General features: G+C 37.6%; 1 protein-coding gene and 1 long non-coding RNA gene across 3 annotated transcripts; both read right to left on the bottom strand.

The window, feature by feature from the left end:
* Positions 1-8,020: 8,020 nt before the first annotated feature.
* LOC118801850 lies at positions 8,021-30,773 on the bottom strand. The gene is made up of 4 exons (XR_005006584.1): positions 30,685-30,773; positions 18,393-18,446; positions 16,510-16,578; positions 8,021-8,092 (listed from the first exon to the last, which is right to left on the bottom strand). It is a non-coding gene; the product is annotated as an uncharacterized LOC118801850 (long non-coding RNA).
* Positions 30,774-46,102: 15,329 nt separating this feature from the next.
* On the bottom strand, positions 46,103-53,714 carry LOC118801851 (mucin-5AC-like). 2 transcript variants are annotated; one of them, XM_036562241.1, is made up of 8 exons: positions 52,357-53,714; positions 52,121-52,185; positions 51,127-51,272; positions 49,254-49,322; positions 48,527-48,580; positions 47,293-47,374; positions 47,101-47,184; positions 46,103-46,345 (listed from the first exon to the last, which is right to left on the bottom strand). In XM_036562241.1, exons 1-8 carry the CDS (start codon positions 53,635-53,637, stop codon positions 46,318-46,320), a joined length of 1,809 nt encoding a protein of 602 aa, XP_036418134.1. In that variant the 5' UTR covers positions 53,638-53,714; the 3' UTR covers positions 46,103-46,317. The 2 variants fall into 2 exon arrangements, with proteins under 2 accessions (XP_036418134.1, XP_036418135.1); XM_036562242.1 differs by having other exon boundaries at positions 47,113-47,184.
* Positions 53,715-57,004: the final 3,290 nt, after the last annotated feature.

Raw genomic sequence — 57,004 nt, 5'->3', positions numbered from 1 at the left:
TGATATGAGATTAGTTTCACCCTGTAATGTGAACTTAGCCTGAGCTATTAACAGTCATGTATTCAGGAAATGCTAGCAAGGAACCAGACTTAATCTCCCAGACTCCTCTGAGAGCTCACATGACACAGCATTTTCCTTTCAACTCTGACTCAGACACCAGACTCCACTACCCACAATACAGTTGGGTTTCCTGTGAATTCTGGCTCCCGCTTGCGCACCTATCAGCGCTCCGCTTCACCAGAATTCTATTCTGGTGTCACCTGTGTGTCATTTCACATAATTGGTCAGGATACTATTTAAGCCCGGGCTGTAGATAAACTCATTGCAAAGTATTGTGTCCTTGTGACCTACTGAGTGTTTGTACATTCTTGCCTGTTTTTCTGTATATTGACCACCATTTTTGTATTTTTGACTCTGCTTTTTGCCTGATCCCTTTTGTGCCTTTGCCTGTTTTGACTGACCTCTGTTTTTGACTTCCTTGCTTGTTTTTGTGACCTCGTTTTTGCTCTGCCCTTTTTCATTGTTTGCCTAATCTTATTAAACGTGTCATTTTTCTTACATCCACGAGCGTCTTTATTCTGCTGCCACATCACATTGACGTGCATTTACCCCACCAGATTAGAGGGGGGTACACACTGTATATTACATACATAGAGTTAAAATTCTGGTATTTACTCTGCACATAATTAGTAACTATATGAAAATTTTCATTGTGAGACATTTCAGTATAATTAATTTAGAATATTCTGGTACCTACTATCTTGTCACCTAAAATAATTACGTAATACTTTGGAGTTTGTACCTGACCCTTACCTGGTTAATACCTAGAATTTAGGGGACTGTAAAAGAAAGAATTATAATTTCAGAATTATAATCACATGTTAGTGCTTTATTAAACCTAAAGCTGCTGCTGATGGACTGATATGAGTGCATGTTTGCTAGCTAGTTATTTTAGCTAACATGAGCTAAGCTAATAGGCAGTAAAACTTTGTGCCTCAGATATGAAACAGAAAGATGTGTAATTAATGTACTAGCAGAACATCCTGTGATCAGTCTCAGCTCTCAGAATTTCTCCTTCAGTAGTAATGACAGATTTTGATTTCACTTTGGGTGTATTATTTTCAAAGATATAGCTAACTCAGGGATATTTTTACATTTGGACTGTTCACAAATAACAAAAGGACTCAATGAACAAACAATGTACTCTTACTAATATTATTAAATTATATTATAGATTATATAATATTAATAAATCATTTACTCTTAACTCATGTTTTGTACTACATCATTTCTTTAGGGGATTTTATTTCTTATGTATGTCACTTTATAAGACTGTTCCAGATCATTATTAACTCTTAGTTAATTAATAATGAGTTACCATATGTTTCACTTTATAATGCTTTCCCTGATCATCATTAATTCCTTGTTCATTATTTATGAGTTTCCCTTTTTTCACTTTATAAGACTGTTCCCAAACATCATTACCTCCTAATGAAGAACACAGTAACATCTTGTTCATTAATAATGAGTTACGATGTGTTTCACTTTATATTGTTCATGGTCATCATTAGATCCTAATAATTAGCAGACAGTAATTACTCAATCACTTGGTAATATTTAGAACCAATTGAATTTGAAGGCAGGACACATACAGTCAGATATTTCAATGAGCCCTTTCTTCAACTGACACTGCCCTCAAGAAGACTTTAAAGATGAACTACTGCCACACAGCCTGCAGAAAAGAATGGCTTTTTTCTTTTCTAAAGATGAATAAACTGAATACTGTAGTATTTTAGCAGTTTTCATATTTGTAGGCTGATGTGAAAATTGGTTCACACTGCCACATATGAATATGTGCATTAGGCTTTTCAGGTTTGGGATCAAGACAAACACATGAGGGACATCAGTCAGTACAGCATGGTGTGATGCCCCGAGCCCCCAATTTGTGTCAAGAGAAATGGAGGATATAATCCATTATACTGTAGAGACTTCATACTGTGTAGTTTATTTCACTACTGTTAGAAGTTCACTATTACCTACCAAGTAGTTAACTAGCAGTCCTTGGCAATTAAAAGTAGTTACTTAAGTGTTAATGTAGTACTTCTCATTTCTTCCTGATTAGTTAGCTATTAAATATGAAACAGTATTGTAAAGTGTTACCCTTCATGTGTAATACACTTGGTCATTTTACTACACTGAACATAGTGTGAAATCAACGGATGCTGCATTAATTCGTCTCATAAGTCAAGCTGTAGGTGAAAGATCATCTAAATATTCTCACTCAAAATGAGACTGTCACAAAGATTCTTAATACAAGATTTGGTTGTGTTACTGGTCAAACATTTCATGACAAAAACCTATTAAAGTGTTTCAGCAAAGACAGCAGTTTACTTGTAAAAAAAATGAAAATATTTTGAGCAAAAACTGCAATATCCCATAACAAAATTGAGGAGGTATCTATTTCTCAGGTACTGTCTTGTCGACATATTGTGTATCCCTTTTCCTAAGAGTTAAAAATGCCTGAACAATATTGTCAAGTGCAATTGCTGCCAACACTCAAAGATGGCAAATCACTGTCAAAAGTACCTCTGCAGGGGTTGCTAATATTGATAGGCAGGAGCAGGTTTGTCACATTATATCCGCTCAAGCATAGCACAGATTTCTGGATTCTCAATACATTCATTGATATCTGCATTAAAGACAGCAAAGGTCATTTTAAACATTGTCTATTATGAAGTATTAATCCATTACATAATCAAGATGGTCTCAGTTATGTCAGTTATTTTTGATGACTGGATTGAATGAACTTATTTCCTAGAACAAGTTAGCAATTTATTTTTGAACACGGAAATGTTTTAAATTCTTTCCTCTTTTTTAGTATTAGAATTGTTTAGATTAAAAATACAGATAAAAAATTATGATTTTAATTTTTCTTCTTCATTTTTTCAGCTAAAATGAGTCGTGCAGACCAAACCATAAGTCGTACAGATAAAAAACACTGTCAATAGGTAGTAGTTCCTCTCACTACTTTGGAACATGATATCACAATGTTTTCTTATACTGATTAGCTTTCTTATGATGCACAAAATATCTCAATAACTAAACAGCTCTGCCCACTTAGATGTTAAGATGATTTGTATTTTATTCAAAATCACACCCATTTTCAGCATGAACAATTTCCTGGGTTTTCACCCATTTCGCACAAATGTAGTGTCAAATGACTCCTAAGATCAAGATCACTTTAAAAATTAACCAAACTACAATGGAGATACATCACAGTATAGCATCCAGATACCACCCAAAAATATTGGTGGTGCTCATATTGCAAAAATGATAAATATACAACTCTAATGCTCAAACATTTTGACCACTTGTTATGAACTTTTTATCAAGTATGTATGTTAAAGGGAGGCGTAGCCGGTCTTCAACATCTGGTGGAACTGCTGTCTAAATGGCGCTAACCAGTGTTCTGCAACCTAAGGCTGTGTGACAAGAAAATGTTCATGGTGCTACTATATGCTTTCCTGTACACACCATGTTTACCTTCAGCCAATTAGATGACAGCCTGAGAAATTGTCCAGTCACTACGGAACCTGATACATATCTCCAGGCATAGACTCTCTACTACCAATTGATCTGTGACAGGTTCTGGTCACTGGGGGTGATACTCATGTGTCTTTTACTGTTTAGGTGGTAAACATGCAGTTGACAACAATTAATGCAATAAAGTGAGCCTGACAAGTTTTTCAAATATATGTATTTTCCTAATCTTTATCATTTTTCTACATATATGCATTGTTTAAAAAACACAAATTTCAAAATACTCTTACAATTTACACCTGATCATCTCAAAACCTGGTCTTAAATTTAAAGTCTCTAAATAAGTAATTATTAAAAACCATTGACTTTTTAACACAGTATATCTTGGATTTTTTTTTACTCCATTATCTGCAGCTCACACATGCACTATATGGGCAAAAGTATTTGGATACCCCTCCTAAATACTGAGTTCAGTTCTTTCAGCCACACCCATTGCTAACAGATGGATACAATTGAGCACATAGCCTTTCAGTCTCAATAGACAAACACTGGCAGTAGAATGGGTTGTACTGATGAGCTCAGTGACTTTAAATTCATCACTGTCATAGGATGCCACCTTCACCACAGGTCAATTTGTGAAATTTATGTCCTGCGAGATCTGCCCCTGTCAAATGTAAGTGCTATTACTATGAGATGAAAACACCTAGGAGCAACAACAACTTAGCTAAGAAGCAGTAGACCATGCAAACTCACAGAATGGGGCCACTGAGTGCTGAAGCATACAGTGCCTATCCTCTGTTTCAAATTGCCCCTGCAAGCAACATCAGCAAAAGAACTGCATGTTTAGAGCTTCAGGAAATGGGTTTCCATGGCCAAACAGTTACACACAAGCCTCAAAATGCACAATGCCAAGTGTTAAGGGGAGAGGTGTAAAGCATACTGCCACTGGATTCTGGAGCACTGGAAACACATTCTGTGGAGTGACTGATCACGCTTCTCTATCCGTCAGTCTGATGGATGAGTCTGGGTTTGGCGATTGCCAGGAGAACATTACCTGCTTGACTGTGTTGTGCCAACTGTAAAGTTTGGTGGAGGAGGGATAATGATATGAGGTTGATTTTTTTAGGGGTTGAATGCTGAATGCTGAACAGCATTTTTCTTTCAATTAAGAAAATCATTTATAAACAGCACTTTGTGTTTTCTTGGGTAACATTGAAAAATAGTTTGATGATCTGAAACAATTTTGCACACAAAATATTTTCAAATGTAATGGCTGCCAACACTCAATGTTGGTATATTACTGTGGAACGTACCTATGCAGGGGTTGCTGATATTGATAGGTAGGAGTGGGTTTGTCACATTATATCCACTCAAGCATGAGCAGCTGTAGTTTCCAATAGCATTGGTGCAATTTGCATATGGACCACACACATCTGGATTCCTAGTACATTCATCTACATCTTTAATTAAGAAAATAACAAAACAACATTCTGCATTAAACAGTATTTATTCCATTCCATAATCTAGAGAATAAAGTTACTTCATGTGTAATACACTTGGTCATTTTACTACACTGAACATAGTTAGTGTAAAATCACTGGATGCTGTATTCATTTGTCTCTTTTCACAACTCATTTTTTCTAAGTCAAGCTGTAGGTGAAAGATAATCTAAGTACTCTCATTCGAGAGGAGACATAGAAGATTTGGTTGTTTTATTAGTCAAACATTTCAGGTTCAGGAAAGAAACTTATTGAAAGTGTTTCAAATCAAACTAAGTTTATTGTCACATCTATACACATACACTAATATTGCACTATTCGAATGTACAGTTGTACAGTAGCAAGTTATGAAATAAAACTTATTGATTGAGATAAAACTATGATATCTAGTGTTGTACACATTCCTAATGTGTAGTTGGTGAGTCTGAGGTAGATAAATTAATGAGATGCATGGTACACAGAATATTGATAAAGAAATCTTCCAGTATAGATTACAAGCATAACAATTCCTGCCATCATGTCTTCAGAGATATGCATAATAACTAGATAATGTGTTCAGCATTTATTTCATGCTATCCTGTGTAACTTTTCACTTAAGCATTGATTAATACAAACTTTGGAATTATGTTCTTCTTTTGGAAGTCTCATCGCTCTTCCTTAGTAGGAATGTTCCTTCAGAGTAGCTCTATGTAACTGTAGTGTGAAATTAGAAAACTTTCAGATATAATAATCTGTAAGCTTGATAGTGTTCTTGTAACAGTTACTGCTAAAACAGTAATAATGTTTATTTATGTGAAATTCCATACTTTTAATATTCTTTTCCTTAAGTGATAATCAGAATGCTCAGAAATCTCTGAAATTATTCTGTGATTGAAAGTAAGCAGACATGCAGACAAAAAACTGCAACTTCATTAGAAATCAAGAGTGAAAACTCTTCGCCCTGGCTTAGCCCTGCCCGTCCGAGTTCCAGTCTCATAACTGGGAGACAAAGGAACACAATGTCAATCAGATGGGAGAGAGACAGAAAGACAACATATAATGCCGAAAAAACGACAAGAAGTTCTCTCTATTAGATTTTAGTTTTATTTTGTTTTGTGTCTCAGTTTGTCATGTCTTTGTTCAGTTTGTTTCTGTTTTCATTCACTCAGTAATCTTGGAGAAGTGTTGGTAACTGTTAGGCTTACTGCATTTGCAGGTTGAATAGCCTACCCTAGCTGCACCTGTTTTTAAGTTTTGTTGATTTAATATGAAAGTCTGATTGGCAACAACAGGTTATTGCAAAATCTGCAAAAAGAATTAGAGATAGAAGTAAACAAGTGCTGACTGCAGACCATCCCAGCAGTCTGCCTCAGTGCCCAGAATAAGTATGTTGCCTGACTCCACCAGCCAACCTTTGCAAGCCAACTGAAGAGCCACCTACCTCACCAGAGGCTGACTCGCAGATGCAACACTCCTGAGTTCACTTCTTCTACCTTGCCCCTTTGACCCATGGACGCCTCTCTAGCCATGGCTCCTTTTCAACTTCAGGCTTCAAGGTCACACTCTCACTTCTTCGGCTATATGGTTCAGTCTCGCTGTGTTACTCTGCCCCCCCCTTTTATCTAAACTCAGGCCAGTTGTTACACTAGTGTTAATATTCTGTTCTGTGTACTGATCATACACCATAAAATAACAATTCCTGAATCTCAGCTAATTACAGTATGTTCATCCAGTAATTCCCATGTCTCTAGTTTAGTCTGCATACCCATTAATCTAACACTAGTACCTATATATCCTTGTATCAATAATTTACTTTTATTAAAGCTATCACTTGTGTTTAATCACCACAATTTGATCAATAGATCACTGTTCACAGGAAAACCCTAACCTCAGATTGATCTAAGTAGCTATGTTTTAGTGAAAGTTGCCGGCTACAATTCCTAATGTTGAAACAGTGTAAAGTTTAGTAGGCATATTTTAATAGGGGGCACTAGACAATCATTCCACATATTGAGCATATTTGGAAATTCATCACATTACAAAACAACCATTTCCAAGTAGTCCATAAACAGCAAACATCGCTTGTCATCCAATGCACAAAGATCAAGTAATTTTACTGCAGCATGTAAAAGTCATTTCCAGCAAAAGTTACAAAATCACTTCTTTATGTTTGTAGTTTACACTCTATTGACTCGTGAGTTAAATGCAACATATTATAAAATGACATCAAAAAACAGACCAATATATCAGGAGATTTTGATTTACAGTCTGTCATACTATGAACATATCAAAGATGAGGACCATTTAATGCAGCATTTTACAGTAACTGGCAGCAAGTCACTGTCAATTTCAACAAACCATAAAATAACCATTACCAATATATTGCAACACATTATAAAATGACTATTATCAAAAAATAGACCAATAGAACAGTAGATTTTTTTTTAAAGTCTGTCATACTATTAGTATGTCAAAGACGGAGACCATTTACTGCAGCATTTTAAAATAACTGGCAGCCAAATTTACCAAATCACATCTTTTTCTTAGTGTTTTGCACTCCATATGACAAATGTCATATGTCAAATTCAACACATACGACATTACGGCAGCATTTTTAAGTAATTCATAGACATTGCTGCCAAATCAGTTTATTTGTACCCCATCCAGTTGAGTCGTGAGTTATATTTAAACCATTATAATCTGACCATTACCAATAAAATTAAAAGTGATACTGAAAAATATATTTGCCACTTAAGCCCTGAAAATTTCCTGAACGAGCGCTTAATGACTTTTTTTTTCTTTATTAAATTTAGCAGACATGTATATGTTCACATTGAAGTCTAAGGATGTCAGTTCACCTTCACAAACTAATATTCTCAATTATCATTATAACAAAAATCACAACAAATGATGTACTACTCTGAATCTCTACAGTGCTGATTTGGTCTGTAAGTTATTTAAAGCTTAAAATGAGAATTCCAGAGAATCCACTGGAAACCTACTTGGAGTTGAGGTCAGTTCAGTGCTAGTGGCAGCCGTTGTTATGGTGGGGTTCGATGTGATGGTGTCCATATCTGAAAATAAGTAATAAAACAAATATTGAAACAATAACCTTTACCACATTAAAATTTAAATTTTGCTTGTGTGATAAGTTTTCTACAATTTCTTTGTAACAGTATTTATTAAATTTTCATTTTTATACTTTCCAGTTGTTGACTGGAAAGTTCTCTGTAATTCTTTAGTAATGTTGTTTAATGTTTCCAAAGTTTACCTGTATAAATAGTAATTATACAGTAACTACCTGTTCTCTTATCATTATCATATGCAGAAATGAATATTATCAGGTACATAGTCATAAGTTCACTGTAATGTGATGGGGAAAAGAGTGTAAAATAAGTGTAACTTTGCACAAACTATTAAAAAAGCCACTGTTTATTTTTATGTCTGTGCGATGCAGAGCAAAACCCTATACAGTGTACATAACCACATATGAAATTCATAACCATACACAATGTTCATAACTACACATAGATCTACATTAAAGCACTGTGATGGTAAGTGGTGTCTATGTTGTAGTGTGAAATATGGATGAATGAAGCAAAAAACACCCAGCATGAATGCACAAATAAAAATGTGTGGTACTAATGCAGTGAACTACAATACAAATTTCAGAGTTGAGGTTTGACCCGCAGATGAAATAACAAATATTTCAAACTACCTGGAAGACAACAGAAAATAATTACCAAACATACACATACACCCCTATAGCCATAGTCACATTCAGATGAACAGACTTGATATATACGAAATATCTACAAAACACTTAAATGAGGAGTAGAAGATGCCACACTGATTCTTCTGGATAAAGTATTTGGTCACCTGGACAAGGCCAATAAATATGTCCGGGTACTTTTTATGGATTTTTCCTCTGCTTTTAATACAGTTCAACTTCATCTCCTTCTGCGACGTTTGTGTGACCTGAATGTCCGTAGTAGCCTTGTCTTGTGGATCAGGGAGTTTCAGAGAGAGAGGCCCCAACGCATCTGTATCAACAACCCTTTTTCCAACTGCCTTGTCTTGAACAGTGGTGTTCCACAGGGGTGTGTTTTATCTCCCATTTTATTCTCCATGTACACAAATGAGGTTAAATGTAACAGCGAAGACATCTCTCTTGTAAAATATGCTGATGATATGGCCCTTGTTGCCTGCTTGCAAGATGTTATCAGCCCCTCCTACTCTCAGTGCATCAATCATCTAGCTACTTGGTTTGATGGTAGATTCCTTGATCTTAATGTCAGTAAGACCAAGGAGCTATGTTTCGGGGGGAGGGTGGCAGCAGGCAGTGTAGGATCTGTCTTCAAACCAATCACCATGAAAGGGCAGGAACAAGTCGATCAATTTAAATACCTGGGAACAATTATTGACAACAGACTCACTTTTCAAAACAATGTAGATTGTGTTTATAAAAAAGCAAGGCAGAGACTCTCTCTCCTCAGGAGGCTGAGGGGTTTTAACACCAGCAAACATACTCTGATCATGGTCTACAGGTCACTTATAGAGAGTGTTCTCAGTTTCAATATTGTGTCCTGGTATGGGAACCTCTCAATTAAGCAAAAGAAATAAACTGGCCCAGGTGGTCAACCAGGCCAGTAAGATTATTGAAGATAAACAACTGTCACTCCAGAACTTATGCATCCGACCCATAACCAACAAGGCAACCCAGGTCTACAAGGACCCTACCCACCCCCTTCATTCATCATTTATGTTGCTGCCATCAGGCAGGAGACTTAAGGTCCTACTAGCTAGAAAGAATGGGTACAAAAAATCATTTGTGCCCACTATTGTGAGCATTCTGAACAAGGATATAATAAATAATCCCCTACATAGTTCATATGCACTGTTGCTGTAAGTGTTTTTAAGTGTTTTATGTGTATATGTATTTATGCGCCAGATTGCCAAAGACAAATTTCCATTTCATGTAAATTTAATGGACAATAAAGTTTTTCTTATCTTATCTTATCTTATCTTATCTTATATTTAAACACAAAGAGGCGGAGCAAACAGCATAGCAGAGAAACAAGCATCGAGTAATCAATCCAGCTGCAGAAGCTAGCAGGCCAGTGTCACATCTTAAACATCTTATATATCAAATGTTATATTCTGTGCACACTCACTCATCAGGTACTGTTCTGAACTTTGTGTTTGAATCATCACTGAACTCTCTGCTGTCTGCTTTTTGCATTTAGTAGCTTAATAGTTTCTATTTTTGTCCTTTTTTTAACAAATCATTGTTCCTTTTTTACCAATCCATAATTATGTATAATTCTTCCTTTACTTTGTCCTTTTCCCATCTGTCATGCATCCTTTTGGCTCTGATGCCTGTGCATGGGTGAATAGAGGAGGGGTGTTCATATTGGAAAAGGACATTTGAATACAGTCCTCCAGTGCTTAGACTAGTTTGGAGTGATAATGATAGAGTGTATGGGTACTGGTGTGTAAAATGTGTAGTTGGTGTGGCGTGTTTGATGTATCAACATGTGATTGCAGTTTATTTCAAAAACTACTAATAGAGGTCAATTCTAGCCCATAGGGTTTTCAGTGAATTGGATATTAATAAAGATTGTTCTATTGTTTAAGTCTGTGTGTACTGTGTGGGCAGTTGTGTTATCAGGCTCACCCAGACAAGACTGGGATTTAAAGGTGGTTTATATTTACAATCCTAAAGTGATATATTGACAATCCTATGTCTATATATATATATATATATATATATATATATATATATATATATATATATATATGAATATGGCAGGCTAGCACATAATAAGGCACCTAATGAGGGTATTCTCAAGAGCGTCTTTCTAGCATTAACCAGTCAGGTGCTGCTATTGATCCACTATTTGCTGCCCAGTAGTAGAGCTGAAAGTTTGGCAGATCAGACAGATAAAGTAACATATCATCTGCATATAATTAGACTTTTTGTTCCCCCCTCCTCCCATCCTCATAATGCCCTCAGTGTCTTTACTACTGTGTAAAGCTACAGCTATTGGTTCAATTGAAATCACAAAAAGGAGGGGAGACAAAGGTGACCCCTGCCTCGTCCCTCGTGTTAGTCCAAAAAAAGGTGATATATTGTTATTAGTATGCACTGCTGCAATTGGCGACCTATATAAGATTTTTTATCCATGATAAAAAAGTTGGCCCAAATACAAATAATTTAAGGGTATAAAATAAATATTCCCACTCCATCTGATTAAAGGCCTTTTCAGCATCTAGAGAAATTACCACTTCCAGTTTGTTGGGTGGGGAGGGACTAAATATTATGTTATACAGGTGCCTAATGTTGAAGGTGGAATGTGGATTTTTAATGAAGCCTGTCTGGTCTGGGGAGATTATAGATGGGAGAACTGTTTCAAGATGATGAGCAATCATTTTTACAGAAGTTTCATTGTCTACATTTAACAGAGAGATAGGACGCTCAGCGGTGCTCTTTTTCTAAATATGTGATATGGTAGCTTGATGCATTGTTTCAGGCAGTGAGCCAACTGACAAAGAGTCATTATATACAGCATTTAAAATAGGAGCAATTTTTTGGAGAATTTCTTGAACAATTCTATTGGATACCCATACCTCCAATGATTCAGATGTATACAGATTACAGTAAAACCTCATAAAGCATGAGTTAATGGCCAAACGATCTCTACAAATTGTCTTACTGCTTTCCCACGAAGTTGGTGTGCAAGAATCTTCCTCATTTTCTCGCAATGCTCATCATACCCATAATTGGATCTAATTAAAAGATTTTTGTGTGGTTATTAGATCAAACGCTTTTTGAAGGAGTAGGTGCTCTTTACCATGCTCTATACCATCAACTGATGGGGATGTTATATTGGGCAATATTATTCATCAATTCATTAATACGATTATTTTGATTGGTCGTAACTGTGCACTGTAAGAAATAATCTGGCCTCTTAAATAAGCCTGAAGTGTTTCCCATACTATTGATGGTGACATGTTTGGTGTCTGATTAATTTCTAAAAAGAAATCAATCTGTGATGAAATTAAATCTGAAATCTTTTTGTCTGAAAGTAAGAGTAGATTGAGCCACCAAGGTCTATAAACAGGTTTTGTGGTTGGTAAATTAAGTTTTAGTTTATGGGGAGCATGATCATAGATTACAATTGAATGAGTCACATTCCTGAACCCAAGGAAGCAGACGCCTATCCATTAAAATATAATCAGTATGTGAGAATTTATTATGAACAGCCGAATAGAAGGAGTACTTACGAGCAGTGAGGTTAAGGGCACGCCAGACATGAACAACACCATAAGTATTGAGAAACAGCTGAATTGAGAGAGCAGCTTTAGAAACTGGCACTGTTTTATCAGAGCTACAGTCCAGTCAAGGGTCCAACACACAGTTCATGTCTCCGCCTATTATCAAATAGTGTTCATTTAAATCTGGTAATCGGGAAATGAAATTAGTGAAGAATACAGCACATCTCAATTGGGGGCATAAACACTGGCTAAAATTACTGGGGTGTCATATAATTTGCCTGTAACAATGACATATTTGCCCATGGGTTCTGCATCAATTTGGGAAGAAATAAAAGGTACATACTTACTAAAGCATCCTAAGTGCTGCCCCTCTTGATTTGAACTGAAACTTTGAATGATAAACTTCACCAACCCATCTAGTATGTATGTAAACGTGCATGATCAGATATATTTAGATGTGTTTCCTGAAGGAAAGCAATATCCACTTTTAACTGCTGTATGTGTGTCAGGATTCTCTTATGTTTCACAGGGTGATTCATCCCCTTAACATTCCAACTGACAAATGAGATTGGGCATCCCGTCTTCCCTCCCACCATCACATTCTGTGCCATGATCCAAGATTACAGATGTAACTAACGACAAGCAGTAAGTTACTTATTAAGCCGCTATCATTACAAAGCTCAACAGAACATAAGAACTTTAAGGTGCGCATATCATTATATAAAATAACCCCACTTAGTAAAGTTTACATTAACTCACTCCAACTTTTCATTGTTTATATAAGAACTAGTTTCTGCTAGTGTCTCTAAAACAATACAAAACAATACAAAGTGATCATAATGCACATAAACCTCAAGAGGCTGTCATTAACTGCAGTTCAGCCATTGCTTAGCACTTTATACCAGTCTTCATGGTTCATGTTTTACGTGACCTCACCTCACATATCTACAAATGGCATCCAACTAATACACCGATCAGGCATACATTATGACCACCTCCTTGTTTCTACGCTCTTTGTCCATTTCATCAGATCCACTTACTATATAGGTGCACTTTGTAGTTCTACAGTTACAGACTGTAGTCCATCTGTTTCTCTGCATACTTTCTTAGCCCCCTTTTACCCTGTTCTTTAGTGGTCAGGACCCCCATGGACCCTCACAGAGCAGGTACTATTTGGGTGGTGGATCATTCTCAGCACTGCAGTAACACTGACATGGTGGTGTGTTAGTGTGTGTTGCGCTGGTCTGAGTGGATCAGACACAGCAGTGCTGCTGGAGTTTTTAAATACTGTGTCCACTCACTGTCCACTCTATTAGACACTCCTACCTTGTCAGTCCACCTTGTAGATGTAAAGTCAGAGACGAGACTGTACAGTTTGTGTTGGTCATCCTCTAGTCCTTCATCAGTGGTCAGAGGATGCTGCCCACAGGATGCTGTTGGCTGGATATTTTTGGTTGGTGGATTATTCTCGGTCCAGCAGTGACACTGAGGTCAGAAGGAAGTGCTGCTAGTCTGATAAATTTGCAGGCTTTGGAGAACCAATTGACCACCACCATGATTACAGAGTTGCCTTTGGATGCAGGCAACCCCGTGACAAAATCTACTGAGAGGTGGGACCGTGGATGTGAAGGTATGGGTAGAGGGTAGAGTATACCTGTTGGTCTTACCCAAGGTTCCTTGTTATGGGCACAGACTTGGCAGGCTGCTATAAAAGCCCACACCTTCTGTTCCATGTGAGGCTACCAGAACCGCCTTCTGAGGAACACTATGGTGCGGGTAATCCCTGGATGAGCCATGACTGGTGGGGCATGCCCCCAGTGAAGGACCTGGGACCTAACAGAAGTCAGGGTCTGGCTCCCTCTGGAGTGCATCCTGAATGGTGCCTTCTAACTCCCACCGGATTGGCGCCACGATACGTGAGTTGGGGATTATGACTTCAGGAGAGCGGTCAAAGGATGGATGCTCCGACTGATGGGAGAGGGCCCCGGGCTTGGCATTCTTCGAACCTGGTCAATATGACAGGACAAAGTTGAACCAGGCAAGGAAGCGTGCTTACTTGGCTTGACAAGGATTTAACCGTTTGGCATGCTGGATATAAGCCAAGTTTTTATGATCTGACCATACCAAGAGCTGATGCTTTGCCTCCTCCAGCCAGTGCCTCCATTCTTGTAGGTCTACCTTAACTGCCAGTAGCTCCCTGTCCCCCACATTGTAATTATGTTTGGCGGGAGTGAGGCGATGAGAAAAGAAAGCACAGTGGTATAATTTTCCTTTAGGGCCAGACTGCTGGGAGAGGACAGCACCTACATCAGTATCTGAGGAATTGACCTTGACCAGAAAAGGGGAGTTCCCAGGATCTGGGAGCTGCAGGACTGGGGCTGTGGACAGCCGACGTTTAAGCTCATCAAACACCTTCTTCTGGTATCCACTGAAATGGCCCCACTGGCTTTTTGGTGAGGTCAGTTAAAGGTGCAGCCACCATGCTAAAATTCCTGATGAACCCTACAAAGAAACTTGTGAAGCCCAAAAAGTGCTGCATGAGGCATAGAGATGTGGGACAGGACCATTCTCTAACTGCCATGGACTTGGCCGGGTCCATACTCAGTCGACCCTGGGAGATAACAAAGCCCGAAAAAGTCACTGATTGTGCATGAAAAAGATTTCTCCAATTTAACATAAAGATGGTTTTCCAAGAGCCGTTGGTGGCTGAAGCATTCATCAATCCGAATGGCATTACCAGCTACTCATAATGACCCAACGGAGTGATGAAAGCCATCTTCCATTCATTACTCTGTTTAATCCGAATAAGGTTGTAGGCACTGCACAGGTCCAGCTTGATAAAAATGGATGCCTGCTGCAGTGCTTCAAAGGTGGTATTCATAAGGGGTAGTGGGTCCTTTATAGTGATCTTCTTAAGTCCCCAATAGTCAATACAAGACCCCCATCCTTTTTCCCCACAAAAAAACATTTACATTACATTATTTGGCAGATGCTCTTATCCAGAGCAATGTACAATCTAATTATTTTACACAGGTAGGCGAAGATAGTGTTAGGAGTCTTGCCCAAGGACTCTTATTGGTATAGTGTAGGGTGCTTACCCAGGCAGGGATCAAACCCCAGTCTACAGCAAAGAAGGCAGAGGTGTTACCCACTACATTATACCAACCATAAAAAGAACCCTACCCCAGCTGATGAGGTAGAAGGCTTTATGAAACCTAAGGCCAGTGCCTCCTGTATGGCCTTCTTCTCTGGGCCAGACAAGGAGAACAGATGGCTTTGAGGAGGGCTAGTCCCAGGAAGGAGGTCAATGACGCAGTCATACGGTCTGTGAGCTGGCAGGAGTTGGGCTTTTGTTTACTAAAGACCTCCTGAAGGTCCCAATATTTGGTGGGGACACACGATAAATCAGGACCTTCAGCTGCCAGAGAGGTCTTGGCTCTCAAGTTGGAGGGTTTAAGACACAGCCCCTGGCACTGGGGTCCCCAGGCTGCCACAGATGTGATAACCAGTATGGGGGTTATGGTGTTGCAGCCAGGGGGAACCCCAGCACTAGCTGCAGTTCATGGGCACGTATAAGGAACAAAGAAATGTGTTTATTAGTTAGCATTATTAATCGGTTATCAGGTCATCCAAATGGTAATGTAAACAGCATACTCTGATTTGTTGTAGGTCTGTTCCTCATATACAGAAAAGGCAGCAGGATGTCTTGCCACAGTAGTTCATTTATTTGTTATGTACTTTAGCTTAAGATTTTCACTGAACATTGTGTTAAAAAGTGTTTAAATTTCAGTGATGTTCCTGGCAAAAGCATGACATACATATTGATATAAAACAAACTTATTGTCAAAATATAGTAAAGCCAGCTGTTTTTTTTTGTTTGTTTTGTTTTGTTTTGTTTTGTCAGCAGCTATTTGTTCTGTCCAGCACATCACTACTGAATCAATTAAAAAATATAACATAATATTGTGGCTGTGGGGTGAGCAAAAGAATTTATCCCTAAAATAAGAAAAGCCTACATCAATACCCTTTTAACAAACACCACCATATCTGGATTTATTTACTCTAATACAGATGAAACAAAAGCTTTTTATAATTATTATCATTATGATAGGACAGGACCTTGGAACAGTAAAGACAAAAAATGATATACTATCTGAACCTCTGATTTGGTCTGTGATTATGTTAACTTTAAAATGTTTCTCTGGAAACCTACTTGGAGTTGTGGTCAGGTCAGTGCTAACGGCAGCCATTGTGGTAGAAACTGGTGTGATGGTGCTCACATCTGGAAAGAAGTTAAAAAACAAACACTGAAATGAAAATGAGCTTTACCTCAGTTAAAGATTAAATTTCTCTCTAATGATTATTAGCACTTAAAGTAATTTTAAAGTATATAAGTTTTTATATTGATTTTTATATTTTACAATTAAAAAAAAGTTTATTACATTACATTAGTTTATTACATTTATTACATTATTTATAAGAATTTGTGTGAGGACTTTTACGGCAATCATATGGAACCTTACAGCAGAAGACTCATTAGTGTTAGCTGGCAAAGGGAAGTTGTACAAATGTTGTACTAAAAGCAGAGGTGCCAACAATGGTGATGTTGTTTTACTTAAAAAAAACAAACAAAAAAAAATGTAAGGGTAATTGTTTTCTCAGACTTAATTTACTTCAGTTAAAAGTCAAATTTCTGTAATATTTTCAGGGTGAATTTGAGCTGATTACCTACACATATACAATGTACAATTGAAAAAAGAAAATAAACAAACAAACAAAAAAAAACACTAGTGAAATCCTCTGGAAATTTATAAAATGGTCAGAGTACCTGCACAGTAAGCTGAATTGCAGAAGGCTGGACTGACAAACTGGACTGAGCCCCAGCAATGGCTTTGTAATCCTTGTTTCACATCTGAATTGAAATCTCTTTAGAACGTGGCATCATGTGCTGCTTTTTGAGACATTTTCTGTTTACTTGGATGACCTTTTTCTAATATTAAAAGAAGTTTAATGATCTGAACCACTAAAGTATGACAAATATTCAATAAATAAATAAATAAATAGACGAAACTGGGAAGGGGCAAATCATTTTTCACAGCACTTTTATATATGTTTATTCAGATGCTCAGCCTTTGTCTTGAGTGTGAAAGTTTCTATTAAATGTAAGCCTAATGCTCAACATAAACTTAAACTTAACTTCAGTTCAAATTTTAGATCTACACCTAAATCTAATCTAACCATAATGTTGGTGATAATCTGCAAATTAAGTATTTAAGTATCATCATCTACAGGAGACTCAAAATAAAGTGTGTTCTGAAATACATATGCATCTATAGTAATTATAATAACTTCAATAATTCATTGATTTTCAAACAAATCTTAGTGTTCATTGTGCATTTTTATTGCAATTATTAGTGATTTGTGTACTGAATAGAGCATAATATATAGTAAATAAACTGTTCAAAAGTGTCTAATTTTAGTTCACTGAACGGACAACAACACCTTTGAAAACCCTAAAATGTGTGTTCCTTAAAATTAAGGTAATAGTCTGAAAATGACTATGTCATGCCTCCCTCAGGCACAGCTGGAACTACAGCCACTATAGCTGCTTCAAGCTACAATTCTCAGAATCCCTCACTACCTCACATGACTCAGGACTCCAACATATCAGTCTCAGATTCACTGAACGTCTGATTGCACACACACCTGTTCTTTATTTTAATATATGCTCACATATATTTCAAAGCATTCAAATGCATCATCCTCAAATGCTTTTTTCTTTCCTTTCGTAGTGCCACCTTGTTATTTGCTTAATGTAATTCATATATGAAAATAGCTACATTGATAATTATTGCTGAAAATAATGTAACCTATACAACACTGCCTGTAGAGCCAACCAGCACCAGATTCAATCACAATCAGCAAATCGTACCCCTTGAGGAGGGGAATGCTGATTTAACCCCTAATTTACTACAAATAAAGACTTGAGTATGATGTTTCTAATTCTAATGTAAAGTATGATGTTTATAATATAAACAAAACCGTTTTAGTAAGTAGGTAGTAGGTAGGAACTGAATGGCTTTAGGCTTTACTTACTTGAACATACAACACTGGTGTTTGTGATTGTAGTTAGTAGGACCACAGTGACCCCTGTTGGAAAGATGAAGAAATGGTGAATGCTCACACATGCAGTTGGCTCATCACACATGGCTTAAAGTTCTATTGTGCTGGAATTCTGGTGCAGGGTCTTTTAGATTAAAAAATAGATAACTATATTATGATGGCATGGAGGGGTGGGTGTGTGATGAGGTGATGTCATGTAATGAGGATCAGTTGTGACACCAGGGAGGGAGAGACTGATGTTTTAAAGAAGAGGGTCCAGTATGGTGGGGTTGGGTGTAGCTGGGGACAGGACTGAGTTTGCTGGGGCTTGTAGATCATTTGTGGACCCACTGTGGACCTGGTTTGCATTCAATTAAACGGTGAACTGTTTTCGTAGAGGCCAGTTTAGCGGCAAAAAAAGGACTTGACTTGTGAGACAACAGACTCCCGGATTTTACAGGGGGGACTTGACAGCCACCTGGTGAGGGAAGTCTGTATTTTTATTTATTTTATTTTTATATATTGACCATCATGATTATGTCACATTTCAGACAAAACCTTCAGATAGCTTTTATATGATCACTATCTATTCACTTTGTTTATCTCAGTATAGCATATAAATAAATAGGAGATACCAGTAAGAAAAGAAGATAAAAAGCAGATTTTAAGAAAGTTATGTTGCATAAAGGCAAAGCTTTAATGCACAGAAATCGTCCTTGCTTTAACCTTTGATTACAACTGTCCTGTAACACTGAGCCCGTCTGTCATGCTGCCATGTTTAAAGATGCTTAGCCATATAAATTAAAATGAATTCATATATCTCATGTGAATAAGGGTTTCATTTTCTGGGATAACCCCCTACAAATTATCTATAAATGTTCAAATTTTTAACAAACAGTTGATTCTGAATTCATGTTAGGATTAGTAACCAGGGTTAAGTTTAGGACCAGGATAAGAGTTATGTTTAGGTTTTGGGTTGAGGTTTAAGGTTAGGGTCAGGCTTAGGGGAAGATTTAAGGACAGTACAGGTGAATTTAATGGATATTTAGTTAATGTAAGTAAGTAAATGTAATTGTAAGAGTTTAAGACAGTAAAAATACAGTGTCTACCCTGAGTGGTAGGAATCACTTGGATCATGACGTTTTTGGTGGCCCTTTATATGGGGACATTTGAAGACAAGCCCAGAACCATTGTGGCATCAGCACCAGCTGACGGGGCACAGCAACTGCATTCTGAGTGAGAAACGGCCTACCCACAGTGCACGCTATTAAAAGGGTAAGCAAAAACCTTTTTTGAAGTTCTGAATAAAAAGTGGGAATTGGTTCTTGTTCATGGGGTCTGTGGTTTGTAGTTTGTTTTGTAGTTTTTGTAGACTGGGTTTGGAAAGACAAAAATACAAAAAAAGGAGTAATATCAAAGTGTATAAAAAAAAAATCATAAAAACCATGTTATTAAAAATTGAAAATTATTGATAAAATTCATTCCACAAAATTTAAAATAATCCTATAAAAACCTGTTCTATAAAAATGAAAATAATTACAGAAAAAACGGGCCAAATAAAAAGTACACCAAGGAAAAACCACACAAGAAAGAGAAAAAAGAAAGAAAAAAGAGAGAAAAAAGAGAAGAAAAGCAAATAGAAAAAGGAAAAGAGGAAAAGCATGAAAGAAAAAAGCCCTGGGAGACAAATGTTGAATATAAATGTTTGTCTGTATGTCTGTAAATGTGTGTTTAGAAGTGTCCAAATTGAAATGCATCATTTAAGGGGAAGATTTATAATATTTGTAAGAGTAACTGCATGCACTGTGCCATAGAGAAACTTTGTGCAAGTCATAATTAGGATTACACCGGTAGTGTTACGAAATAATAAAATCACTAAGCGAGAATTGAATGTAACGGGGTATCAATGAAATAATCAAAATATATTCCTTTGGGAGTCTGATCAGAGGAAACGTGTTTACTACCACCTGCATGCAAGAATGTAATTTAGACATTGTCATTTAGAGCTATAAAGATATTATTGTTTGGAAAAAAGGGGCAAAGTATACACAAATGATTGAGCTGCAACAGATAAAACTTAAAATCCAGATAAAATATCAACAGTTGACAATAACAGTCACATCAGAAGTTGTGGCTTTTGACAGAGTGGCACAATTTAGATGAAGCAGAGGCTGTACTTTTGCAGACTGAAAGAAACAACAAAGAGAATTTGGAAAAAAAGAGCTGTTGTCATCTGTGCTTAATTTACTGTTATCTGGCCAAATACACTTAAAAGCCACCCAGGGGCTGGAATAGCTACCATGGGGTCGGTTTGAGCCAGGACCAGGCACTGAAGACAGACAGTGTAGAGAGCTGGAAATAAAGTCACAATCACAAAAAGAGAGGTGTACTGGGAAAGGGAGCTGGTTAGTGACACTGTGTTGACAGAATCAATGTACTGGGATCAGAATTTTGGCATGAGTTACCTAAGCAGAGAGCTACTACAGCAGAAAAGATGACAGCGATTGTAAATTGGAATGAGGTGGCAGTTTTTTACCTCAGGACTTCACACAGGAAAATAGCTCCAGGAGTGTGCCAATTTCAAACAGTGGAGTGAATTCAGACACATGGAAAAATGGATATAGTGTACAGGTGCAGTGCGATGGTCTATGTTTCTGTGAAAGATGTAAAGTTGTGGACACGACAGAAGGCAGTTGCTTTGTGGTGGCACATGCCCGGTAGATGGAATGAGGTGTGAGAAGCTGACCCACTGTATAAAATTCTGAGGTCAGACCCAAATGTAGAGGCTGTCATGGTGCATATTATTAATCAAGATAATAGATGTGTCAATGCATCGGTCAGGATTCAACATGTTATTTTAAGGCGATTATTTTAAATGGGTCCGGTTGAACTGAAGGAATGACGTGTTCTGTGGAGCATGACTACACTTTCAGAAAAAAAGGAACTGCCATGAATGGTCAATGCAGCAGTACCTTTCTTGTCACTGGGGTGGAGCCCTCAAGGGTACATCTCAGTACCTTTAGTCAGGGAGCGTAATTGTACCATAATCTATTGAAGTGATATTTTCTAAGCTGTACTGACTCCACACACCCCGTCTCGTCTCCAGGCTTTTATTTTACTGTTCTGTTTTAAAACATTCGGTTATGAAATGGTACAAATATGTACTTTTCACCTGGAAAAACTTATTTAAGGTTCACAATCAGACCTTAAAACCGCTGTTGTACATTTGAGGGAAACATTTACCTTGGTAAACGAAAAATGTACTTGCACAGAACCTTTATTTCTATCAGTGTAGTGAAGACCATAGGTAGTGAATCAAATGTACATTTTCAAAAAATGTAAATGCATGCACTGATGGACAGAGAGAGAGGCTCCTGACAGCAAAGGGAAGACAAGATGCGCACTCACACATGGAGCCCCTCCCATTTGGGAAACAGCAGCAGCACCACTCAGCTCAGTGAGCACACACACATACTCACACATGCACAGCGCCTCCCGTCATAGAAAGCACAGCAGAACTACACAGCCAGAGACAGCCTTTGTCAATCAGAGAGAAGCAGACCCAACAAGCTATGTCAAAGAGCGCAGGAGCTTAAAGAAAAGAAAACAGTGAAGACAAAAGCCTAACTCACTGAAAAACAAGCAGATTGACAACATTGCAGGCCTTTAAATATCATGCAATGTGGCTGAAAGAAAAAGAGCAGATCTATAAACAAAAGGAGGAAGCTGGAGGAAAACAAGGGCAATACCTACAAGTAGTGGTAGAATGACCTAATTCTAATCAATACCCTGTGCTCACCTAAAAAGAATGTTCAGAGACGAATACAGATGAAGGGATCTGTAATGCTCAAAGCTAATAGTGCAGAACAAGATGAAAATGAAGGATCTGGACCAAGCAACCAACAGGGAGACTTAATTATCTTGCAAGATTTAACTGAAATGGGATAATGTTTGCCATTGGATCCACACAGAAACAGAATATCGGTTGATATCAGGAAAGAATTCCCATCAGTGATGTATCCCAGCCAATTGGAAAACATGGAATTGAAAACAGGTGTATGTGTCAATGAATATATCAGCAATTTCCAAAGGAAGTGGCTGGAAGAAACGAGGTCATCATGGAACGAAATCAAACTGATCAAAGACTCTTTCAGATGATGTTTAAGAGAAGCCCTACCCCAAGAGGTACAAAACGTGCTGGAGGAAGTTGTGCTTCTAAGCAACATAGAGTGGCCAGTTTTTAAAGCTACATCATGTGGAAAGATACAGGAAGAAGAAAGAAAAAGAAAACGAAAACATGGAGAAACTAACAGCACAGCTACAGAAAGATAAATGAAGAAAAAAGACAAAAGGAAGACATGACAAATTAAACTGTAGTAATTACTCAACATCAAAATGAAGCTCCAACCTCTAAAGCAATACAGCGAGATCAATCAGCATCTGCACCACAACGAGAAAACATCAGCACACAAGCAGCAGCAGTGACTCAACCAAATTAAGCACCAATCAGCAACCCACAGAACATGCCAACTGCACAGCCTGCCCTGGTGGCAACTTCAATGATGTCACCAATCAACATATATGTAAATAGAGGAGCAAGAAGCAGAGTAAGAGGTAGAGGAAGAGTACAAAGTATTCAATTCCATCACACATGTTTCGTTGATAGTTTCAAATGACTGTCAATCCAAGGATCTTGGACCAGTGATGAAGGCCAACAAGAAGATAATTTGGATGAAGACAGACAATAAAAACATCCATATGTCAGCAGATGGGTCATATTACAGAATAGCTATGAAGTCAGTCGATAGAACAGTAGCAGATAAAGTTCTTGTGTTAGGGTTGCCACTAAACATGAAGAATTACCGAAGCAAGTGCCAAGTTGGTTATGGATTCAACATCACACTGATGTAGGCCTAATGAAGTCAGCAGGAGAAGTCTAGATTAAAGTAAAACCAAATATGTGACTCTCATACCAGAAGCAATACCCACTCAGTGCTGCAGCTTTTGAAGGGATCAAACCTACAATGGAAGGGTTGGTGGAAGCAGGAGTCTTAGTTGAGACCTAAAGTGGTTGTTATACTCTAATCTTTTCAATTAAGAAACCTAATTCACACAATTGGTGCCTAGTGCATGACCTACGTGCAGTAAATGCTGTGGTAGAGGATGAAACTCTAGTAGTACCAGAGCCACATATCTTACTCTCAAATGTACCAGCAGGGACCAAATATTTACACAGTAATTGATCTGTGTTCAGCCTTCTTCAGCATTCCTCTGCATGACCAATCAAGGTACTTGTTTGCCTTCACTTATGGAGGTAGACAATATACCTATACCAGATTGCCACATGGCTGTTGTGAAACACTGTCAATGTTTAACAGAATAGTAGCGGCAGATTTAAGTGACATTGAAGTAGAAAGCGCCATCCTACAGTATGTAGGTCACTTATTGATTTGCAGTCCAACCAAAGAACAGTGTGAGAAAGGTTCTATTATTGTGTTATCAACACAAGCAGAAAAAAGGGCATACAATAAATAAAGACAAGTTACAGTTTTGTGCAAGGGAAGTGGATTATTTAGGAAGGTGTCTTAATGGAGGTGAACGATCTATCATGTCATCACATATAAAAACAGTCCAAAGTGCACCAAAGCTGACAACAGTATCTGAGACATTTTGATGAATGGCAGGATGCAGCAGACAATGGACATGTGACTTTGCTTTAAAAAAAAGCTCAGTTAGGAAGACAGATATACAGTGCAGGCCAGCGAAACCTGAAGGGTTGCTTAGAGTGGGATGATATGGCAGGACAGGCTTTTGAAAATATTAAGGCAGATTTGTATACAGGTCCAGCACTCCCAAGTCCAAACTGTTCAAAACCATTTCAGCTTTATGTGGCTACAAAGAATGGTTATGCCAATGCTGTGTTGGCACAAGAGCATGATGGCCAAAGCCAACCAACTGTCTATTTTAGCACTCAAATTACTAAAATTGAACAGGGAATGCCACCATGCTATCAAGGCTTAAATGCTGCATGCATATGAAAAGGTAACATCCATAACAATGGGACACAAGGTTGATATATACACAAACCATGCTCTACACACACTGTTAACATCTAATGCCTTTGTACTGACTAATGCTAGATGAACAGGTTTCTCCTGTACAACATCCGGAGGACCCGACCCTTCCTCATTCGAGAGGCCAACCAGGTGCTAGTTCAGTCTCTTGTCATCTCAAGGCCTGACTACTGCAACTCGCTCTTGGCTGGTCTTCCTATGCAGGCCATCAAGCCTCTGCAACTCATTCAGAATGCAGCAGCATGGCTCGTCTTCAATCTCCCTAAGTTCAGCCACGTCACCCCACTGCTGTGCTCCCTTCACTGGCTTCCTGTAGCTGCACGCATCAGATTTAAAACCCTGATGCTTACAAAGCCAAAAACAGACCAGCCCCTCCCTACTTGACGGCAATGGTCAAAACTCGAACTGTACCTTGAGCCTTTCGAGCTTCGATTACAGCTTGGCAAAGATACTTAATAGACAGACAAAGCTTAGATACTTAGATAGACAAAGCACTTTTTGTAAATCGCTCTGGATAAGAGTGTCTGCTAAATGCTGTAAATGTAAATGAACAGGATATGATGTCATTCTTTCAGCACCTGAATTGACAATTTGAAAATGTTCCAAAATAAATCCAGAAGAAGGGCTAGCAACACCTGATGAAGGCACATAAAATGACTGTGAGTTATTGACCACAACTTTGTGATAGTGAACAGATTTTGTTTGTGGATGGATCATGTTTTAGGGGTGGAAAGCCGAAAGGAATGGATTCATCTGAACCATTGTTCCAGAGCACCTGATCTGCTGAGACCAATGACTCAAACTGAGGAGCATCTCAAACACGACAAGAAGGAATACATGCTCAGGAAGATGATGATTCTCAAGAGGCTGGACTGATTGGACTCTCCCGGCCAAGAACCAGGAGTCAGACCTGACAGCAAACACTGCCCACAGAAACTGACAGAGATGATTCTGGTTAAAATATGCAATGCTGAACTGAAAATGAGAACACAGTTATAACTTGTCTAAAAATGTTTTTGGCAACACTGCTAACCACTGCCCTGTTAGGATGGACTGCAGGCATGTTGTTCACAATGTACAACTATGTGACTGAGAACTTCCACCTGAGTAATTGTACACAACTGAATGACCACATTCTGACCCAAATCAAGAAAAGCAAGGACACTGTATGGTACAATAAACAATGGTACAATAAACTTGAAATTTAACTAATGGAGTGACATGTGCATGCTACTGCCCACAAGATACCCAGCTAAATTGTGTGTTTAAAACTCATCTTGCAGAGGATGAGTTTTGGGTAAATCATGAAAGGACTTTGATGAGAAATTGAGTGCCAAGAATTTATTCACACCTATGTGTGCTGTCTTATTTTGTTCCATGTTGCACCATGTTTGTCCTGGAGGAATGTTATTTTAGTCCACTGTGTACTTGCACATAGATGGAATGACAATAAAAGCCTCTTGACTTGACTTGACTTGACCTGACTAGAAAAAAAGGGTTGCAATGTGCACTAGCACCTTTGTTGCTCTTCGGAACAATTACTCATTACCAGAAGGTGAGGTGTTATCCAGAAATAGCAAGCAGTTCCATTGATTGAGCTAGGACAAGGGAATGAAGAAAATACCTCGGATGATGTTGTTTCTAAGAGAAAGGGTTGGTAGTGCCAGAATATGCTTTACAAAAATTGTAGAGCTTGCCATAATAAGCATATACCAAACATAGTAATTACAGAAGGATCTGTGGATTGCTGGAAGAGTGTTACACCTTGCCCATTGCTTTGTTTGCTGGATAGCTTGAATCTTAGGATAGGATTAACAAGGGTTTGGAAAACTGTACAGCGATGAGTAAACATATCCCAGCCCCACCACTCATTATTAGAGACAGTGGTTTGCCTTATCCTTTTTGTTTCTGTAAAGAAGACAATGGGGCAACTAATATTGCAACCAGATGTGACCAGATGTTAAACACCACCATTAAGATAAGTAATAAGGGAAATGTCACCTTTGATATAGATTTTAATGGTTTAATGATCCAGTCACAGACATATTCTAGTTTTGTAGAAAAGAGAGAGAGAGAGTTGTAACTGTTCCTCTCAGATGACTGGGTAGGTTGTTGTGCTTGTGTCACACTCAGTGGGAAGGTTAGTCAAAGTCAAGTGAACGTTTATTTAAAAACGCTTTTTACAAGTGACGTTGTCACAAAGCAGCATTACAGAAAAAAAAAGTGTCTGAGCCCCCATGAGCTCCGCCAATGGCGACAGTGGCAAGGAAAAACTCCCTAAAAGCACGAGGAAGAAACTGAGACTCAAAAGGGACCCATCCTCCTCTGATTGACACCAGATAGCAAACAATAAAAGCAGAGAATAAAGTTTGACCATCAGTATAAGATACGGAAAAGGGAAAAGCACGAAAAGCAATGTCTATGATTAAAAAAAGCAGCAGTGTTATCAGCAGGGTCAGTGGCATGCAGGTGAGGTTTGCACAGCATTCTACAGCAGGAAGCTCAATGGTGGTCAAACTGGTATAGAACGCTGGCATGCAGTCTGCACCCGGTCAGGGCAGATGAAGCACTAGCATCAGGCTACACAGGGTGGGCAGTTATTCAGCATGGCAAAGAAACACACAGGCAGTTAGTTCTGTTAAGAGTGACTGACTGCTGCACTCTGCTAACACTGTGTACTGTAGAGACTCTGACAGGTCAAGCTATTATAGCCTCACTAAAAGTGAGAGCCAAAAGGTAACAGACATGAGGGCTCCCTGAGATATCAGCACCCCTCCACTCCACTATCAACACACTTGGAAGCATGAGAGCAGCGGGACGACACCGAACACTGACTGGAACATTATTCCAAAGCGGAATATTATTTGCTGATGTAACTTTATTCATTCTAACTACTAATAGTAAGCCAGCACCCTGTGATCTAAGTCAGCGTGCTGGTTCACAATAACAGATAAGTTCCCTCAGGCTGTTTAGAGGTTCATATGTCAGTAAAAGAATTTAACTGGCAACCAGTGTAGCTTTGATAAAACTGGGCTGGTATGGTCGAACTTTCTAGTTCTTCTAGGAATTGTGGCTGCAGCATTCTGGACCACCTGAAGCTAGACTTTTGCTGGAATGTCCAGACAGCAGGCCATTGCAGTAATCCAGCCTTGACGTAATAAACACATTAACCTTTTTTGCATTTTGCAGAAACAGTGCATTTCTTAATTTTGCAATATTGTGAAGATGGAGGATAGCTGTTCTAGTAATATTGGTTATATGTGAATCAAAGTAATATTGGGATCAATTGGGATCGATCGTAACACCAAGGTTTTTTACAGATGTACTTGATGAAACTGAGAAACTATTTAGTTTAAGCATTAAATTAGACCTTTTGTTTCTAGCAGCTTTTGTACCAAGAAAAATGACCTCTGTGTTGTCAGAGTTGAGTAGAAGGAAGTTACTCAACATCCAGTCTTTTATGTCCTTTACACAGTCCTCAATCTTATTAAGTTTAAATTTATCATCTGGTTTGGTCGATATATACAACTGTGTGTCATCAGCGTGGCAGTGGAAATTGATGTTGTATTTACTGATAATAGTATGCGGTAGTAGCATATATAATGTGAATAATAGAGGTCCTAAAACAGAGCCTTGCGGAACACCATAGAGGTTATTCTGGAAAAATGTATTTGAGTAGACTTGTAGGAATGGGATCTAATATGCACATAGAAGATTTTGAGGAGGAAATAATTTTAACTAGCACAGTTTGTTGAAGTAAGTTAAACAATTCCAGTCTCTGCAGTAGTTACACTGTACTCAAAATCTGGGTTAGCTTTGTAGAACAGCAGGTTTGTAGATGTTGACTGTGCATTTTGAATTTCTTGCTTGATTGTTTAAAGTTTAGTATTGAAGAAATTAATAAAATTATTGCTGCTGTAAGCTGATAGTATCTGGGGTTCAGTAGTTGTTTGGTTCTAATCAATTTAGAAACTGTGTGAAATAATACTCCGGAATTATTCTTATTATTTTCAATGAGAGAGGAGAGAGAGGTTGAGCATGCGGCAGTAAGGTCCCTTCTATAGTCTACGAGGCTATCCTTCCAGGTGGACTGTAATACATCTAGTTTAGTTAGTTAATTCCTGCAAAAAGTGACCTTTGTCTGACTTGTTGATGTGTTGCATCTGATTTGGGCCAGGTGACATACTGGTGACCTCTTCCTGGCTCACTACATGCCTCACTATGTGGTGCAAAGAACATTCTGTAAGAAAAGCACCAGAAAACTCTAACCAGAGGCCAGTAAGGGAACTTTTGAACCTTAAGAATAAGAAGGCCAGTTGTATAAGTGTTATATAAAGTGGTTGTGTTAGACAGCGCTAGGTAAAAATAGTGTGACTGTGCCATGCACCCGTCTCCCAGGCCCTGATGACAGCTGCGAGAACCAGTGGGATGGCAGCTTTAGCTCCTTTTAAGAGGAGCAGAGAGGGAATGGAGAGAGAGAGTGGGACGACAGACAGTAATACTATACTTGAAGGGTGTCTACATAACACATTCATAACATCTTACATAAACGCTTCATAACATATTCATGAATGTTTAAATTAACATTTATAAATCATACCTGTTTTACATGATATTAATATGTACTACTATGTCAGTTTACTGAGAATTTTTTTTTCAAAATAAAAAAGTAAAGTCCTAATTTTTTATTTTGAAAAACTACATTATTTTCAGTGAAATGCTTCATTTCTGGACAGCCAAAACAAAAATGACCTTGCTTTATCCCTTTGGTCATTAAGTGCTTTGACACTTTTAATTTCTTTTTGATTATTTGTTCCTTCTTAAGCATTTGTATTTCACACTTTGGATCTTTAAATTTCAATGCAAAGTACTCTACTTACATTCATATGGCTATCCAGCATCTACAGGGAATAGATGAGTTTTATGGCCCTGTAAAATTACTTCATGCAATAATTCCCACCATCAAAGTATGATTCAGTCGAATGATGGCTCATAGTTTATTTATGAGTGATTTGTTGTTCATATAGTACAGTGACATGCAACAAATATTCAAGAAAAATCAAATAATTAAAAAGTCAATAGTATGGGTAAAATGTGCCTGGGTGTTAAAGCACGTTGCTCACAGCTTTATGCAAGCTGTATGCATATTCTGAGCTAGTGAGCACGTTGCTCCCTAACTCACAACATGCACACAATGCACGAAAGCTTCCTTGATACAAGTTGTTCTGGTACAGCTTGTCCAAAACCACTGCAGCATATTCATCATTACTTTGAATCTAACAAACATTTTGTTGTGTTGATTATCTTCTAGTTTCCTTGACTTTTTTGCTGTCATAAACATATACATATCTAACTGAACACATTATGTCACTGTTACAATATTTTAACACATCAGAAATGTGATTGGGGCTACTTTGAGAAAGGAACACATTTTTAATGGCCAAATATGCAATCCATAGCCAAAGCTAATTAACACAGTGTATGCTATGCTGTAATTTACATACAGACATATACATGCAGTTCATATAGATTTATCATACTAAAAGGCAATGTTTCACTAAACAGAAGACTGATTTAATCTTAAAATGCTTAAGTTGATCTTAAACTTGAATTTCTGACACAATTTAGTGTCTTAGTAAAAACTCCTCCCTGGGTTCCTGGGTTGGTATGTTGAAGGACAACACTCTCTAATTATTTTGGCTACCCGATTCATTTAGACACCATTCCTGACATTTCTAATGATCATTAAATTACAGATTCATTTAGTAATGAACACAGTAAAACAACCTGAAGAGCAGCATTGATGTAATGTCACACAACCTTAACCATTTTAGCATCTTGCTTTGATTTCTCCATTGCAACTCTTGCTAATGACTTTAAGAGGAAAATGATAACTAAGATTAACAATAACAAAACATTACATCAGCCTTATATCCACTAATAACACCAAAGCACACCATCTCCACTGATAAACATGGCGTAAAGAAGGAAATAGGAGAACAATAAATAAAATAATAATAAAAAAAGTATTATTAGAAAAACTATAAACCTATGAAGAAGTATCACTTAATTATTAAAGCAAAAGTACCATTTAATAAAACTTTACAGCCACATGTATAAGCAGATTCTTCCTCAAATATCTAAAACATTTCTTTACACTTCTATTGTTCTATTTGGCTCTGAATTGAAAAAAAAAAAGACAGAGTACTCACATCTTAAAATCCTTATAGTTTTTCCATTCATTTTAGTAATCCTCTGTGGAGATGTTCTTGTCTGCAGACCAACAGGTCATACATGTGCCTTCTGGTTTGCACAGAACGTGAACTTTCTTTTCTTAAGTGTCAATAGTTTACATATCTATTCATAAAGAAATGATGTGGTCTTGAATATGTGCTCACTGCTTGCTGGTGTGGTGTGCCTTTAAAACAAAGGACTGTGCTCCATTTTCTCCTGGACCTTTTCCATGTAACTTGTGGAAGACAAATGAATGGGGCCCATGCATTATATGGAAATAATTTCCATATAGCTTCCAATAAATTCATTTGCATATTCCACATAAGGTTCAGTAGTCTACATTGTCAAGTAATTTCTAATCTGAAAATAGATTATCCCAAACTGAATCAAACATGTCAGGCTGACCAAAAAAAAAAGTTGTTAAATATTGCAAGCGGAAAGCTGTAAATTTAGGACCACTTTCATTTCTGTTCAATGTTTAATTAACTCTTTAATTATTCTTTAGGTTATTAAATGATGTTAGTGATTAATGCATTTAATTTGAAGTAAGTTTGATATAATTCAATAAACATGGTCTTGAGTAGACCATGAGTAAGGAAAAAAACACTTTACATTGAGTTCATTAAGCATTAATTATTACTTAGTTACTGATTATGTACTTAGTAATTAGTAATTCACTACACTGTTAATTGAAGTTTAATTTGTTACTCTCTTACCACTGGATACCTCTGCTATGACACCCAACTTATACTTTCCTTCCCACCTTCTCATACTCATACTAATCCAGAATGCAGCAGCACAGCTTGTCTTCTCATCTCAAAGTTCACTCATCTCACTCCACTGCTGTGTTTCTTTCACTGGCTTCCTATAGCTGCACACATCAGATTTAAAAACCTGATGCTTGCCTCCAAACCAAAAATGGACCAGCCCCATGTCTACCATTGTGTAGCGTCCCCTCTTTTTTAACAACATCCTGTAAATGTCTGGGAAGTGAGGAGACCAATAGCTGGAGTTTTGGAAGAGGAATATTGTCCCATGCTTGTCTGATGTAGGATTCTAGCTGCTCAACTGTAACATGACAGAAATGGCCAGACGTTCGCAGTAAAATCCAGAAGATGAGGCTTTAATATCAAAGGGGTTGGCAAGAATCGTAGTCAGTAAACATGCGTGGATCAATCCAAAAGCAGAAATGTACAACAGGGTAAACATAACCAGAGGGGCAAAGACATAAGGCAAAAATCAGGAATGCAGAAAATGGTCCAAAACACAATAAAGTCAATTGAAAAGACACGTGAGAAATGCTCAGTAACTCTACGAGAGAAGCAATATCTTGCAAATATCCTACGCTAAATCCTGGGCTTAAATACTAAACGAAGAAGTCATATGACAAGTCACACAGGTGGAATACATCAGTACTCTAGATAGTTTGAACAATGACAGGTTTAGTGCTCGGGTAGGGGAGTCATGTGGTCTCCCAATGAATTCTGGGAAATTAAGTCTCTATGTAAGTCAAGGCTGGAAGGGTGTGTGACAGTAGCACCCCCCCCCCACACACACACACACACACACTGTGATGGCCAAGGGATGAGGCCAGCCAACCACAATGACTCTCCATGCTGGTAGGAGCTCAGCCAAGGGACTAACCCCACTGTTGATCATTCTGGTGTAGATCCGCTTGTTGCTTGTTCTGACAAAGTGCCATCTCAGTTCGCTGGTGGGTCTTCTCCCAGACCCTCTCACTGTGTTGCATCCATTCATCAACCACAGGAACACTAGATGAAAGTCCTGTCCATGGTGCTATTGGGGGTTGGTAGCCCAGAACATACTGAAACAGGGTTAGTCCCTGTTAGCTCTTGGTTAACTTGCTCACACTGGCCATTAGATTGTGGGTGTTCAAACAAAGCTGCCCATTGTCTTCAGGAATACCAAAAAATTGGAATAAATGATTAACTAGAACTTCAGCTGTTTGAAAAGTGGTCGGGATAGCAGGAAAAGGAAGAAACCTTACACTGTGAGAAAATCTATCTATAACAGTAAGATCAGTGGTAAAGCCTTGTGACTCAGGTAAATCCATAACAAGATCTAAAGCAATATGACTCCATGGTCTATTAGGGACTGGTAATGGCATAAGTTTACCCGCAGGTAATGGAATGGGGGTTTTACACTGACAGCACACAGAACAAGAAGAATCAAACATATGGATAAAAGTTAGCAAGACCCAGGAAATGTTGCAGTTCCTTAACAGAATTAGGTTGGCGGCTTCCACCTTGTGGTCATCCATAACGACACCGTTCTGATTGATCACAGAAAAGACACCGTTTGCTGTGAAATTCACATTTCTCACCCTTGACCTAGGGGCTGTTTTCAAGGAGTCATTGAAGGACTGAACGAACCTGTTGAACGTGAGTTTCTAAGTCAGGGGAGTAAATTAGAATATCATCGATCACAAACTGACTAATCATGTCCCATAGAACATCATTAATGAAGGCCTGAAACACAGAAGGGGCATTAGGTAAACCAAAAGGCATAACAAGGTACTCATAATGCACCCTAGTGATAACAAATGCTATCTTCCACTCATCTCCCTCACGGACTCTTACCAGATTGTATGTAAGTCTAGTTTGGTGAAATACTGGGCTCCTCTATGTTACTCTAAGGCCATTGGGATTAGGGGAAGAGGGTAGGGATATTTCTTAGTGACTTGATTTAACGCTCAATGATCTATGTGAAGGGCAAAGGGCGAAGACCACCGTCCCTCTTTTTCTAACAAAGAAAAACTCGGGAGTCTAATAAATCCCTGCTCCAATGCGTCTTGTCCGTATGTGTTCATAGCTGGTTCTTTATCTTGAGTCAATGGATAAATTCTAGATTTAGAAAGAGTAGCATTTTCTAGAAGATCAACAGTGCAATCATACATGCAATGTGATGGCAATTTGGTGGCATTTTTCTTATTAAACACCTCCTGGAGATCAGAATATAAAATGGTACAAAAATAAAACCAGTATTCAGATCAGGAAGTAAGCGAGCAGGAAGACCAAGAAATACAGTGATAATGCTGTTTTAACCAGAGAAGGCCTACGATTACTGAAAATTCAGATGATTCTAGCACTAGGAAGGATAACTGTTCATTGTGGAGAGCACTGGCACACATTTTAACGAGTGATGGCACCAGGACTCACAGGCTCTCAATCTAGTGCCACTACATGTAGCAGTACCTCCAAGGGCATCACAGGGATCTGCAATTGAGTCTCCAGTCTTGAGTGAATGAAGTTTCCCTCTGCTCCGGAATCAATCAGAGCTGGAATGACAGAGAGATCTTGGCAGTAACTGGTCACAGGTCAGCACCAGATGTCTAGGTGAGCATGCCTGACACTCACATAGAAAGTGTTCTTCACTGCCACAGTAGAAACAAGTCCTTCATTCATACAACGATCCCTTTTCTTGGCTAATAAACGGGATGAGTCACACTGCATGGGTTCTTCTGGATCTTGATTCCCCAGGGATGAAACTGCTGGTGGTCTTGCTCTTCTTTTTGTCACTGAATGACCAGTAAATCAGGCTTATTCCATCCACTCCCAGCATGTAATGTATGCTGTAAGCTAATGTACAGAATTCTAGGGAGTACTCAGCTACTGTACAATTCCCTTGCCACAGTTTCATCAAAAGCTCTCTACTAACTTTACCATCATGAGGATGATTGAAAACCATGTGAAAATCTTTCAAAAACTTTTCATAGGATTGTCTTTGTATTCTAGGCTAAATAGCAGTCACCCATTCTAGTGCTTTGCCAGTAAGTCTGGAGATTAGAAAAGAAAATTTAGGTTGAACTGAACCGAATTGTTGAAAAATACAGCACATTGGAGAAGAAAACCATGACATTTCTCAGGGATTCCATCAAACTTATCAGGCTTATTGACCGAAAAAACAGCTTTCAGGCAGTTCAATGGGTAGAGAAATAGAAGCGGCAGGCTCATTCTTAACCGACATACCTAGGGCTTAGAGTTGTGAGGTTAGCTCCTTCACGTTAGCAACCAACTGGACCAGTAGTGCTTCTAGAGAATGAGTTACGCCAGCCAATACCTGTTGGTGTTGCCCAAGAAAATGACCCTGATTGTTAGGGGCCTTCTGTAAAGACTCATCAACCACCTTCTGCATTGATGGTGAGGTATTCCGTAACGTGACAGAAGGAGCCAGACGCTCGTGGTAAAATCCAAAAGATGAGGCTTTATTATCAAAATACATGATTATACATGATTAACTAGACAAGGATTGTAGTCAGTAAACATGCGTGGGTCAAATCCAAAACAGAAAAAAGGTACAATAGTTAAGTTTGTTTATGGAGAGATATTAGGGAGTAATAGTGCAAACGGAGAGTGTGTGTCTGAGTCCCAAACAGAGCTTGGGAGATGATTCCACAATTTTGGGGCTACATAGGAAAATGCTTGACCCCTGCTGTGGTTTTTCTAATTCTAGGAACTGTCAGCAAGCCATTATTTTGTGAGTGGAGCGTCATGTGGGTGAGCATGACCGATTTAATTCACTAAGATACTGCGGGGCCATTTAATGATTTACATGTTAACGAATGACATCAAATTTAACAGGTAGCCAGTGTAATGATGACAGGATTGGAGATATATGGTCAAACTTTTTGGTCCTTGTAAGGACTCTAGCAGCTGCATTCTGGACCAGTTTGAGCTTATTTAGTAACTTATTGGAGCATCCAGCTAAAAGTGTATTACAGTAATCCATCCTGGAGGTTATAAAAGCATGCACCAGCTTTTCCGCATCATTCAGAGATTGAATATTACATAATTTAGCGATGTTATGCAAGTGAAAGAATGCAGTTCTAACAATGTTGCAAACTTGTGTATCAAAAGAGACACTGGAATCGAAGATGACGCCTAGATTTTTTACAGTAGTGCTTGGAATGACCATATGGCCATCTACATTTAGTTCAAATTTGGAGAGTTCAGATCGCTCTGCTTTGGTTCCAAGTAATAGGACCTCAGTTTTGTTTTGATTAAGAAGAATGAAATTGTTGGTCATCCATCCTTTGATATTTTTAACACATTCTTCAAGTTTATATAGAGTCAAAGCCTGGTTTGATTTACCAGATATGTAAAGTTGCATGTCATCCGCATAGCAGTGGTAAACTAATGGCTGACCTGTGAATTATGTTACCAAGAGGTTGCATGTACAGAGAGAAAAGCAGTGGCCTGAGCACTGATCCTTGGGGGACACCATATTTTACTAGCATACGATCTGAGTGTTTATTGTTAACTCTGACAAATTGATAATGCTCAGTCAGATAGGATTGGAACCAGGACAAAGCCTGTCCTTTAATACCAACCAGATTTTCCAGCTTATCAAAGAGAATCTTGTGGTCAATAGCATCAAATACTGCACTGAGATCTAGAAGAACTAGTATGGAAATATGGCCACTATTAAGATACACAAGGAGATCATTTATTACTCTAGTTAATGTTGTTTCAGTACTGTGAAATGGTTTAAAGCCAGACTGAAACATCTCATGGAGAGAGATTTCTTGTAGATAGGAGCACAGTTGTTGTGAGACCCCTTTTTCTAAGACCTTTGCAATGAAGGGGAGTTTGGAAATTGGTCTATAGTTGGCGAGTTCATTGGGATCAAGATCTGGCTTTTTAATTAGGGGTTAAACAACTGTAAGTTTTAATGATTTTGGTACATATTCAAGACTGAGGGATAAATTTATTATAGAGAGCAGAGGTTTAACAACATAGGGGACAATCTGTTTGAGCAGTTTTGTAGGTACTGTGTCAAGAATGCATGTTGGTGATTTGGATGAACTAATCAGTGTGATTAATTCATTTTGTTGGATAGGGCTAAAAGATAAAAATTGGACTTTTGGGCTGGCAGGGCACTCATCATGTTGTGATATTAGACCTATAGGCAAATTTTGGATTTGTAGTCTAATATTATCTAATTTATCATTGAAGATTCTAATAAAACCGTTGCTTCTGTGTGTTGTTTGAACATCGTCTTCAAACTGTTTAATGTTAGTTTACATATAGTGGTGAACAGGATTTTAGGATTATGTTTGTTATTCTCAATTAGTGATGAGATGTAGGATGCTTTGGCTGTGTTTTAGGGTACGCTTATATTCTATGATGCTGTTTCTCCATTCAATTCAATCCAATCATTGGCATTAACATTTCTAGTGTTAAGAAATGCTATAAGCTGTTTGTCGGCGCAACTTACATGGCCTTCATTTTGTGGTCAATTGATGGTCCTCTCGATGTTTTGTGAGAGGACAGCCGATCCAAGACGACTAGGGTGAAGATCTGCCCTTTGATAAAGTGCTGGTTGCTCCCAGAACGAAGATCAGTTGTCCATGTAGCCTAGGCCATTAATGGAGCCAGGACGGCAGCACAAAAAGCCTGCTGAACGACTCAGATGCTCTCGTGTAAGTGGGAAGGTGTCCAGAGATGACAGTCCTGGCGTCCATCACCTTCCTAGCAGTGTCCAGCAATATCTGGTAGTGCTCCCTCAGGACCTCACTACGCCAGGCAGAGATGTCGTTGGTCCCGACTTAAATGACCATGGTCCAGAAGGAATTGCGTTTGTTGAGAGCCGAGGGATGGCGCCTGGCTATATCTAGAACACGAGCACCTGGAAAACAAGAGAATGTCATTGCCATTTACACCATAAACTTTAACGTCGTGCACAACAGAACTACCAATAACATAAACTGAGTCTTGTGTAGAGCTGCTGAGATGCAGGTGTAAGTGTAAGTCCGGTGAGCTGAGGACGGCGAAGCAGTTGAAGGAGGTGAAAATTGGCTGGGGTGGTGGCGTGGGTTTGCGAGGCCCTCAGCGGTGCTGGCATTCCCAGACTCCATGCAGGGGTATTTTACGTTAAAGAACATTTTTCTGAAAGTGTTCCACAATTTTTAGACGCAGTTTTTCACAAAGTGGTGAACCTCTGCCAATCTTTGCTCCTCAGAGACTGCCTCTCTAAAATGCTCTTCTTATACTCATGTGAGTTAGTTGCAAATTGCTGCTCTGTTTTTTATTAGTACCACTAACTTTTCCAGCAATTTGTTGCCCCGTCCCAACTTTTTTGAGACACATTGCTATCATCAAGTTCTAAATAAGTTAATGTTTTTCATGAAATGTTAAAATGTCTCACTTTCAACATCTGATATGTGTTCAGTGAATAAAATGTGGGTCTATGAGATTTGCAAATCATTGCATTCTGTTTTTATTTACATTTATTTACATTTTACACAGCGTCCCAACTTTTTTGGAACTGGGGTTGTATATTATTGATTGTAGCAGGGGTGCCCAACCCTAATCAAATACAAACATGATCCAGATAATGAAGATGTTCAGGGGTACATATATGTTTCCTCCCAAATAAACATCATGAAAAACCATCAGTCATTTTCTATTTCCTTTTAAATAATAAAACAAATCCTTAAAATTCTAATATTTATGGAATAAGTGCTATTGTTGTACCTTTATTAGCTTTCATTCATTACATTTCCTTAGTAAAGTCATTCTAACCTGTGGTTACTTTACAGGTCTATGCAGTAGAAAAGACTGCCTTTAATTATATGTTAAACGAACAACTAATAAAGTGCACACATACATACTTTGAACTTGACTCGTTGAATATATCAAAATGATGCATAACAGGCCAAACAAACAAGCAAGCAAAGAAATAAACAAACAAAGTAATAATAAATAAATAAATCTACAGAAAGATTATTTAATCTTATGTAAAATATTATTTTTAGTAATATGTTTTTTTTTTCTTTTTTCTAAAAGCCAGAGCTAATGCGTGTGTGTGTGTGCGTGAGTGAGGGTTGGGTGTTTGTGTGTGTGAGGGAAGGGGTTCTGCAGAAATTCTTGCTTAGTGGCGTGGCTGCTGGACTTGATTTGTATATGTAAAAACTGCTATGTCTACCTAACACAGCAATAGATTAGATCTCTGCACTGCCTTTGTTTGAAATTCAGAATAGACTATGAAGTGTTTTTACTTGTTTAAAAGATATGAGTGATACAATTCATGTATAAAAGCTATATATAAATAAAGTTTATTATTATTATTATTATTATCATTATCATTATATAGACAGATAGAAGAACAGGTGTTCATTGCCTTCAAGGCATGTCTGCCGCTCGCACCTCTGGCGGGAAGGCCAGCTGCAGGGTCATTAGCTGGGAGCCACCCTTCACAGATGTTTCCCCCCTTTAATCCCAGAACATCTCTGGGTGGTGGGACAATAGTAGGGACTTTGTCCTACCACCCCCTGCAGCTGGCCCTAAGGTCCTTGGTTTCCTCACTTCAGGTACGTCTTAGGTTCCTTGGTTCCCCCACTTAGCATCTCTTCTTCTGAGCCACAGTCAGACGCTCCCTTTCTCTGCCTTCTCAGCCAGTTCCCTAAGTGCCTTCTTCTTGCTTAGACCTGGTGACTCAGTAGCTGCTGGATGGATTTTCCAGTGCCTCTACATCCGACTTCGACAGGGTAGGTGTATGCTGCTTCTGTGCACCCTGGAGCAAGCTTACTGTACTCGTCTTTTTTCCTCGTAAAGGCTGCCTCCATCATTTATTCCCATGGTACTGTGAGTTCTGCCATTATTACTGTGTTTGCAGAGATGATGTCTGGCTCTAGGAAAGTTGTGGTTATTTCGGATGGAAATCTGTGCAAGCTTACACATGTCAGCCTAGGTTATGGCCCTGCTGGTTACTGCCTCCCAGGCTGTCCACCTTCCTTCTTGCTGTTGGCTCACAGCTCTGATCTTTAATGTTTTGTCCTCCATTCTGATGACTTTTGAGACCACCAGCTCTCATCTTTCTTTCTTTGTGTTTTTGGACCACATCCTGGGGGCTGGTCCCTGCTCCAGCCTTGCCTTGCCCGACTGCGACCACCCAATTATCCCTTGATGTTGTAGGTGGCCGATAACTTGGTCAACTGCTTGTTCAGCCCTCCATTTGCATCAGACTGATGTCTTGGCTTGCTGAACATTGAGATTGTTTGAGTCTGTCAGCCCAAACAAGAGCCTCACCTATACTAACTTGTAGCCTAGGTTGAGTGACTTCAGTGGTAACTGGAGTGTGTTCTTTCCCAACAAGGCAGCATTGGAGAGGCAGTGAGGTAGACCTAGCCATCTAAAGATATAGTTGTTTGCTTGTTTGCAGTGGCCTCAACAGGTGGTGGTAAAGGATGAATTAATCCACCAGACTTTGAACTTCCTTAAAAGGTGGCCTCAGTTTATCTTCACCAGGCCTTATGAAAGCTGTGTCATAACAGAGTGGGCCATGTGCTTTTCTGAGAGCTCAGCAGTGTATAGCCTCCCAAGGCTTCACACTGGCAGCTTTGCCAACAGTGGAATATTCTTTCTATCAACAGACAAGGTAATACTATAATTTCTGGACCCTTTACGAATTGACAGCCGTTGAGACTTGGCTAGTCTGATTTTCATCCTTAACCAGCTGAGCAGCTCCTTTAGTCTCTTCAGCAATTGTGCTGTGTAAGCAGCTGTTTGTAAGAGTGTTGTAACATCATCCATGTAGCTTCTAATGGTTGGAAGATGCTGTCTTGATTCAGATCTCACTCCTCGGACTGTCTGTCTTATGCAGATGAGGATGGTTTCAAAGGCTGTTATAAACAGGATGGGGAGATCAAACAACTCGTCACTATGTCTTTCTCGAGCTGCTGCTGATCAGTTGTGATTTCCTGGGTTGTGTGAAAGGCATGTAAATTGTTAAAGTAGGCAGAGACTGGGTTTTTGATGTAGTTTTCGTTGAACCAAGAAACCTTGGGACACCTGCCTTCGGGCAGCTGGTGTCGAAGTAGTTGTTAGCCAAAAGGTAGTTGGTCATGCATCTAGACACTCCCGTGAAGAAAATCTTCCCTTCCACATTAAGCAGAACAGTGCCTCGGAACTAGGTGATGTTACGGGAATCTTTCTTTTTTGGGATGAAGGTGTTTACAGCTCTTACTTCATGCTCATGGTATAGAGTTTCCCAGGCTGCTCTCATTAATTTATTATTATTAAACAAAAGCAATAAAAAGACTAAAAGTGTAAAATGCATCAGCAAATAGTTCAACTGTTTAAAAATAATGTTCCACATAATACGATGCATAATATTATCAAATGATTCAGGGAATCTGGAAAAATATCTGGGTACAGAAGCTAAAAACCACAACGGAATGCCTATGACCTTTGATCCCTCAAGCACTGCAATAAAACCAGCATGCTTCTGTGATGAATATCACCATATGATATGGGCTCTGGAATACTTTGACAAATGGTTTGTACTCGTCTTTTTCAGGGACGTCCATACTTATTTCTGCATGACAGCAACAAGAACCATTCTGCATGTTACAACAGCAAGGCTGTGTAGTCAGAGAGCAGGAGTGCCAGATGGGCCTGCCTTTCTCCCATTGAAAACCAGGAGGGCATTATGAAGTAAAAAAATATCCCTGGATGGGTATACAGCTTAAGCCTTGTATAATTGAAGTATGGTAAAAAATCTGCTTCAAAACTTAATAGATGGATGTCTACAGTGCACCTCCTGATTTTGCCAACTCATGACTGTGCTGAGGGTAAGAACTTTAATGGAGCCCCCGTGCCGACAAAACACATCAGCCAATCAAAATCTCTTAACTTCTATGACTTCATTAATTTGATCCTGTTTTCTTTCCAAAAGAAATTTGAAAGGAGGAGCTGACCTAAGTTTCTGATCTTAGGGTAGGCACACTTATTTTTATCTGCAATTATGTTTATGTGTAGCTTTTTGGTTATTTTTGTATAATTATTTTTATGAAAGCTAGCAAATGTTAGCTTGCCAGCTAGGTTAGTTGTTAGCTTGCCTTACAACAAATGTCATCAAATGTTGGCTACTTAGAACAAAAGTTATCATCCTCCAAAATACATAGCAATGTAGTATTATTTGTAAACTATTTGTAAATTTTTATAAAAGGTATGTACATGTTAAGGTAGCTAAGCTGTGTAATGTGTTTGCTACTGTCAGTTTAGCTTAAGACGTTTAGCTCTTGATTAACTTGTTTTCTTTAACAGAAAAAAATAGAAATCTGGGCATTGGTTTGAATGGATTCTGCCAAATATATATTATTTCTACAAAAATTAATGGTAAGCTAAACTCAGACAATTAGACTATCATCTTGGACAAGTTTGTTGTCCTGTGTCCATCATTGCCATTCTGTTTGTTGTCATTAGTCCATCATCGTCATGAGTGTTGTCCTGAGTCCATCGCCACAATGTCTTCCAGCTCCATCATCATGCATGGTGTCCTATATCCATTACCATCATCGTGTAAATGTTCTGTACTGTTTCAATCAATATCATGTGCATTGTTCTGAATCTATCATCATCATGTATGCTTTCCTAAGTCCATCATCTCCATCATATATTTTGTCCTGTGTCAATCATAATCATTTGTATTGTCTTGAGTGTTCCATTATCATCATGCTTTAAAATTTTATTTAAAAAGGTTAATAGCTTTATTTGTATAAAGCCTCTATTGATCTGCTGCTCTTTCTATCTACCTCATGAATAATAGGATTTCATTAACACTATTTTAATGTAACATACACACAATATGAAGTATGTCATGCCCATTCTACTGCAACTGAGAATCTGGCATGAGTGACCTTATAACATGTAATAGGTATGTAATGCCTTTTTATTTTTGTTATTTTATACAGACTGCAAGAAAATTATTTGATTGGAAAAGTAAATTTAATACAATCAGACACATTTATATATATATAGCACCATCAGATTTACAGGTATTTAATTTGTTGCAATAATGTCCATTAGTAAATAAGATAATGAGAAAACATTTCATATATGAGCCCACAATAACAACATCAACAAGTCCATGCCAGAAACTTGCTTAAAGGCCAGAATCAAGGCCAGTTCTAGCCCTATGGAGGCCCCAAGTAGGATTTATTTGCCACCTCATCCTGCTTGCTGATGTACTATAACATGACATCCTAATTAATAGCAATAGCTACCACAAGCTGTCTAAATTATACAAATTTGTAACTGGCTAATTTGTGTATTGTTTATTGGATGAATGTTTGTGGCTCTAATTAGTTTCAAATTAAATTACAGATAACCTTCTCAGCATTCTTGAACCAGGGTTCTGTCTCACCATGCAGTATTTCTTGCTTATCCAACTTTAAGCTTGATCTAACCCTAGTGGCAGTGGCAACAGTGGTACTTTTTACTGTTACAAATGCTTTACTTACTACATATTTAAGTTGTATGATTTCATTTTCCTTTTTCTGGTGACTCCTCCTTGTTTCACATTCGGCTGTTCATCATAAACGTTACTCTTTCATGTGTACCTGGATTAGTCAAAAAACTAACTAAAGCTTGTAAAAATAAGCATTAACATGGAAAATAAAGTGGATACAAAGTACTTGAATGACGCTACTGTATGTCTTACTTAAACCTGTCAATAAATTTGTGATCTGCTGTACATTTTGTTTTTCTGTTTGTGTAAAGAAAGTAATCATTCTCAAAATCAACATAAAATTCTAAATTACTTAACAACTCCAAAAGATATTATGTTATTGTAAGACAGAACTACTTAAGTAAATCCTCAACAAAAGATCTGTTGCAAACGGGCCAAAATTTGAAGTTTCTTCTTATTGTCTGTGTGGTTTTCCTGGAAAACTTTTTTTAATTTTTTTTATTTTTTTAAAACTTATTTCTTGATATTTCTGCAATATCACATGGACCTCAGGAACAGTACCCTTAGACTAACACCGGGGTGGTGGTCCCTATTTTTAAGAATAAGGGCCAGAGAATGTGTGCCATTTATCGGTATCACATTGCTCAGCCTCCCTGGAAATGTTTATGCCAAGGTGCTGGAAAGGAGACACTGACCGATAGTTGAAACTCCTAAAATGTACTCCGTAGCCCCACCTAGTGTTAATTGACATATATTTACATGCTGATCAACTTGAAAATGAAAAAGCAAAGTGGAAAATGAAAAGTAAATCACCAGCAGGTGGCGCCTATGTTAGTTTGCATTTGCCTTTTTTATTTCGACATTTAAAGCACGTTTATGCTTCATCCAACCTCTTTTTGTTTGAAGCTTTTTCTACTTCTGTATTTCCTTTCTTTCTTTCTTTCTTGCTTTAGCAGTGCAAGCTATTATGTCTACTTGATGTAATCTTCTCCGCAGTTTGTGTGAATCTAGCTCATTAAGTTTTAGCTGTGTGTATGTGTATGTAGTGCGTGAATAGGTTGTAAGGTAGGTTGGTAGATAGGCAGGTAGGTCATCCAATAATTTCATTCAGTCAAATGTTCTGTGGCCTCCACAGGTACTTTTGTTATTTTTTGTTGTCAAAGTATTTGACTTATTGAATGCTACCAGAATGTAAGAATGCAGAATGTATTTCAATAAATATGACAAAACATGTTTCAAAAATACATCACATTGTACATTGTGCTGTTCTGAATGGGGCACACAAATATTACTAGTAATTGTCTACAGGCCTCTGAAGTACAATTCTAACTTTTTTAATGAATTTACAGATGATAGCTATTATGTCTACAGATTTTGATCATTTTGTTATTGTTGGTGGTTTTAACATACAAATTGACAATTCCAATGACAGTTAGGGCAAGGAACTCTACATCTACATCCACCAAAGAGCCCATGTCCATGGTTAAACTGTCCCAGGTTAGTGCTATCTATAATGAAATTTTAATCAATACAGTGACTCACCTTAAATTCTCCACTTGTAGTCTTGACATGTAAACAATCAACCTTTTAAAGAACATGTTTCATTCAATAGCAGTGGACATACTTTAGATAGTAACCACCTTACTCATGTTGTGTGTTTTTCCTAACAAATTAAAAACTGAAGTTGTGAAGCCTTCACAAAATTTCCTGACTTTCTGTCCGTAAATGGGCAGCTCTAGACAAATTTCAGGCAGGAGTTCAGCTCAATCATCATACTGAAAAGGCTCTAATTAAAGTTATGACCTTTGCTTATATACAGACTCTGGAAAAACATCTCTTCTACTAATGCTCAATCTCAGTGCTGCCTTTGATACCAGTGACCATAAAATTCTCATACATAAACTTGAGACCTGGGTTGGGCTCTCAGGAACTGTCCTAAAACGGTTCAGTTCATACCTGCAAGGAAGGGACTACTTTGTGGAAATTGAAAATAATATTTTTGAGAGAGTGCCTGTGACCTGTGGTGTCCCCTAGGGTTAAATTATTGGGCCACTCATGCTGCCTCTTGGCCAAATACTACAAGACTATGGGATGTCTTACCATAGCTATGCAGATGATGCTCAGATCTATTTGGCCCTCTCCCCAAACAACTAAGGCCCCTTGACATCACCAACTGGATGGGACAAAACATTCTGCAGTTGAATAAAGATAAAACACTGATTATTGTATTAAGAACTAATTAGTTTCTATAGCAGTGTATGAAAGGTGCTATATAAATAAAATTGCCTTGCCTTGCCTGTTATCTATGCAAAGGGAGGCTGCACAAAGTGTGTACACGAAAGGGTGCCAATAATTATGGAACACAGATTTGAATCATAAGATTTAGGTTTTTTCAATCATTGTACTGAAAATTAAAAAAAATAAAAACTGTTAAATCGATTAGTTTTTTGTTAATTTTTTGATTGAAAGATCAAAAGGATAAGCAATGAAGAATGTTTTTAAAGCCTGTTTTGCTCATGTTTACCAGGGGTGCCAATTTTTGTAAGGGGCACTGTAATATAAAGGCTCCTGGAAGACCCCCTAAATAGAACTTTTTCCACACTTTATGACAAAAAGGGGTTGATGTAGTACACAACAATAGTTAATAACAAATTGTTCAAAATATACCACTCTGAACAGTCTTTATATAAAAAGACTTATTAAGATTTATTTGTTATGCCATGGAAACAAATGCATTTACACATATCGATTTATTTAGCCTACAGCAGTTTAGCCCTGCCTATTCATGCTGAAGTTCTGTAGTGTTTTAGCCTTGATAGCTTTTTGAAAGAGAAACAGTACAGAGTGACCAATCAGAACAGAGATTATATACATAAATTAGCCTTTCAGACATGTTAAAAAAAACAGCCTGTTTAATTACAAGGTGTAAAAGAAATGTTACTTACTTGGGAATTCCCAATAGTAGGTAATCCCCAATATTTTTTAACTCATCTTCAGAAAAAAAGCTTTCCACATGGAAATGAATAATTCTACATGCTTGCATTTTTTTAAAAAAAAATAAAACACATAAAAATGTACAGATTACATTTTGGCATTAAACACCTCCACCCAACATATGAATATGGTGTGTACCTCAAGATTTATCATAGCACTTAGCATTTCTTACACTTCATAGAGAAAAAAAAAAACACATTCTTCAGCAAAATCTATACATATGTTTTTATCAGAGATTTGGGTTTGAATTCACAAAGGCTTTAATATATTACAATATTACAGACTCACATAAAGCAGTTTGATACTCTGAGTTAAAACTCTTAAAAAGTCAATAACATATAACATAGAAACATAGCAATACATAAAAAAAAACTATCTCCCTGTTTTTCTCTGTTGGTGCAGTTTCAGTGGTTGAGTCTTATTTGCTCAGGTCTGTAAGAAGATGATAAACATGATTAGGGCAGAACACACACACACAATTATATTCATAAGAAATACACATTGTGTTGTTTTAACACATTTTAAATATTAAATATTATTGCAAGTATGGTCTGTATAATAAAATAGTATATATATATATATATATATATATATATATATATATATATATATATATATATGAGAATATATAATGATACATTTAGTTTTCTATATCAACATCATTTCATATACTGTTAATAGATAAATAAGGCTGATCATATTGGACTTTTGTGGACTCAAGGGAAATAGCACCATTTTTTATTTTTTAAGGCCTGTGATATCCAGCTTTTAATTTCCACAGTCATTATTAGCAAAGACAGATATGTCTGGTTTTAAAATCTTACACATGAAGCCATTGTAAACTGTTGCATGTACACACGGAAGTATGAACTTTTTACGTTTGTTTTAATCAGAGTCAAACTGTGAGCATGTCATTATGTGGCAATAATGTTAATTTCTACTAGCGCACTAATGGGATTTGCAGTTCTATGTTACTGCCAAGCTAACAGTAGTGCTATGTACTTGTTATAGTGATTACTACTGCGGTAAAATATTGTGTTATTTCTCTGTTTGCTTGCAATAGCCATTAGGTAATGTACATTTCAACCATTCATCCGTAGATAGTAGCTATGGCTAGACAGCTCATTCCCATCACTGCATCATACCCAGTGAGCAGTAAAATAAAGATTTTAATGTTTGTAACTCACTGAGTCTCATACATTTGAGCACGGGGAGCATTGTCGTACACTGGTCCATCCATAATTCTGCTCTGCTTAGTTTTCCTTCCTCTTCTAAAACAAATATTGTTATTTAGGACAGACACATGCATGTTTTTTTTTTCTTTTCCGCTTTTTACTTGATATGGTGTAGACTAGTGTATTTACCGTATTTTTTCTTACCTTCTCCAAAAATATACAGCAAGAAAAGCTGCAATCCCACAAAGTCCAAAGGCAACAGCTACATACAGAATTATAAAATAGTCTGTAGAGTGATACACACACACACACACACACACACACACAGAAACACAAAGCAACATTCATGAAATTGAACGTTTACTAATCTGTCAACTTTTGAAAAGTGTAACAAATTAATAAGTTAAACCTTAGTAAAACCATGGCTCAGCAGATTTAAGCAGGTTTAAATAACATGTTTTACCTGGTTAAAACCTCAGTTAAACCTCATATACAGCACCATCTAGTGACAGATTTGTGTGATTTCTAACACTTACAACCCATGTACTTGCGCATAGCTGAATTTTAGCCTTAGATGTGACACATTTATCACAACACTCAGCAGACCCCACACAATCTAGCCAGCATGAGATCATCACATTTTTAGAGTGTATTTACATGCGCTTAATAATCTGATCATAAACGATTCAGGTGGTCATGTAAACAACATCTGATTTCTTAGATCGAATTAGGGCTTAAAAATCCTATTAAGAAATCCGGCAAAGAGAGCTACCAGTTACCAGATTTTTAGCGCATGTATACTCTTTATCCGAGTATACATGTGAAAATGTGAAAAGAGACTGCTGTACCAGAAATAGCAAGCAGCATTTAACACAACACCCATGACATGAAATGAAGGGTTTAAATATTCTTCCTCTTCTACATGATGTATATTCATATTTTCTGATGTATACAAAAATGATAAAGGGGTGGAAAAGTATCATGATTCAAATATCAGAACATTTATGATAGTAAACATGCAATTCAATTTTAAATTTCAGCTCAGAGACATAATAGATGATTTCTGAAAAGGTATCTGAGTTGACACTTCATTAAACAAATTAAGTTTACAAGAATTTGCAGGCATTAAGTAAAATTTTAGCATTTGCATATCAAATAATGACATACATGAGTAGCACAGGGTTTTCCTAAAAATAAGGACATGTGGCATGTGCGACTGTCTCATAAAAAGTCTTAGTAATTGTACTTGTAATTGACCAAAATGCCAACACAAAGACACAAAATTGCCCTAGGTTTCTAACAGTTAAATGGACCAGGACCATGCTTGAGCAAGAAAAACTGGCATGGAGTAAAGCATGTAATATAGCTTCATTTGGAAAATTATGTAACCATTGGTCTTTATTAAGGCAAGAAAATTGTGAGAAGGTAAGACACCTACTACTGTTTGTATTTGATTCTCCAGCACTGGATGCAGAGGTCAGGGAGGTCACACCTGAAGAAAGAACATATTACAACAGATATGAAGGCCTAATAATTATTAGCAAAACTGAAAGGGGTGTGAGTTCTAAAGGAGTTGTCATGTGAACAAGAACTGGTCTGAGATTTCATCAGTGCTAAAAACGACGAGAAAGAAAACAGAATCCTCTTTAAAGTTTGACGGGGACATCCAAAGCATACAACTGTTAATAAAAGACCTTTTTATACATTTAAAGTCATGACCACTTAAATTAAATCTAGGTTCTAGTCTGGATGGCTTCAAGTTTTGTAGTCTTCAGTCCAGATTGGTCTCTTCCTCATATACAAAAAAAGCAGTACGATAGTAGTTGATCGCTAAATGGATACAATACTTCGCAACCAGCTAAGGCTAAAGCCCGAGCTTATAAACTAAACTGTACAAGTCATATGACCAACAATACAGGTGTTTGACATTAGTACTCCGGTGATCCGGAGCGCTGACTGGAGCGCAATGACCTGCCAGGAGTCAGGTGATTTCCCGGAGGATTCTGGGAGATGGAGTCCGTATGAGTTTCTGCATTAGAGGGAAGTTCAGAAGTCATGTGATCTCCCAGAGAAGTCTGGGAGATCGAGTCCAGATCCATGCTGGGACCTGGTGGATGCATGACAGTAAGTTATGTAAAGATTAAAATAATTCTCTAGAAACTTACTTGGAGTTGTGGTCAGTTTAGTGCCATTGGCAGTTTTTGTGGTAGAAACTGGTGTAGTGGTGCCCACAGCTGGAAAAAAAGTCAAAAAAGAAATGACCATTACCTAAATTAAAGGTTAAATGCCTGTTGTATAGTAAAATTGTAGCACTTTAAATAATTAGTTGCTATCAGTATTTTTCAATATTCATTTTTGCAGTTTCCAACTGAAATATGTTCATATTTTGCTCATATGAATTTCTTTGAGAACTTATACTGCAATCTTAGAGTTTTTGCTTTCTTAGACAAAATGTACTTCAATTAAAGGTTAAATTTCTATCATATTTTCAGTGTAAGTTTGAGCTGATTCTACAATGTAAGCCTGAAAAACACTAGTAAAAACCACTGGAAATGTGTGAAACAGTCAGACTACCTGCACAGTAAGATCTACTGCTTTGATGAATAAGCTTGGATGTCTAAGAGCTCTGCAGAGTACTGCATGTTTTTCTCTCTCAAAGTGAAAGTCAGAACTTTAACTTTAGAGATAGGACAAAACCCCCCTTTAGCATACTACCTCATTTTTTATCAAAACCATTTGTCTTGGCAATAACACTGCTTTTGCTTGTAAAATCGGTATATATCAATACAGTAAATGCAAATAAACAAACACAGTGAAAAATAATGAGAATGAATAGCTTGTGAGCTAGTTAAAAGGAGAAATTTGGTTCCAGATCTTAGATCTCTCAGCCATCACACAGAAGTTTTCATTTACATCTGCTTTTTAAAGCTGCATTTTCAGGTGTTTAAAATTGTACTGCATATATATCTGAAATACACATGTGCTGATCTTTTCATCACCCCACATGCACAAAAATAATCACATTTTTTAAAAACGTTCTTTCCATCATCAAAAATAAGAAGTAAAATTACTGATATTTGACATTTGAAATATTTGGGTTGTGGATTATTCCCAGCTTTGACACTGATTTGGTAGTGACATGTTTGTGTGTTGCAGTGGTATCAGATACTAGAGGTTCTGGGGGTTTTAAACACTGTACAATTAATGGCCACTTTATTACACACTCAGATTGCTGTAGTTAAGCCACTGATGCAGACATTGAATAATTCATTAAGATATGTCCATAGCTTTCTCCAGAATGGGATACACAATCTGACATTTTTCCACTCTCCTGCCCCAACACGACTGATCCAGCTTTTAAGGGGCTCGGTAATTAGTTGGTGAGCTGGATCAGGTGTTTTAAGGTTGAATCAGTTGAATTAGTGCAGAGCTAAAGTCCCCAGAAACAGGGTTTAAGATTTAAACAGCTGGAAACGCTTGCTTAGTTAGCTCTTTAGTGGACAATGCTGAGCTAGTTATCTAGTGCTGACATCTACAAACCCAAAAGGTGCTTCAACAGCTAAGCTTATCTAATATCCTTAAAATGACATTAATAAACATGACAAACATTGCTTAAAAAACCCAGCACAATCCTCTGTTGCAATACTACACTCTGTACAAGGTGCTCTGCCATGTTCAAGGCAGAATACGGCTCTCAGAGTGGGCGGTTAGAAGACCTGTCACTCCAATTCAGTTGGCCAATAGAACGTCCAGGTCAGTGGCCCCTTCAAAGACTACGCCTTGTAATCTTTAGTATGGCCTAGACTACTATATTTGGAATTTTTCTTCATATTCCAAAGATGTGGAGTTTAAGATGAATCCCACTTGTTTGCTACTTAGGCTGTGATGATGTAAATGTTAAATATTTCATAACACCAGAATTTTTATCATCCAAAACTGTGATTTTTACAATAGTAGACTACATAAGCTATAAAAGACAATTCTCCAAATGCACTGAAAGTTTATATTTAGTTATAAAATACAGTGTTTAACACTTACCAACAGTGATACTGGATGAAAGGATATTCAGGAAAACCTTAGAATCATTTATTGCTGATTTCAGTGAATTAGTCAGGACTGTTGCATTTGGAAGAACTGTTTCATTTTTAAAGATTAGCTGAGAGTCCACACCCACTGAACCATTCCTGCAAATGGAGGAAAAGTAGATTTAGCCATCCGTTATTAGCAGATTATAGTATCAACATCTATTTTAAAACAACCATTCATAGTGTGCTGAAATTTTCACATTGCTAAAAAAAACAAATCAAACTCTAAATATGTCAGAGAATCATATTATGTTTGCCTAGTCCAAATGTAATTGCATGATGGTTATTACATGTAAAGAGGTCAAATGACAATTTAGCTGGGCCTTTTAAAAAGAAATGCAACCCCTAAAAACCCCAGTCTTTTTACATACTAAGGCTTATTATTCATTAACTAAAGGGACTTCAATGCGATTTAGGTAAGCGATTCTTTTATACATAAAACATATATATATATATATATATATATATATATATATTTATTTATTTATCTACCCACCGTTGGTGCCATGGCCATGTAACACGTTAACTTTAAAAATTAGTGAATCTTTTTGACTGGTAAATGGAGCAGGGTGACAATTTATATGAAAGCAGGATCGTTCTCATCAAAATGCAGATTAAATTTTTGTAAAAATCACCAAAAATCATACTAAAAGTTACCCATTGTAAAGTATATTTTAAATACCATAGTGCTTTTTTTAATGAACTTATGCAAATGTTAGCTTGCAACAGTATATGTCTCAGGGCAGTAAGTAACATCTGGATTGGTGCTGTGAAAATACTCTTTGCTGAATGTACTTGTTTGTATTTACAGTAAAAAAAACAAAAACAAACAAACACTTGTGAGAGTATATATCTTTGTGCAATATAAGATTAAGGTAATTGCTCACTGCTGAGTCTTAGCGATTGATTTTTATACGGTGATGTGATTAATGCTGAAAATACTGTACCAGAGTCTTATGACATAGCATCGGAGAAATGTGAGGGGAAACAGCTCTCTAAAGCCTCGGCTCAGCTACACATGAAAAGACAAGTAGTTAAAATACAAACATTCAACATCAGAGACTGCTGATACTTCAACATCAGCTTCCTGTCCATTTTTCAGAAATTTACTGGTACCAAAAAACACTATATCACAGTTTCTCCATTATTTATATATATAAAACAATAGTCATTACTTTATTACCTCAGCAGTGATATTGCTGACCAGAGTATTGTACTCGATTGAGGAAGGATCACTGTAAGCGGGAATGAAGATTTGCTGGATTCGAATTATTAAAATAATCACTCCTTCTCCTCCTCTAGCTGGCACCGCCATGGTTATAGTAGCTGGAGTAGATGACCAAATGGCAGCAGTAGAAGCTTTTATTGCTGTTGGTGCTGCAGTTGTGGCTGTAGAGGCTGCAGTGACTGGGGATTCAGGTAGAACTGCAGTCACATTTGAGTGGGCTCTTGGTATAGTTGGAGACACAGTTGTCTCAGTTCTGGGTGAAGTGACCTGTTCTTCTGTTACAGATATATCAGGTGAAGTTTCTGATGAAGATCCTGTCTTTGAAATATTATCAGTTGTGGACATCAACATAGTATTTTGAACAGATTCAGTTGAAGATTCGGAGACAAGAAATCTTTTTGACTCAGTAGTAGATGAAGGAGCCTGACCTCTGGTAGGTGATGTCAATGGTGATGTTGGCGCTGAACTTGTATCGGTGGTATGGTCAGGTGTAGCTGTGGCAGACTGACTCAGTTGACGAGTGAGAGAAACTACAGCAGTTGAAAAAGACCCAGCAACAGAAGATCTTTCTGGTTCAGTAGTAGGTGAAGGAGCCTCACTTCTAGTAGGTGGTACCGGTGCTGAACTTGTATCCGTGGTATGGTCAGCTGTAGCTGTGGCAGACCTACTCAGTTGACCAGTGGTAGAAACTACAGTAGTTGAAAAATCAAGTGTATCCTGTTTCACAGATGTTGGTTTAGTTGATGTGAATAAGGTTTGGATCAAAGTAGATGTTGTTGTAGGCATGAATATTTCTGGTTCAGTAGCAGATGAAGGAGCCTGACTTCTGGTAGGCGATGCTGGTGCTGAACTTGTATCCGTGGTCTGGTCAGCTGTAGCTGTGGCAGACTGACTCAGTTGACCAGTGGTAGAAACTACAGTAGTTGAAAAGCCAAGTGTATCCTGTTTCACAGATGTTGGTTTAGTTGGTGTGAATGAGGTTTGGATCAAAGTTGATGTTGTTGTAGACATGGATCTTACTAGTTCAGCAGTAGATGAAGCAGCCTGACTTCTGGTAGGTGATGCTTGTGCTGAACTTGTATCGGTGGTCTGGTCAGCTGTAGTGGTGGCAGACTGACTCAGTTGACCAGTAGTAGAAACTACAGTAGTTGAAAAATCAAGTGTATCCTGTTTCACAGATGTTGGTTTAGTTGATGTGAATAAGGTTTGGGTCAAAGTAGATGTTGTTGTAGGCATGAATATTTCTGGTTCAGTAGCAGATGAAGGAGCCTGACCTCTGGTAGGTGATGCTGGTGCTGAACTTGTATCCGTGGTATGGTCAGCTGTAGTGGTGGCGGACTGACTCAGTTGACCAGTAGTAGAAACTACAGTAGTTGAAAAATCAAGTGTATCCTGTTTCACAGATGTTGGTTCAGTTGACGTGAATGAGGTTTGGGTCAAAGTAGATGTTGTTGTAGAAGTGGGCCGTTGCCCTGCCATGGTAGACGTTTGTTCATGAAGTAACTGTGTTGGAGTTACTGGTTCCATTGTAGTTAGAGAGTCGTCTCTGGTCAAAAACTCTGATGCAGTCACAGCTGTTGTTTTCATTTCTGTTGATGTTACTTGCCTAACTGTGGTTGAAGTGTCTGGTAAACTTACAGGAGTAGGTGTTGATATTTCTTCAGAAGTTTCAGTAGATATAGGAGTTAAAATAAATCAAATAAAATTAATTTTTCTGCATATAATCTAGAAGCATATTTGAAAGTGACTAAAGTAAAAATGTTACATTAATGGTCACAAACTAATTTAGAATTATATACTAATATTCAATTAAATAATTGCATGAGTCCAAATAGAACCCCTTTGGTACCTGTAAACTTACAATATTATGATAACAGTAAAACAGATACTGTTGATATGTGTATATTTGATTTTGTTGCTTATAAAGGCAACTGTTTACATAGGTCTTTGAATATGTAGTCTGTGTTAGGCCTAACCAGTACATCCACTTTCTAAGTTTCTGCTGTTATTCACAGAGAAGTGTGTACAGGCTGCTCTTAGTCATGAAGTGGTACTATTACACCGTTAATTATTTAATTAGTAATGAAAATCATCACTTTACTTGAAGGGACACAGAAAGGTGTTAATAGTGAAAATGTGAGGACAGTGAGGCAGCTGAATTTGTGCAGGTGAAGAAAGGTGCACAGTAAAGACCAAGCACTGTGTTTCACATAAGATGGTGGAGGAAAATATAATGATGAATCAGTAGATTGACTAAGAGATAATTAACAGGATTATTATTTATTTGTATGAGTAAATGCACTTATCAGTTTATTAACAGTATAAAAATGAGCAGTTAGTGCAAAACTAATGTGTAATTAAGCTAGGATCTAATAAAAAACTGAACAGTCAGTTAATGGTGTACTCAGTTACTAATTAATAAGTAGTCAATCATAAACTAAGGCTTAATGTAATGAGACAACAATCTAAAACAGGTTTTCTGGATGACATAGCAATTTGTTAGTTGTATTTTAGTTCTTTTAGTTCTGGTATTAGTTTAGTTTGTTTTTTTAATGAAAAAATGTCAGGATGTGATAATAGTAATAACTAGAAAGGGAAAGTTTGTGAACAAATTTTAATTTGGCTTAAAAAATCCAGCTAAGTATGTTAAAACATTAAAATGGTGAAAGACTGTTGATGGTTGCTAAAGTGTTGCTTAAATTTTGCTAGGCAATTGCTACGGTATCCAAGGTGGAGGGTAATGTTTTGCTAGCCACTGCTTTAAACTACCATCTGCCATCTTAAATTTCCTGATATCTTAAATACTTGCCATGTTAAATTTTCTAAAACCTTATGGTTACTGCCACATTAAATTCCATGCTACCGTAAATTCATTGCAACCTTAAATTTCCTGCCACCTTAAAGTCACTGCCAGCTTAAATATATAAATATATAGTATAGCCTAGTCTACTATGCTCAGATTTTCTCTTCATATTCCCAAAATGTGCAGGATAAGAGAAACCACGCTTGTTTGCATTGCAACATGGTGTCATTTAAGCTGTGATGATCTAATTGTTCAATATTTTATAACATCAGAATTTTAATTATCCAAAACTCAAAAAACAGTGATCTTTACACTGACAGACTATATAAACTTTGAAAGAATATTCTCCAAATGCACTGAAAGCGTATATTTAGTTATAAAATACAGTGTTTAACACTCACCAGCAGTGATACTCGATGGAATGATATCCAGGAAAACTGTAGAATCATTTATTGCTGATTTCAGTGAATCAGTCAGGACTGTTACATTTGGAAGAACTGTTTCATTTTTAAAGATTAGCTGAGTGTCCACACCCACCGAACCATTCCTGCAAATGGAGAAAAAGTAGATTTAGCAAAACTTTATCAGCAGATGATGGTATGAACAACTATTTTAAAACCACCACTCATAGTGTACTGCAATTTTTACATTGCTAAGAAAACAAATCAAACTCTTTACTCTTCAGCGCATCATACAAAGTTTGCATTGGCTCTAAATGCTGAAACATATTTTAAAGAGTGTGCCCTTACTCCCCTGAGTCCAAATGTAAGTGAATGATGATTATTACATGTACAACAAATATTTCAAATTAGAATATATATATAAATAAAACATCAGCTGGGCCTTTTAAAAAGAAATAAATTTGAAATTAATATATATATATATATATATATATATATATATATATATATATATATATATATATATATATATAACAGTATATGTTTCAGGGCAGTAAATAACATCTGTATAGGTGCTATGAAAATATATTTATACGGTGATGTGATTAATGCTGAAAATACTGTACCAGAGACTTATGACATAGCATCGGAGAAATGTGAGGGGAAACAGCTCTCTAAAGCCTCGGCTCAGCTACACATGAAAAGCCAAGTAGTTAAAATACAAACATTCAACATCAGAGACTGCTGATACTTCAACTTCAGCTTCCTGTCCATTTTTCAGAAATTTTACTGGTACCAAAAGTCATTATATCAGAGTTTCTCCAGAAATGATCATTTGATAAATTAATGCAAAGATCATATTATGCAATTAGGGAGAATCACAAAAAATCATTATTTAAAACAATTGTCATTACTTTATTACCTCAGCAGTGATATTGCTGACCAGAGTATTGTACTCAGCAGAGGAAGGATCACTGTAAGCGGGAATGAAGACCTGCTGGATTCGAAGTATTAAAATAATCACTCCTTCTCCTCCTCTAGCTGGCACTGCCATGGTTGTGGTAGCTGGAGTAGATGACCAAATGGCAGCAGTAGAAGCTTTTATTGGTGTCGGTGCTGCAGTTGTGGCTGTAGAGGCTGCAGTGATTCGGGATTCAGGCAGAACTGCGGTCACATTTGAGTGGGCTCTTGGTATAGTTGGAGACACAGTTGTTGTCTCAGTTCTGGGTGAAGTGACCTGTTCTTCTGTTACAGATACATCAGGTGAAGTTAATAATGAAGATCCTGTCTGTGAAGTATTATCAGTTGTGGACATCAACATGGCACTTTGTACAGATTCAGTGGAAGACCCAGGGACAGAAAATCTTTCTGGTTCAGTAGTAGATGAGGGAGCCTGACT

The sequence above is a fragment of the Colossoma macropomum genome, unplaced genomic scaffold, assembly GCF_904425465.1.
Source record: "Colossoma macropomum unplaced genomic scaffold, Colossoma_macropomum, whole genome shotgun sequence".
NCBI lineage: Eukaryota > Metazoa > Chordata > Actinopteri > Characiformes > Serrasalmidae > Colossoma > Colossoma macropomum.
The sequence above is the reverse complement of the archived record's forward strand: the minus strand, read 5'-3'. Positions and strand labels throughout refer to the sequence as shown.

What these genes read in the sequence shown, in the direction of transcription:
- LOC118801851 (XM_036562241.1), bottom strand. Translation starts at nt 53,637, where the DNA reads ATGCCTACAACAACATCTACTTTGACCCAAACCTTATTCACATCAACT. An exon ending in TCAGCAATATCACTGCTGAG is followed by an intron (nt 52,186 to 52,356) that starts GTAATAAAGTAA and finishes TTTCATGTGTAG; the next exon opens with CTGAGCCGAGGCTTTAGAGA. An exon ending in TGCTATGTCATAAGACTCTG is followed by an intron (nt 51,273 to 52,120) that starts GTACAGTATTTT and finishes CTCCATTTGCAG; the next exon opens with GAATGGTTCAGTGGGTGTGG.